The sequence below is a fragment of the Aegilops tauschii genome, chromosome 7, assembly GCF_002575655.3.
Source record: "Aegilops tauschii subsp. strangulata cultivar AL8/78 chromosome 7, Aet v6.0, whole genome shotgun sequence".
NCBI lineage: Eukaryota > Viridiplantae > Streptophyta > Magnoliopsida > Poales > Poaceae > Aegilops > Aegilops tauschii.
In genome coordinates, this window is record NC_053041.3 from 50,941,622 (window position 1) to 51,013,710 (window position 72,089).

Genomic DNA, 72,089 nt, shown 5'->3' on the forward strand with positions numbered 1-72,089 from the left:
TTGGGCGACAACGTATTATGTTCACAATTTATTTCATCAAGACACGTGCTAGAAATTTACACAGCTTCCTTTCAGTTCCATACATTTATTCCTGAAGCGCTCTAATGTTTTCTAGAATACACCCTCGACTTCTTGATCTCATCATCCACCACACCAACTATTCTTTCTCCGTCCAAAATATTATGCATCTTTTTATTTCTATTTGCCAAAAAGAGGATAAAAAGTATATGGTTGTTCAAAAATGAAAATGTATTTTGCATATTTCCTTGACTAGAAAAAGTGCTTAAAAAGAGAAAAATAATATGGGCGTTCCATCGTAATGAAAAAACAACTAGTATTTCTTAATACAAGAACATTTTTTAGAGTAAACAGTTTTCAAAATTGTGAGTATTTTATAATAAATGGTTACAATTTTTGGAAGATTTAAATATTTTTTAAATCATGAGCATTTTTTTCAAGTGTCATGAATATTCTTGGAAATCGTGCAAGCTTTTTAAATTTGGTGAACATCTTTGAAAGAAAGAAAAAAATGAAAAAGAAATTAAAGAAAACTAGAAGAAATAAAAAAGAAACTCATGTTTTTAAAAATCCAACCAAAAAAAACCAAGAAACCTCGTATAGAAACCAACTCAAGATGGAAAACCATAAAGACAATCCGAGTAAACTGGTGGGCGAGAGAAAGAAAGAAAACATGAGAAACGAGATGGCGCATTAAAAAGCAAGGGATGTGCGATCTCCCTACATTTACTGACGGTGCACAAAAAATAGCATTTTCCGACGAACATTGCACAATTGGTATTACATATTCATTTCTAATAGAGAAGAAGAGTTCTCTTTTCATAAAAACCGCACATTTTTCGCATCGTCTGGTCTTTGGGCCGATTATCTTCCATCCGCTCCACATTGAACGGTTTTTGTTTTGATTTTTTTTGTAATTTTCTTCAGGATGCATTACCTTTACTGGTCTCTCACGTGACGGTCATTTTTTTAATATACAGATTTTCAATGTTTTTCATTGATCTTTGTTCCATTTTTATTTTATGTTTCCTTTCCATTTCTTCGGGTTGTTTGCAACTAATTCGTCCAGTTTTTTGCTCTTTAAATAAAAACTATCCCTTTTTCTGTTTTAATTTTTTAGTTCATAAACATATTTGTAAAATTGGTGTATCTTTTATATTCTGATATGTATTAAAAGTCATGAAATTTATAAAATTGATGAACATTTTAAAATTTTGTTTCTAGAGTCTACATTATGTTTGCTACCGAGGTCACATCTAATAAACTAGAGGCTAATGCATGCTTCGGCACGCCGTTCTTCACTCGTGGGATTAACAATTTTGTCTCTAGTACATAATTACAATTGATTGTTTCGTTTCTATTTTTATCCGTGTTAATTCTGCAATGGCGGTGTTTTTATTCATTCGTATATCGTGTTGAGTTAATGTTGGAGGCGGTATTTGTTCTCGGAGCAGAGTGGAATTTTTTGGTGTGTGGTTATGGTGCCCTTCTATGTTTTAGCCTCGGTATTAGCCGGTGATTGTTGTGTAAGCCTCTTGAGAGCTCCTATGCCGCGCCCAAACCGTGGAATTGCTACTATGATGCTCACATGGGTCAACACGAAGCTCTTGCTGACTTAGCTCAGCTCTGTGCTTTGCTCGCTCCCTTAGTATTTTCTAGGTCGCTCCACTACGAGCTTAGAAAAAAGCGGATATCTTTTTTTAATTTGAAAATATTCACAAGTGTTCATGGATTTAAAAAATATTGCAAATTCTTAAATTTAAATTTTTTTCACAAATTTTAAAATATTTGTGGGTTTAAAAATGTTATGAATTTAGAAAAAGCTTCACAAATTTAAAAATGTTCACATACTTTAAAACTACTAGATGATACCCTGCGCATTGATGCGGGACTTGTTATGTGTTCATCTAGCTATAATAGGTATCTCGGTATTTCTATAATTAGAATGCATAGCTAACATGGAATGTGATGCGATTTTCCCATGATAATTTAAGATAATATAATTTGACTCCCTATTGTTAGTGCATCAGAGAAACAAAAAGATTTCATATTAATTTGCGAGTCTCGCAGTATTAACACGCCCGAATAGAAATGACATTGTTCCCAACTGGGACAAAATATATAAACCAAAGGCCACCAGAACGGGTCCTAGATGGTCCTCTAAGCGAAGGCAGACTTGTTAGGCTAGGATTGTTACCAAAACAATCAGAAAGTATCCTGATATATAGTGGAGAAGTATTATTCATTACAAATATAAAAATTCAGTATTTCGATAATATCCAAGTGTTAGACTTAGAAACTTGCATTTGTCAAATGAAGGTTTAGGTTTGAGATAATATCCATGTGCTAGACTTAGAGAAGATTGTTTGATTGTAGTTACACGTACATGCATGTTTGAAGTGAACAACTGTTCCTATTTCAACACAGATACAAAAATAAAATGATATCAGATAACTCCAATCAACAAACACACCAGGGCCCATATTTTTCATCCCACTTGAACATTAAAGGGCGGAGTATGCAGGAGAGCGACATTCTCCATACAAACAAGACATGGATGTTAACTCAAGATGCATTCAAGCTGCGCATTCAAGAACACAAGGCAGCTCTAAATTGTAATGTGACAACCAATTAAGGAAACAAAAAGGACCTTTAAAAACCAGGAAGTACTTACTTGATGGGCAATACTACTATCACATATCTCAAGGGCTTGGATGTTGCGCCGGTCACACAACCAGTCGCCGGCTTGGTTAACGGGTCCTTGCCAAAGGAATGTGCTAGTACAAGTTAGATGCCAGGGCAAGCCATGCTTCAATCTTGCAGCTTGGCGAGGTCTGCGTCTTACAGCATGGCAAAAATTGCTGGCCACGCTGCTCATGTACCTATACCCTGGCTTATAGCAACAGCTTATTTTCTAAGCTGCCAAAAGAACTAACCCTCATTATTGACCGAAGGCGCAACCCCACCCACCCTCTCAAGCGACTTCCTCATCTCCGGACCCTGATCTGCGGCAATGGGATCGCTCGGAATTAGGCCAGGGTGAAATCCCTGCTCGGCTTGCCGATACTGGCAGCGGCGGCACCCGCGGGTGTCGTTTCCCTCCCTGAAGGCGCTATCATGGCCTCTATCCGTGCCCCTCTCAGAGCAACGGGGGAAACCCTTGGTCCGGTTCTTTGGATCGGATGGCGGCGGCGTCACGACATCGCTCCCCTTCTGGAAGGCGCCATCTTACTTGCTCGCGGCGTCCCCGGTGTTGGATCTAGAGATGTTTGATGTTTGGTCGGTTCGGCTTGCCCCTCTACTTGGGTCAGGCTTGGTGGTTTAGCTATGGTCTTTTCTTTTGTTCGGGCTGAGCATCCTGTGTCATTCTGCTCTGGGTCCCATGTCCACGCCTATGTACTTTTCTGCTTTTCTTCTATCAATGAAATGATACGCAAGCTTTGCATATTCGCGAAAAAAAAGCATTGACCGAAGGAGTGGGGATAGCATGCCTGGTACAAGTACACCGGTCATTACCAGGCTCGTTTCGGGAATCCCCTCGTTTCCGGCAACGCACTGCTTCAAGTCGCTCATGGATCATGACGACGCGGCGTACAGAGCTTTCTTGAGGGTCTCCCCCAACCTCTGCCGCTCCCAGGGCATCATCGTCAACACCTTCCGCTTGCTCGAGCCGCGTGCCGTGGACGCCATCAGTGCCGGGCTCTGCACACCTCCCGACCTCCCGACACCTCCTGTCTACTGCATCGGCCCATTGATCAAGGCGGAGGAGGTGGGCGTGAAACACGACCGAGAGTGCCTCGCATGGCTAGACACACAGCCCATGGCCAGCGTGGTGTTCCTATGCTTCGGCAGCCGCAGCCTATTCAGCGCAAATCAGACCAGAGAGCTGGCCACTGGCCTGGAGGCGAGTGGCAAAAGGTTCTTGTGGGTTGTGCAGAGCCCGCCCAGGGACATCGACGACCCTGCGAAGAAGCTGGACAAGTTGCCGGAGCCGGACCTCGACGCTCTCCTCCCCGAGGGCTTCCTGGAGCGGACCAAGGGCATGGGTCTCGTCGTCAAGTCATGGGCACCGCAGCGTGATGTGCTGGCGCACGACGCGGTGGGTGCCTTTGTGACGCACTGCGGGTGGAACTCCGTGCTAGAGACGGTCATGTCCGGCATGCCCATGCTGGCCTGGCCACTCTACGCGGAGCAACGGGTTAACAGAGTGTTCCTGGAGAAAGAGCTGGGTCTGGCCGTGGCGGTGGAAGGGTACGACAAGGAGGTGGTCCAGGTGGCGTCCAAGGTGAGGTGGATGATGGAGTCTGACGGCGGGAGGGTGCTCCGAGAGCAGACCTTGGCGGCCATGCGGCCGGGCAAGGAGGCGCTGATCCCGGGCGGGGAGTCGGTCGTGACCTTGACACAACTGGTGGAGAGCTGGATGGCTTCACCTTCACAAGGGGGACAAGATCACGAGGTGGCCTCACTTGATTGCGCGCCTCTCGTTTCTGTCCAAGAAGAAATGCCATCGTGATTTGATTTCTAACAGAGCAGTAGCTACCGAAGTCCCGCCCACCAACCATGTTGCGTGCAAATAGCCATGTCAATAAAGATGATTTGATGAACATAAATCAGTATGTTCATGACCATAAGCTGGATGTGAAAAGAAACAAATATTCAGATGATTTGATGAAGTGCTCTGCTCTCTGTTCTTCTGATGGCAATATTCAGAATGTAGCACTTTTCATATCAAAAGTTTGTGAAGGAAGTAGGTTTCTTTTTCTATGGATGTACGTCATGCTATGACAAGTAGCCTTGGAAATTTTGGTGCAAATATTATGACTGACTATGTGTACCGCGCACACACAAAAGGACAATTCAGTTTATAGGGCTAAGTCTCCACAACAACATGGTTCACGACATCAGGGTCAGGGGTATATTTTGTAGTTTAGAAGGCTCGGTTATAGCATATGATACTATGATGCGCATTTCTCCCATATACATGTGACTAATTAAAATAAATTACTCTCTATAAATATGTTCACATGGCAGTGTAGTAAACATCAGGCCAAAGTAAAATATACACGAAACATGCTCACTTTTTGTAGGTCTGTGCTCGCAGAAAGCAGAGGTTCTTCAGAGATAATAGTAAATCAATAGAGCGAACGCAGAATCCTGACTACAAAGCATGTGGATGTATCTGCATATGCAGTGCACATCCACATTTCTCCACCAACAGTTCATCCGTAACACATGTGAAGCAAGCGTTGGCGTGGCAATCCTGTTGGTGCCGAAATCCTGTTGATGACAAGGATTCTGACATCATCCTCCAGCACCTCTATAACCTCAATTTCAAGGTGGTGGAGGTTACGGAGCTCTCTGATCGAGTTGGGAACCCTTGGTAACTTGCACATCATATGGAGTCTCTGAAGAAGGCAGCACGAAGAAGATTCGGGGCTGCAAAGTTTTTCAAGGGCATAGCTCAAAGCATCCATACGTATTTTACGTACATCTGCCACACTGTTAAATTTGGTATAGTTAATACTAAGATCCCTCAAATTGGTCAAACCCCCAAGATCTCTGATGCTGTCTATTGAGTTCCATGACAAATCAAAGTATCTCAGTGTACGTATCCTTGTCAAGTTTCCAATCCCTTCGGGAAAACGCGTCCCATAAGGAATAGTCAAATGCAATAACCGGCGTAAATGAACAACATCTGGTGGAAGTGTAACTCGAACAAGGTAGTTTGCCAAAGCTCCTAATTCCAATGTCTCCAATTGTTGTAATCCCCGAATTTTATCTGGTAGCACTAATAAAGTAGCAAAAACATTTAGATAACGCAATTGGAACAAATGGCAAATTCCAGTGAGGTCAAGTAGCACGGGTCCATGGTTTGCTCTTGCAAACTCAAGAGTTAACACCCGGAGGTGCTTGAACTATGATAAAGAAGGTTTGTATGCTGAGGTACCAAATCTTGCTAGAATTCTTACTTGTGAGAGATGGATGGTTCCCAACACTGCTAATTGAACTGTAAAGTTGGCCTTATGGTTTGATGGTTGTTGGATCCTCTTTTTGATGCTTCTGGTGATGTTTCAGGATGATCAAGGTGAAGAATGACAAGTAAATCATATCGGAGATCTTGGTCATCACAGCAAATAAACTACATCTCCCCTTAGGCACTACATTGTCTGACACCGGTTTGACGTTCTTGCCCAATTAACGCCACCCTCCCAGCTCTTGTGTAGATTTTACCAGACCTATTCGATGTGCTTGCTTACACTGACATGGACATTATTGTGCCCCTCACGTTGTTTGAGAGTGATGCCAAGCTAATAGACAACATCCATATGGTAAAGCTGCCCTTATATGGTACATTTAGATGTATATATCTTTGTCGATTTTATGTGTAATGTTTTCATATCATACATATTTGGTAGTTGTATTAGAGAATATTGTGCATATCAACTCAATTTCAATTAGGAGAAAACTACAAAAGTTTTCCTTTTTTTAATGTAGCACCATATATTGAATAAATAGTTGAAGTTGTTGTTTGTTCATTTATTTAATCAACATAATTTTTTGAAACATAAGACTTTTCTAAGATAACTATATTATTGTTTTCTTTAGATGGACGGGCGCGGCAACTCGCGCTCTCATGTTCTAGTACAACAGGAAAGGGAAAAGCTACAGGTGTTGGCGAAGGGCCCTGGAAACCATGGCTCGGCCTCCCAGAAAACCTCGTCACCTCGTTATCCTCTCCTGCGCAACTCAGATCGATCTGGATTCGGATTCCCTGACCGACGTTGCCTAGGGTTTGGATCCGCCTCAGCAACCGCCACCGTCGACGTCTCCGAGGCCGCCTCCAACACCCCCACCCCCGCCACCCTCCTTTTCCAGATATATGAAGCCCTTTTTTCGGTGTGCTCAAAGAATAAGCAGAAGCTAGCAGTAAACATCCTTGCACGGGTGTAATCACGATTCCCTTCTCGCCTCTTGTGGTGGGCTAGCTCTTATATATTAGTTGAGCTAGCTGTCTTTACGATACTATATATTTCGTCCCCATGGACAACTCAGTCGACGCGACCATCAGCACTACAGGGAATGTTGTTGAGATGAGTTTGGATGAGTGGTTTGCGACGATTCGGAGCATCGGGCCGGGGAGCATTGACAAGGATGAGGAGGTCAGGATGTTACTAGAGAAGAAGGCCGCTCCTGTTTGCTATGTTTGGTGCGATCCCTCTCCTTCGGTGCACATTGCCCAGGGGATCATGATGGTGCTCAATGTCAACAAAATAGTCAAAGTTGGCTGCAGGGTTAAAATCTTGATGGCAGACTGGTTGATTTGCTCATATACACAACAGATTCGGCGGTGATCTGAATGAAATTCGGACGGACCATTAGATGTTACATGATTGAGGTATGGAAAGCAGCAGGCTTGGAGCTTAACGGGGTAGAGTTCATGTGGTCGTCGGATGAAATAAATCGCCGTTCACATGAATACAGGACGCTTGTGATAGATGTTGCCAGAAATAACACTTTGGGGAGGATGATAAGGTGCTGGGACAAGACCTTTGAATATGCACTCACGGTGTACGAAAAAACTGCTGATCCATATGATCGGCCTGATGTGGTGGCTACAATGATCTTTGAACCTTGCATGCAGTGTGCTGCTGTATTACTCCCCAAGGCAGACATATGACTGATGTCCATGGATCATGACGAGGATCTTGAGGAGGTTCGCGAGCTAACTAGGGAGTACTGCAGAGACATGAAGGGTGAAAATCGACCTATTATTTTATCACATAATAAGCTCCCCAATTTAATAGAGGACGATGAATTTGGTAATATAGGAGATCCAGCTTGGGCCATCTTCATGGAAGACAGGGAGCAAAATTTGAGTGTGAAAGTAAGGAAAGCTTTCTGCCCTGAAAAAGTTGCACAAGGAAATCCATGCCTGGAGTACATCAGATATATTGTGTTTCCATGGTTTGGACACTGTGAGGTGCCCGGGAAAGAATAGAACAATGGTGGTAGCAGGACGTTTCACAAGATGGAAGAGCTCATCACTGATTATGAAAGTGGTGCTCTGCATTCCGCTGAGGTGAAGCAGGCTCTTGAAGAAGCACTAAAGAAGATTATGAAGACTGTACGTGCCCACTTCGCCGGCAACAGTAAAGCCAAACATCTTGCGAAAGCTATGTGGGAGTACACGATATAAAGCCTTCAGGGATCATGTCTCCTTTTACTTATGCCTTTGGGGATCACAATATGTTAGTAGTACTTCACTAATTTTGCAAGCTATTTTCTACGGGTGTAGAATAAGCTATTCTATACTCATAATATATACTTGTTGTGCGGAGGCATGGCGCGCCCGTGTGATAACCCGTGGCTATTATAGCTTGATGCGTTATTGTTCAGATTGCGGAATTCTTTGGCATACAGAGGGGGGTGAATGAAAAAGCATAAACAAATTGTTAGAACTTACTGTATTTAGGTAGCACAAAGAGCATAACTGAATAAATTAGTTTAGAGACATCTTAAAACTTGTTCCTTCTTTCCTTAGGTCCATTGACTCAAGTCAGATTTGCACAGAGTTTAATTACTACACAACACGATACTAGACATTTCTCCACAGATTAGAAAAAATAAAGGTACTTATTTTCACAACAGGACACCAGACAGCCACGCAGAAACTGGAAAAAAATAGTTCTCTCATCAATTGGATACCTAGCAAGTGCTAGTAAACAACAACATGCTACATGTTTAAAATACAGTAATATCTTGTGCACATATTAAAAGAGGGAGCAAATAATAGATTAAAAATGGAAGAACAAACAAATACATGTAATATTTTCATCAACTACATGCATAAAATACTGCAACTGTTTATACATACATTTTGTTGTTTACACAACAGAGAGAAGCAATGTTACGCAATACACTTCTTCACTGAATGATCAAGTATTGGAGCATAACAAACAGCCAAACTAAAAGACTTCACGGTTTCATCACTAAGACAGACAACATATGGAGGTGATGCCTTTCTGCAAGTAGCTACTTTTCTCTAGGAAAATGTTATTAGAAAAATAGAGTAATTGCTACTTACAGAAAAGAAAAAAAATATCAAACTAACCAGTTAATAAACAACCAGCCACACTGAAGCGCTACAACTCCCTAGAAGTTTCTCTTCGCAGAAAATAATAGATTGAATATTAGAGAACAGATGAGGTAGAAGAGGGGAAGCGGTGGGTGGTGAGCCATGGGAAACATGTGGCCCGTGGGGGAGGTTGCGGGGCGCTGCCCGACGCACGATGAAAGAGGATCTACTGGCTCGCGCGCAACCGACCGAAAGCTTCGGTGGTTGGTCGTACCAAAGCATTTTCTCTGAAAAGAATGTTAGGTTCCATCTTTCACTTTCTTCTTACCACCCCTTCGTCCAACCTTGTTTATATGATAATCAATTACCTTGATTTACTTACCTTCTCAACTAATTCCACTTAAATTTACTTACCAAACTTCTCATCAAACTATAAGGTAAATCATGGGCAGGATTTTTTTTCATGGAATTTAGAGCATTAATTAAACAAAAGCGTTCTCTGAACAATCAGCTATAAGGCTGCTAAGGAAGCTGGGAGTCTCCGTAAGCCATCTTTCGGTGCCAGTCACCGTGCAAGCATGTTTAGCACAAAGGTGAGCTGGACCATTGGTTGATCTACTTACATGTTGTATTACAAAAGAATGAAAACTAGCAGAAAGCTCTTCAATTTCTAAAAGAATCGGTGCCACAACTGAACGACCGTTGAGGCGAGTGTTCCAGAGGTTACCACCTCCAGACTGTCGGTCTCCAACTCCACATGCGTGAACCCTCTAAGATTTGCGAAGATTACTCCATCCCGAGCTGCAAGGGCCTCCGCGCTCATGGGGTCGGTTACTCCATGGTGAGGTTTGCACCAAGCACCCAGTAGGGCTGTGGACGATCTTGCTACGCCACCAGCTCCACTTTTCCCTTCATCATGAACGACCGCTGCGTCGGTGTTTATCTTGACCTGGTCTGGTTCCGGAGGGCGCCAACCGTGACCTGGTAGGGCGTTTATGTGTTGCAAGGGAATATCAAGCAGGGCCAGAGCTTCTCGAGTAAGCCTCATCGAGTTGGCAGGATCCAATTTGTCCCCATCATGCGTCCATTGGTTGCGTGAGTCCAAATGGACCACATCACAGTGATGATCGTTGCTCGTTCTCTCGCTGAGAACCTTGGTTTGCATAAATATCAGATGCCCAAGTTGTGGGATGAAGCCGCGGTAGTTTGATATCCAGGAGTTGGCGTGCTTCGTCCCAAAATCCTCGGGCGTGTGAACAGTACATAAGCGCATGTTGTAGGTCTTCATCATGTGATTGACAAAGCTTGCATGTGCTGATATCTCGGATATGTCGATACTTGAGCGTGCATTCATCCGGCAGTATACAACGGAGTACCCGCCACCAGAACACACACTTTAGGTACCACCTTGAGAGACCACGGAGCTTTCCACAACTGTTGTTTATTAACTGAAGCTTCTGTAACCGGCCCTTCTTTCTTGAGCTTGATGCTCTTTTTGAATCACTAGAGCTCGGTACGCTGACTTAACAGTGTAATTACCTGTCCTCTCATGTGCCCATGCCAATGTATCTTCGCCTCCACCACGTCGTAGAGGAATATTCAGTATAGCCTCAGCATCCGGTGCGATAAAATTCTGTCGAACTAGATCCTGTTTACAGGACCAGTTATCTGAATCAATCAGGTCACTAACTGATAACCCACAAGATAGGGGATCGCAAGAGTTTTTGAGGGTAGAGTATTCAACCTAAATTTATAGAATTGACACAAGGGGAGCCAAAGAATATTTGAAGGTATTAGCAGCTGAGTTGTAAATTCAACCACACCTGGAGATTAATTATCTGCAGCAACGTGATCAGTAGCAAAGTAGTATGATAGTTTTGATAATAGTAGAAGCAACAACGGTAACGGTAATAGTGATAGCAGTAATTTTGTAGCAAGTGTAACAGTGATGATAACAGTAGAACTTAGCAAAAACAATATAGGATAAATTCGTAGGCATTGGAATCGGTGACTTGTTGGATGATATTCATCATGAGACAGTTATAACCTAGGGTGACACGGCACTAGCTCCAGTTCGTCAATATAATGTAGGCATGTAATCCGTAAATAGTCATACGTGCTTATGGAAAAAACTTGCATGATATCTTTTGTCCTACCCTCCCGTGGCAGCGGGGTCCATATTAGAAACTCAGGGATATTAAGGCCTCCTTTTAATAGAGATCCGGAACAAAGCATTAACACAAAGTGAATATATGAACTCCTCAAACTACGGTCATCATCAGGAGAAGTCCCGGTTATCGTCACTCCACGGCTGCCGGATCATAACACGTAGTATGTGACTATAACTTGCAAGATCGTATCTAGAACATGGATATAATGGCGATAACACAAACGATTTAGATCTGAAATCATGGCACCCGGGCCCAAAGTGACAAGCATTAAGCATGACAAAGTCATAGCAACATCAATCTTAGAACATAGTGGATACTAGGGATCAGGCCCCAACAAAACTAACTCGATTACATGATGAATCTCATCCAACTCCTCACCAACCAGCGAGCCTATGAAGGAATTACTCACTCTCGGTGGGGAGCATCATTGAATTGGCGATGGAGAAGGGTTGGTGATGACGAAGAACGAAGATTCCCCTCTCCGGAGCCCCAAACGGACTCTAGTTCTGGCCTCCCGATGAAGAACAGGAGGTGACGGCGGCTCCGTCTCGTGGATCGTGATAATTCTTTTTCCCTGATTTTTTTCTCCGAAAATAGGATTTTATAGCGTCGGTTTTGTTGGGGAACGCAGTAATTTCAAAATTATTCCTACGCACACGCAAGATCCATCTAGGTGATGCATAGCAACGAGAGGGAAGAGTGTTGTCCACGTACCCTTGTAGACCGAAAGCGGAAGCGTTATGACAACGCGGTTGATGTAGTCGTACGTCTTCATGATCCGACCGATCCTACTACCGAAAGTACGGCACCTCCGTGATCTGCACACGTTCAGCTCGGTGACGTCCCACGAACTCTAGATCCAGCCGAGGTTGAGGGAGAGCTTCGTCAGCTCGACGGCGTGATGACGGTGATGATGAAGTTATCGACGCAGGGCTTCGCCTAAGCACTACAACGATATGACCGAGGTGGAAATCTGTGGAGGGGGCACCGCACACGGCTAAGACAACGGTCAACTTGTGTGTTCTAGGGTGCCCCTGCCCCCGTATATAAAGGAGCAAGGGGGAGGCCGGCCGCCCTTCATGTGGCGCGCCCCAAGTAGGATCCCTACTAGGAATCCTATTCCAAGTAGGTTTCCAACAAGGGAAGAGAGAGGGGGAAGGAAGGAGAGGGAGAGAGGGAGGGAAAGAGGGGGCGCCGCCCCCCTCCTTGTCCAATTCGGACTCCTCAAGGGGGGGGGGCGCGCGGCCAGCCCTAAGGCCCCCTCCTCTCTCTCTCTCACAAGGCCTATGTTGGCCCATTAGTTCCCCCGGGGTTCCGATAACCCCCGGCACTCCGATATTTATCCGGTGACCCCCGAAACTCATCCGGTGTTTGAATAAAATCGTCGAATATATCAATCTTTATGTCTCGGCCATTTCGAGACTCCTTGTCATGTCCGTAATCACATCCAGGACTCCGAACTACCTTCGGTACATCAAAACACATAAACTCATAATACCGATCGTCATCGAACGTTAAGCGTGCGGACCCTATGGGTTCAAGAACTATGTAGACATGACCGAGACTCATTTCCGGTCAATAACCAATAGCGGAACATGGATGCTCATATTGGCTCCCACATATTCTACGAAGATCTTTATCGGTCAAACCGCATAACAACATACGTTGTTCCCTTTGTCATCGGTATGTTACTTGCCCGAGATTCGATCGTCCGTATCGCAATACCTAGTTCAATCTCGTTACCGACAAGTCTCTTTACTCGTTCCGTAATGCATCATCCTGCAACTAACTCATTAGTTACATTGCTTGCGAGGCTTATATTGATGTGCATTACCGAGAGGGCCCAGAGATACCTCCCCGACAATCGGAGTGACAAATCCTAATGTCGATCTATGCCAACACTCAACAAACACCATCGGAGACACCTGTAGAACAGGAGGTGACGGCGGCTCCGTCTCGTGGATCGCGATAATTGTTTTTCCCTGTTTTTTCTCCGAAAATAGGATTTTATAGCGTCGGTTTCAGGGTCTGCGGGGCCACAAGGTGGGGACAACCCACCTGGGCGTGCCAGGAGAGGGGGGGCGCGCCCTGGTGGGTTGTGCCCACCCAGGTGCCCCTCTCCGGTGGGTGTTGGCTCCAGAAATTCTCTTTTATTATATAAAAATCCTCGCAAAGTTTCGTTCCATTCCGAGAACTTTTATTTCTGCACAAAAACAACACCATGGTAGTTCTGCTCAAAACAGCGTCAGTCCGGGGTTAGTTTCATTCAAATCATGCAAATTAGAGTCCAAAACAATAGGAAAAGCGTTAGGAAAAGTAGATACATTGGAGACGTATCAACTCCCCCAAGCTTAAACCTTTGCTTGTCCTCAAGCAATTCAGTTGATAAACTGAAAGTGAAAAAAAAACTTTTACGAACTCTTTTGCTCTTGTTTTCATAAATAAGCTTAAACAGCACCCAGGTTTTCAGCCAACATTATAACTAACCATGCCGACAATAAATCTTAAAGATTATATTAACTCGTATCAATGACATAATCAGCTAGCGAGCAATAATAAGACATCTCAAACGGCAACACGTTGTCAAAACAACCATGATATAATATGACAATAGTGGTATCTCGCTAGCCCTTTCTGAGACCGCAAAACATAAATGCAGAGCACCTTCAAAGTCCAAGCAGCGACTAAACATTGTAATTCATGATAGAAAAGATCCAGTCATGATGCGCCGAACATTAGCTACACACAATGCATAAGTCATGACAACTATGCTCTCAGGTTCTAGCGCTTGTTTTAGAAGGTGATGACACAACATAAAAGTAAATAGATAGTCCTTTCGCAGAGGGAAGCGGTGATTTGCAGAGGTGCCAGAGCTCAAGTTTTAAAACAGAGATAAATGATATTTTGAGACATGCACCCTTCTCATTACTTCACGACCATCAGTTATCAATATCTTCCATGCTAAGCACGCTAGTGGCGGTTCCCAAGCGATACAAGTAAGGTTTTGACTCCATTGGGAGTTTTTGTTTGATTATTTGAGAGATTAACTCTTTTTGTATTTGCAGTTTGGGACTGGGCATCCCTATTACCGCCCTTTTCTCGTGCGATGGCGAGTGAATAAACACTCGTCCTGAGAATAACCCGCTTAGCATGAAAGATACGGACCACCTCCTGTCGTTCCATGAACGATCCAAACACATAAAAAGGATATATTTTAGTGCCCTTCTATGTGTGGTTATGGTGCCCTTCTATGTTTTAGCCTCGGTATCAGCCGGTGATCGTTGTGTAAGCCTCTTGGGAGCTCCTATGCCGCGCCCAAACCATGGAATTGCTACTATGATGCTCACATGGGTCAACACGAAGCTCTTGCTGACTTAGCTCAGCTCCATGCTTTGCTCGCTCCCTTAGTATTTTCTAGGTCGCTCCACTACTAGCTTAGAAAAAAGCGGATATCTTTTTTTAATTTGAAAATATTCACAAGTGTTCATGGATTTAAAAAATATTGCAAATTCTTAAATTTAATTTTTTTCACAAATTTTAAAATATTTGTGGGTTTAAAAATGTTATGAATTTAGAAAAAGCTTCACAAATTTAAAAATGTTCACATACTTTAAATATGACCTAGAGGATCAGCGCAAGAAAGCCCTCCTGATTGCCATCCAGGCTGTTGACGCCCGCGCAGACACCTCCGGGATCTCCCCTAATGAGTGGATGCTTAAATATGACCTAGAAATTACAGGCGGTCGCATCCCAGTTCCGACACTATTCATTGCTGGAGCGCTCATTTTTTATCCGACGGCCGAGCGCGTTCGGGAGGGGGATCCGACGGCCCAAAACAGATCAAGGAAATGATAGGACGGCCGAGAAGCCCTAAGCTCTTGGAGCGCTTGTGGTATGCTTGGTTTCTTGTTTTAGGATGATGATCCATATAAAAATACTACCTACTGGATACTACGTCAATTTCAACAACAACAAATTACTGGATATGTCAGACCAATCAATCTTCAGAGAAAATATGGATAAGAACAAATTGCAGAAAGGTTACCGTTGTAGGTGGTTTGTTCTAACTCTGGATCGACGTGCTTGGAGGGTGGCGATAAGTTCATTGGACCGGTGAAGCAGCACAACTGAAGTAAGAAATAATCGATCGATGCCGATGAAGCTGATGAGCTAGGTGGTGTGTTTGAGGCTGTGCGTTCATCGTTTTCTATGCATACCTGGTATTGTGTAATCTGTGTATTAATTAGGTGCACTATTTTTTCTTTCATTTATGCAGCTCTGCTCCTTTTCGGGCTGCGAAAGTATGTAATGTAGTTATCAGTAGTATGCTCCAATCGAGGTGATCGAGATGTGTTTCCTTCATGGGGCGCCTTTTGGTGTGTGATGCGTGCTGAAATGAGGATGCAATGCAAGTGTTCCATCATGCTTCGTTTGCTATAGTATTGTAACTGAGCATTGTCGAGTAGTAATATATTGCAAAAATAACCCTAAATTTGCCAACCTCATGCGGTTAAACCTCTCTTGGGTGGTTGTCATGGTGGCCCAATCTAGACGCGTTGCGCTGCATGGCAGGGTTGCCTAAGGCAGTGGGTGAATGAGACAGATGAGAGTGAAAAGACGTGACATAGTCACATAGAGTGAATTTTTTTCGTGAATACGCAAATTGCATGTAGCTAGTCACATACAAAGAGGCAAGACTACAAGGGAGCATCAGGAAGAAGGGGATGCTCAGCCCCAAAGACCTAACTATGGTGGATCATGCAAAGGACTGGGTTTTGACCCTATCCATATCTGCTGCTGCATGTAGCGATCGGTTATCTCCGCCGCCTATGTTCCCCGCCGGCTCTACTGCACGCCAATGTATTGCCTCGGTAGCGGTGGAAGCGGTGGGAGGTCGGGCAAGCGGCCGACGCGGGAGGAAGAAGTACCATTGGCGGGCGGAAATAGCAGCGACGACGCGGTAGGAAGTACGCCGGCGCGGGAGAAAGATGCACCGCCATGGCCATGAGCTCGGGGCCGCTAGTTGCGGCACGGATCTGCGCTGGGGATGGGTGGCAGCTTGATCCGGCCATTATCGGCTGCGGGCCGGCGCCAAAGTGGATGCGGCTGAGGGTGGTGACGCGCCGGCAGGGATTGGGAGGCGGGTACGATGGGAGGTAAGGCGAAGTGGGTGGAGAAATTTCACTCAGTGAGCAGTCGCCCGAGTATATTTGTGAGTCGCGGTCGAGTCGGTGTAAATCCTCGTTTAACTGGTTATTGGGGATCAGTTAGAGATGTCATAAGAGGCCGTTGCAAATGTGGATAGGCAGCGCCGCCATAACAGGAGGGACATGGATCCAGGCGCCGCCACACCAGCCGGCAGCAATGGTGGCGAGGTTGGGGGATGGCGCTTAGCTAGGTTTAAGTGAACGAAAATAGTATCAACATACGCTATGTTGCAAAATATGATCAGACATGTCACTAGTCTTATAACAGAGTTGTGAACCAACCAGTGGTTAGATGGTTAGAATGACAGTGGTATCTCCAACCCACTAAGGTTCAAGTTCTAGACTTGACGCTGGTGCTCGCATTTTTTTCATTTTTTTCAGGCCTTTTGGCATTGTGCGTTCAGTGGGAGGAGATGTTCCCGTCGACTACAAAGGCATCTATGACGAGTTCGTCAATGTCAAGATGATGTGCCAGTTCGGTCACTCGGAGGCACTCATAGAGATAGGATGTGCGTTCATAGGGATGGGTGGATGAGCGTCTGGCTCTGTACCGTGTTTCTAAACAAACAGCGTTGCACCGTCAATTTCGTTGGAAAATCTGAAATCGAAGTTCAGTAGAAATGGAGTTGGGCGTACCCGTGGTAATCTGAAATCCGAAGTTCAGTAGAAATTTCGTTGGGAAATCCCCCCATATCGGACTCCAACTGCCCAACATGCCGATCAGAGACGAACTCGTTGCTTCCCCTCCTGCCGTGGTAATCCTATCCTACTCCGGCACGAGAACGTGTTTCCCGATCGATCTCCTCTCCTACCATCCAAGCCCGAAGCACTATAAGTAATCTGCCGCACGCTCGCATATTCCCATTGCCTCCCCGAGCATCGATCTCCTGCGATCAGATCCGGTTTCACTTCACCATCACGTACGTACATAATCCCTCCGTTTCAAAATAGATGACCCAACTTTGTACTAACTTTATACTGAAGTTAGTATAAAGTTGAGTCATCTATTTTGGAACAGAGGGAGTAGTACGTAGCCGGCGAGGAACTGATCAAGCTCTTCGATCTCTCTCACGCGCGATGGCTAGCTTAATGCCGTCGCTTGCGATGGACCTGCTACAAGAAGAAGGCGGTCACGAGGACATTCTACCCGAGGACTTCGTCGGCGTCGGCGTCGTGGGAGATGCAGACGACCCGGAGTTGGCCGCGTTGGTGGCCGGGGCGCTGAAGACCGTGGACGCGCCGTCCGACGACGACGACGAGGAGCTCAGCTGCCCGATCTGCTTGGAGGAGGACGACGCGGCCGCGTGGAAGGAGACGCCGTGCGGGCACCGGTTCCACGGGCCGTGCGTAGAGAGGTGGCTGCAGGAGAAAGAGAGCTGCCCCATGTGCCGTCGCGAGGTCGTCACGGCGCCCGCCGCCACCGCAGATTGTACTGCTGCACACCTACATTTCTTGTGGATGGCTGCCTTGGGGTTGCATGTGTTTGGCGATGTTCCTGTGGACGACATCGAAACTGATCATGATGATGCTTAGGGTGAGCTTCCGGTCGACAGTCACGCACCAGGCTCAAAGCTGAGATGCTTAGGTCGAGTTCAGTCTCCATGCATGCGTGAAGCTCGGGGCTAGGAGACCTCAGGGCCAGTCCTGAGATTTTGGGGGTCCGGGGCGAGACTAAAACCCGGGGCTCTTAATGTAGACATAATAGCGATAAAAATTAATCTGCATATGTATGAAATATTGCCAATAACACCTACATGCATCCAAAATCAGTATATATATCAAATAATTTACACATATTACCTAAAAATGTCCTAATCCATCATGTGCTGATGATCTCTGATTCGTGCTAATGGTAGACATGAAGATCTTATAGTTGAAGCAAAAGACTTTGTCAACCTTTGGAATAAACTCCTACTAATGCTAGACTTGAAGGTCTTACAATGGAAGCAAAAAGCTTTGTCGACATCTTTTGAATAAACTAGTCATTTTTATCATGTTCCTCCCATTTCTTAATTTCCTATGATAATGACCATATGAAAAACATCTTCCTGCATCATGTAGATGGTATGGCATTTTCTGTCCTCTCTCATAGACCCTTTCTCAAGTAAGATGTTTCTTGTATTTTTATCAAGATTATCCTAATTTTTTCATAAATATCAGTAGCATAAACTGGTTGTTCATGATCACTAGCTGACTGTACATGTACATCCAATGAATTACCTACATACTCAGAGGTCAGAGCACCTTACGTTGTTATCGTTGCTGTTGGTGTCGATATTTTCTTCTCGCTGATCAAGTTCTTAATTGCCATTAGTTGGTTGCCCTTCCTCTATGGAATGCCAACTCTCTTAGAAAAAATTATGAATATTTCCACTCTGTGATTGTACTAATTCATCCACAACTTTCTTATGGATGACAGGATATATAAGACACAATGCTGAAAATAAATAAATAAATTGCATCAATTGACAATTGTTGAACAGTACCGATATGTCGGCTATTCATCTAATAGACTAGGAACCTCAATATGAATAGAAGATATACCTCGGATGGTCGAATCGTTGACGGACGGAGAGCAAGGCAGGGCTCCGATGGCCCCCATGGAGGCAGGGAATTGAAATCGGCGGTTGATCTGAATTAGTGAGGAAATTTTGTTTTAGAAGGAAAGGGCCGCTGAGAAATTGGGAATCGCTGCGTGCGAGATGGAAGAAGGGATCAATCTGTTCCTTTTTTATCGACATGCACGAACTAATCAAGGAAAAAATCGGAAAGGATCAATCAGTTCCTTTTTTTAACGTGCACGTAGTAACTAGGAACGACCGAATCGATCGCTGGCTCCCTTCCTACCGGCAAATATGTTAGACCATCGTGCGTACGTTCCATCGTGCTGCCTGAGGCCCAGCCGTCTAGTCCACAGAATTTTTTTTGATGACCGGAAATATGTTGGACCATAGCTAACATGTGTATACCTAGGGAGGGGCCCCTCGATCTTGGGGGCCTGGGGCGGCCGCCCCCCCCCCCCCCCCCCCCCCCCCCCCCCCCCCCCCGCCCTGGGAAACTGTACGTAGTGATAGATTCATCACCTAGCTAGTACATTGGACATGTCGTTCCGAATCGAAGGGACATACTTTGGCCTTCCTTTTGTGTAAAAAATCAGATGTAAACTGTGTGTGTAATCCGTGCATCCTTGCATAAACATGCATGACCTTCTAGCGGTCTATGTGTAAATTGTTCTACGGTATTCTCTCACATATATACTTGCATCTCACGTGTTTGTAAAGGCCATTCCACTCATATTTCGGCGGCAACGTATTATGTTCAAAATTTATTTCATCAAGACACGTGCTAGAAATTTACACAGCTTCCTTTCAATTCCATACATTTATTCCTGAAGCGCTCTAATGTTTTGTAGAATACACCCTCGACTTCTTGATCTCATCATCCACCACACCAGCTATTCTTTCTCTGTCCAAAATATTATGCATCTTTTTATTTCTATTTTCCAAAAAGAGGATAAAAGTATATGGTTGTTCAAAAATGAAAATGTATTTTGCATATTTCCTTGACCAGACAAAAGTGCTTAAAAAGAGAAAAATAATATGGGCGTTCCATCGTAATGAAAAAACAACTAGTATTAAACAGTTTTGAAAATTGTGAGTATTTTATAAGAAATGTTAACAATTTTTGAAAGATTTAAATATTTTTTAAATCATGAGCATTTTTTCAAGTGTCATGTATATTCTTGGAAACCGTGAAAACTTTTTAAATTTGGTGAACATCTTTGATAGAAAGAAAAAAATGAAAAAGAAATTAAAGAAAACTGGAAGAAATAAAAAAAATCATGTTTTTAAAAATCCAACCAAAAAAACCAAGAAACCTCGTATAGAAACCAACTCAAGATGGAAAACCATAAAGACAATCCGAGTAAAGTGGTGGGCGAGAGAAAGAAAGAAAACATGAGAAACGAGATGGCGCATTAAAAAGCAAGGGATGTGCAATCTCCCTACATTCAGTGACGGTGCACAAAAAATAGCATTTTCCGACGAACATTGCACAACTGGTATTTCATATTCATTGCTTGTAGAGAAGAAGAGTTCTCTTTTCATAAAAACCGCACACTCTGGCATCGTCTGGTCGTTGGGCCGATTATCTTTCATCCGCTCCGCATCGAACGGTTTTTGTTTTGATTTTTTTTTTTGTAATTTTCTTCAGGATGCATTATCTTTACTGGTCTCTCACGTGTTGGTCATTTTTTTTAATATACAGATTTTCAATGTTTTCCGTTGATCTTTGTTCCATTTTTATTTTATGTTTCCTTTCCATTTCTTCAGGTTTTTGCAACTAATTCGTCCAGTTTTTTGCTCTTTAAATAAGAACCATCCCTTTTCTGTTTTAATTTTTTAGTTCATAAACACATTTGTAAATTTGGTGTATCTTTTATATTCTGATATATATTAAAAGTCGTGAAATTTATAACATTTATGAACATCTTAAAATTTTGTTTCTAGAGTCTACATTATGTTTGCTACCGAGGCCACATCTAATAAACTAAAGGCTAATGCACGCTTCGGCACGCCGTTCTTCACTCGTGGGATTAACAATTTTGTCTCTAGTACGTAATTACAATTGATTGTTCCGTTTCTATTTTATCTGTGTTAATTCTGCTATGGTGGTGTTTTTATGCATTCGTATATCGTGTTGAGTTAATGTTGGAGGCGGTATTTGTTCTCGGAGCATAGTGGAATTATTTGGTGTGTGGTTATGGTGCCCTTCTATGTTTTAACTTCGGTATCAGCCAGTGATTGTTGTGTGAGCCTCTTGAGAGCTCCTATGCCGCGCCCAAACCGTGGAATTGCTACTATGATGCTCACATGGGTCAATACGAAGCTCCTGCCGACTTAGCTCAGCTCCGTGTTTTGCTCGCTCCCTTAGTATTTTCTAGGTCGCTCCACTACTAGCTTCGAAAAAAGCGGACATATTTTTTAATTTGAAAATATTCGCAAGTGTTCATGGATTTAAAAAATATTGCAAATAATTAAATTTATTTTTTTCACAAATTTTAAAATATTTGTGGGTTTAAAAATGTTATGAATTTAGAAAAAGCTTCACAAATTTAAAAATGTTCACATACTTTAAAACTACTAGATGATACCCCGCGTGTTGATGCGGGACTTGTTATGTGTTCATCTAGCTATAATAGGTATCTCGGTATTTCTATAATTAGAATGCATAGCTAACATGGAATGTGATGCGATTTTCCCATGTTAATTTAAGATAATATAATTTGACTCCCTATTTTTAGTGCATCGGAGAAACAAAAATATTTCATGTTAATTTGCGAGTCTTGCAGTATTAACACGCCCGAATAGAAATGACATTGTTCCCAACTGGGACAAAATATATAAACCAAAGGCGACCAAAACGGGTCCTAGATGGTCCTCTAAGCGAAGGCAGACTTCTTAGGCTAGGATTGTCACCAGAACAATCAAAAAGTATCCTGATAGTGGAGAAGCATTATTCATTACAAATAACTAAATTCAGTATTTTGATAAAACATTTCGTAGTGCAGCATTTAATTAGAAACCTGCATTTGTCAAATGAAGGTTTAGGTTTGAGATAATATCCAAGTGCTAGACTTAGAGAAGATTGTTTGATTGTAGTTACACGTACATGTTTGAAGTGAATAACAGTTCCTATTTCAACACAGATACAAAAATAAAATGATGTCAGTTAACTCCAATCAACAAACACACCAGGGCCCATATTTTTCATCACACTTGAACATTAAAGGGCGGAGTATGCAGGAGAGCGACATTCTCCATACAAACAGGACATGGATGTGAACTCAAGATGCATTGAAGCTGTGCATTCAACAGAACAAACACTAACAACACAAGGCAGCTCTGAATTGTAATGTCACAACCAATTAAGCAGACAAAAAGGACCTTTAGAAACCAGCAAGTACTTACTTGATGGGCAACACTACTATCACATATCTCGAGGGCTTGGATGTTGCGTCTTTTGACTTATATTTATCTAACCTTAGGCATGTGTTCAGTTTCAACCAATATTGTTAGCAAGCATGTAGCCACACTATATATAAAGTCATCATAACAATAACTTCTTATTTGCTTTGATTTCTAAAAATAGTACTGGAAGTGCAGTAGGAGAAGAACAACATGGCAATCACATGTCACTACTGGAATTTCACTCTACGCCGACTGACACGGACACTCGGTGAAGGGCCAAAAACTCGGCAAAGCGCACTCGGCGTACACTCAGGCTACTTCTTTGGCGACATTACTTTGCCATTTCTTTTCAGCTTGGGCTATTTCCTCGTCTGCAGATTGACAGTTAGCTTCCCTAAAAAAAAAAAGATAGCGACGGTTAGCTTCTCTACGATGCTTTCTTAGATCGGGGTCTTCCTCATAGTGTTTCTCCAATCTTTCTGATAACCAGTCGCCAGCTTGGTTAACGGGGTCCTTGCCACAGGAATGTGCTAGCACAACTTAGTTTGATGCCAGGGCAAGCCACGCTTCAATCTTGCAGCTTGGCGAGGTCTACGTCTTACAGCATGGCAAACATTGCTGGCCACGCTGCTCATGTACCTGTACCTTGGCGAGATCTTCTATTGGTGCAGCGTAGGTCCTCTGCACATTGCTCATGTACCTGTACCACGCTGCTCAGGTTGCCTGTTGTTGCTGAAGAAAGGTATTTACCACCACACCAAGTCCAGCTACTTCAGTTGTGAGTTTGTGACCAGTCGATTAATTTCCGTTAGTATTTACCGAAAGAGTGGCAATGGCATGCCTAGTACAAGTACACCAGTCATTACCAGGCTCTCTGTTGCGAGCTCGGCAAAATCTTGGCCGCTCGCGGCCTCGCCGTCACCATCGTCATCATCAAGCCGCCGTACGACACGGGCGCTATGGGGCCTTTCCTGGCCGGCGTCACCGCGGCCAACCCCTCCATCTCCTTCCACTGCCTCCCGCCTGCCGAGCACCCGCCCGTCGAGGCCGCCCGCGTCTCCAATCCGCAGCTCGTGACTTCCTGGCCGGCGCTGTTAGAAAATACCTTTAGGGTTAATGTAATAGGATCTTGATCTCCTGATTAGAACACCTGACCATATATGTAAATAAGGGGTGGCACTAACCAGACTTGAGATTGTCCATGGCGGCATGGCCATGGCCATGGCTTTCTTGTGGTGTGGAATTGGGTGATGTAGTGGTAGCAGAGGCGCCATTGTCGTGGAAGAAGACGCCGGCACTCACCTTGGAAGTGGCCGGCGGTGGTTTTGGCCTTCTGATCCCTGCAGCGCCCGTATAGGATCGGATGTTAGGAGTACTTGGGTGGCTCCTAGAGTTTCTATTGAGAATTCTACTGAGGAGAAGGGAAAGTATGACCCAAAAGCAGTTGAGTGGGAGAAGTCAAACCATATTTCACTCCTTATGATGAAGCATACTATCTCCTCCGAGCTAAAGAATGCAATTCCTGACTCGGTATATGCCAAAGAGTATTTGGCCTCTATTGAGATATATTTTAAAGATATATTACCTGTTGAAATTGGGCTTTAAGGGGTTTTGATATGATGATTGAGGATAATAAAGAGCAAAGCATTATAAGACATTTTCTTTATTCATATGAACCTTTTGTTCTTTGTAATGCAACCGTTTCAATGTTAGTCTTACCATGTGGTGAGAATATTGATGTCCTCGATGAATGATATGTGCCTTGGCACTCTTAAGATGTAAGTGACTAACGAGACCTCGTCGAAATTGTGGAATCATGTTTACCACATTTCGAGGGGGAGAATGGAATGTCTCATTAAATATGGGAAATGATGAATGTATTAAGCAACGGTTCTCCTTGTAGGATGGAACCAACGAGAAGCCTTACTTTGGAGAATGAATGATTATGGTGAATGAAAATCACATGAATGTTCCGACTCCTTTTATCGTGTTACTGTGTATTTATTCCCCTATGAGCATTACGAAGGACACGTGAATGACATAGTGGCAAGCTTGGTAATCTAATGTTAATTATGATGTGGCTCGTGGTTATATTTCTGACCAACGTTGTTTATAATCACATGTCACACTTCACTCAAAGTGGCAAATTTGTCAGCATGATGTGGCTCGTGGTTATATTTCTGACCAACATTGTTTGTAATCGCATGTCACACTTCACTCAAAATGGCAAGTTTGTCAGCATCATGTGGCTCGTGGTTATATTTCTGACCAACATCGTTTTATGATCATGTGTCGCGGCTCATGAAGTTCTTTTCCATCTTCTGCCTGACGGTGTTGTGGTTTAGAACTAAAATGATTATTATCAAGATTTTGGATATGTTTTCCATCTTCTAAATAAAGTGATCATCAGGAAACTGGAGCATATGAACATGAATCTTAACGATAACTATTAGATCTTTGTTCATATGCATCAGGTATGTTGAGAAGAAATATTTTTTTAATAATTAATGTTGAGACTGATTGATAATGTGTGTGAATGATCATCTTAGAGGCTTGTGTGATAATGAGTTCTAATGATGTATGGAACTCAATAGAGTTTCCTCAGTGAGTTTTTTTTACGCTTGTGCTATTATTATAACATGCTCTTGCGTTGACTAAGTTAAGAATGTCTGTATGACTTAACCGTAAGGTTCCGTCAAATAGGTGAAGTTAACACAAGGTATGTTGCCCCAAGAAATTCAATTATGAAATAAGAAGAGCGTCGGGACACTAATACCATAAAAATCACGGGGAGTAAGTATACTACCTTGAGAAGATTGAATATTTTTGGTGGGCCAAGAATTTTCTATCTCCTATTTATGACATAACGAATCTTGGTCATGCCCTATACCTTGTTTGTATTGAGTTTCGCCAAGATATAGGTCCAAAAGGGGTATAAGTTTTATCATGACGACATACATCGATAGAGTACGAAAGAAAACATTATGTGGTAGTACTCTTATCGCACCTGCTACTAAAGTCAAGGGCAATAAAGGTGGACATTTTAGTGTCCAAGGAAGCATTATGAACTGATAAGATAATGTCGGTTCCTTATACTTCAGTTGTCGGAAGTAATATGTGTATTCAAGTATGAACATGCCCTTGTTTGTGATCGGGATAATTGGCAAATATACAAGTAAGTCCAGAAATGGACCACTGGAAAAGCCGCCAAATGTCTTGCAAATATGCAAGACAATAAAGTTTACATGCCCACTGATAAGAAGTCTAATAACTTCGATATCCTAGGATATTCCGACATTGTTTCTGTGAGATGTGTGTATCTTAAAGTTTCCAGTCTATGTTACATCCTCACTCTCGCACATGGAGCTATATCGTGGAAAAGCTCTATAATGACACTGATGGGATTAGAAACAATGCACTTACTTATGTGGCATGTTAAGAGGCTATTGGTCAGGTTGTATGTCAAGAAATTTTTTCCCGAAATTATGGTGGTAGACAGCATTTTGTAACCACCTACTGCAATATGAACACGCAGTTTTCTATGCGAGTAACAACAAGTTAAATGGTTTTGCCAAACCCATTGACATTATGTCTCTATTGTGAAAGATAGAGGCCAGGATCAAACATAAGATATTTTATTTATAAGCTTTTGCGGTTCCGCTTACTAAGGCTTACCATTTACCCTTCTATGATAAGGTTGCCGGCATGGGTTAAGAAAGCCTTTTGATCCTGGAAATGAGGACCGTTATATAAACCAACTTCCATAAAGTATTATGTTATCCATTTCAAGATAGAATGGTGTACTATAAGTATTGAGGTTCGATGACACTTCATTGGTCTTTCCAACACCTTACTTTGGTATATTATTTCTATTAAGAGTGGGCTTATGGTGTTTGTTATCCTTACGATCAAGGGGGAGAATGTTGGAGTTGATCTCGTCTAACAAACGAGAGAAAGATATGGATACGTGGTAGACCACGTCCTCTCACGTAAGTGCCTGATCGGGGCACCCAAAACCAACTGGTTTAGGTCCCTGGTCCCATAGCGCCACACAAATATATAAAGAGGAGGTCGAAGTCTCGGTGAAGCGAGATAACATACTTACAGGAAAGACCCAAGTACTCCTAACATCCGATCCTATACGGGCGCTGCAGGGATCAGAAGGCCAAAACCACCGCCGGCCACTTCCAAGGTGAGTGCCGGCGTCTTCTTCCACGACAATGGCGCCTCTGCTACCACTACATCAACCAATTCCACACCACAAGAAGGCCATGGCCATCGCCATGCCGCCATGGACAATCTCAAGTCTGGTTAGTGCCACCCCTTATTTACATATATGATCAGGTGTTCTAATCAGGAGATCAAGATCCTATTACATTAACCCTAAAATTTTTCTAACAGGCGCCTCCCCGGCCATCCTGGTGGCGGACTTCTTCTGGTGGTGGACTTCTTATGCAGTGTCGCCGTGGATGTCGCCACGGAGCTTGGCATCCCCGCCTACTGCTTCTTCACATGCTGCGCCGAGACTCTGGCCATTTTCTTGTACCTTCCGGTGCTGCACGCTCAGAGCACCGCCACCTTTCGGGACATGGGCGAGGAGCTCGTGCGCGTGCCGGGAATCTCCTCGTTTCCGGCAATGCACTGCTTCAAGCCGCTCATGGATCGTCATGACGCGGTGTATAGAGCTTTCATGAGGGTGGCCCCCTACCGCTGCCGCTCCCAGGGCATCATTGTCAACACCTTCTGCTCGCTGGAGCCCCGCGCCGCGGATGCCATTAGTGTCGGGCTCTGCACACCTCCCGGCCTCCCGACGCCTCCTGTCTACTGCATCGGGCCATTGATCAAGGCGGAGGAGGTGGGCGTGAAGCGCGGCCGAGAGTGCCTGGCATGGCTAGACACACAGCCCAAGGCCAGCGTGGTGTTCCTGTGCTTCGGCAGCCGCAGCCTATTCAGCGCAAATCAGACCAGAGAGCTAGCCATTGGCCTGGAGGCGAGTGGCAAAAGGTTCTTCTGGGTTGTGCGGAGCCCGCCCAGGGACATCGACGACCCGGCGAAGAAGCTAGACAAGTTGCCGGAGCCGGAGCGACGCTCTCCTCCCCGAGGGCTTCCTGGAGCGGACCAAGAGCACGGGTCTCATCGTCAAGTCGTGGGCACCGCAGCGTGACGTGCTGGCGCACGACGAGGTGGGTGCCTTCGTGACGCACTGCGGGTGGAACTCCGTGCTAGAGACGGTCATGGCCGGCGTGCCCATGCTGACCTGGCCACTCTACGCGGAGCAACGGGTTAACATAGTGTTCCTGGAGAAAGAGCTGGGTCTGGCCGTGCCGGTGGAAGGGTACGACAAGGAGGTGGTCCAGGCCGACGAAGTGGCGTCCAAGGTGAGGTGGATGATGGAGTCTGACGGCGGGAGGGTGCTATGAGAGCGGACCTTGGCGGCCATGCGGCTGGGCAAGGAGGCGCTGATCCCGGGCGGGGAGTCGGTTGTGACCTTGACACAACTGGTGGAGAGCTGGATGGCTTTAGCTTCACAAGGGAGATGAGATCACGAGGTGGCCTCGCTCGATTGCGCGTCTCTCGTTTCTGTTCAAGAAAAAAACGCCATAGTGATTTGATTTTTAAGGCTGGTCACAGTGAGAGTATCATGGTAGTATTATGCATGCCAACTAAACATTGTCGCTTATATAACACACAATTAGGCCGCACTTGGATTCGGTGTATTGCAATACAGAGGTGTAAAATTTACAGGTGCATTATACCGGTGATGAGTCATTTTCGGCCAGAAACGGAACCGACGAGCAGAGACCTGTATTTTTTACAAGTGTAATTGAGAGAAACTTGCTAATCCAAACAGGGCCTTAAATAAGGAAAAGGAGGGTTGGGTATCATAATATGATACCGTATCATATTAAATGATGTACTATTATGTTTCTTGCATGACAATAAATAAAACTACTATGATAGTACCAAGTTATAATACTATGTATTATGGAGGTAATATGATACTAGTATATGATACTTCCCGTTGTGACCAGCCTAACGGAGCAGTAGCCACCGAAGTCCTGCCCACCAACCACCATGCAAATAACCATGTCATTAAAGATGATTTGATAAACATAAATCAGGATGTTTATGACCATATACTGGATGTCAAAAGAAACAGCTATGGGGCCATAAGTTTGTTGCCCAAAATTGTTGATGCTGGTATAATCCGGAAATATAGGTCCATTAATTTGCTTAAGGTCTTTTTCAAAATTGTTAGTACTAAAGCTGCTGCAATCAGGGTTGATCCCTATAAGGGGAAGTTAACTGCACCTAGCCAAACAAGTTTTACAAAGAGGATCGAAGCGCGAAATTGATGTCCTTGGTAACAGGCAGGTACAGTGAAAATCATGAAAGCTCGGGGCATGCAAGATCAGGACGCCAGCTGAGGTTAGATATAGGCAGCAGGCTAACTGCATTCAGTGATCTGTGGAGTGCTCTGCTCTTTGTTCTTCTCTCGCTCCCTCTTCTTCTGATGGAAATATTCAGAATGTACTTAGCATTTTTCATATCAAAAGTTTGTGAAGGAAGTTGGTTTCTTTTTCTATGGATGTACGTCATGCTATGACAAGTAGCCTTGGAAATTTTGGTGCAAATATTATGACTATGTGATATGTGTAACACGCACACACAAAAGGAAAATTCAGTTTATAGGGCTAAGTCTCCACAACAAAATGGTTCAGGCCATCAGGGCCAGGGGGTATATTTTGTACTACCAGGTTAGAACGCTTAGTTTAGCACGTTGTAACATATGATACTATGATGCGCATTCCTCCCATATACATGTGATTAATTAAAAGAAAGTACTCTCTATAAAATATGTTCACAAGGCAGTGTAGTGAACATCAGGCCAAAGTAAAATAGACACGAAACATCCTCACTTTTTATAGGTCTCTGCTGGTAGAGAACAGGTTCTTCAGAGAGAATGGTAAATCAACAGAGCCAACGCAGAATCTTGCAACGACAGAGCCAGTGCACATCCACATTTCTGCATTAACACTTTATCTGTAATACACGTGAAGCAAGCGTTGGCGTGGCGATCCAAGATAATCGCTTGGTGCAGAAATCCTGTTGATGACAACCCGACAAACTGTGGCCAATGCCATATTTTGGAACAGAGAATTTCACATGCATTCCTGTGGGATCTGGAAAAATAAAGGTCTCACATCTATATGCATGTAATAAACAGGGAGAAATTGATGAAGAGAATAAAAATGAGTTTTAAAATTACTCCCTATGCAAACGAATATAAGAGCGTCTTTAGTAATCTAAACACTCTTATATTTCTTTACGGAGGGAGTATCATTTTTGCCTCATTTCTAGTAGAAGTGTGCATACATACTGGCATTTGGCCTTCAAGTGCTGAAGTTAAATTCCTCAAAATCCGCCCAATCCGAAGTCTTCAAAACAAAACCATGAGTTTGTGCACTTGATGTTAGCTGAAGATCCACCTGGGTGCACGTCAATGGCGTTTCCTAAAGCAGACTCTGCAGCATTTTTGTCAGATTCCTCTGCGTGGCAGCCCCCAATATGTACAGCGACTTCCTTGAGACCTGCCAGTTGCTGGATGCCGACAGGTGGAGCACCCAGCTGCTCCCATCCATGTGCGTTGAAATTTATCCCCAACCGTTGGAGCTTGGACATTGCCCCTGCCTCGAAGGTCAGGAATGATATATTGATACACGTGATGCTAAAACACTTGAGAACAGGGAATCCCAATCCAAAGATGATGACCCGTTTAGGAGTTCCGAAGATGTGCAATTTCAGGTGGATAAGTGAGTGCAGCCGTGCAAGGATTCTGACATCATACTCCAGCACCTCTATAACCTCAATTTCAAGGTGGTGGAGGTTACGGAGCTCTCTGATCGAGTTGGGAACCCTTGGTAACTTGCACATCATATGGAGTCTCTGAAGAAGGCAGCACGAAGAAGATTCGGGGCTGCAAAGTTTTTCAAGGGCATAGCTCAAAGCATCCATACGTATTTTACGTACATCTGCCACACTGTTAAATTTGGTATAGTTAATACTAAGATCCCTCAAATTGGTCAAACCCCCAAGATCTCTGATGCTGTCTATTGAGTTCCATGACAAATCAAAGTATCTTAGTGTACGTATCCTTGTCAAGTTTCCAATCCCTTCGGGAAAACGGGTCCCATAAGGAATAGTCAAATGCAACAACCGGCGCAAATGAACAACATCTGGTGGAAGTGAAACTTGAACAAGGTAGTTTGTCAAAGCTCCTAATTCCAATGTCTCCAATTGTTGTATTCCCCGAATTTTATCTGGTAGCACTAATAAAGTAGCAAAAACTTTTAGATAACGCAATTGGAACAAATGGCAAATTCCAGTGAGGTCAAGTAGCACGGGTCCATGGTTTGCTCTTGCAAACTCAAGAGTTAATACCCGGAGGTGCTTGAACTGTGATAAAGAAGGTTTGTATGCTGAGGTACCAAATCTTGCTAGCATTCTTACTTGTGAGAGATGGATGGTTCCCAAGACTGCCATCTATTACACCATCCAAATTGAGTGAGAGTCGACGGACCCTGTCATGCAATCCAGCCATATCATGTAAATCGTCTATTGTGGTGATAAAGTTCTCTTCTCTGCACTTGTGTATAATAAGATCAAGCATCATATCATGTATTCTACAAGACAACACCTCTTCACTAGAATTTGTATCTACGGGTTGAACAATGCTGCGGTTGACAAGCTCATTAAAATAGCCCTCTGCAACATCCTCCGGATCTCGCCCGTGGGCTTTACTTATAAAATCTTGGGCTACCCATTGCCTAACCAAATCACTCTTCCCTATTGTGTAATCCTCTGGATATATACCCATATATAGCATGCATGGCTTCAAATAATGAGGAAGGTTTTTGTAGCTAAGGCTTAGTATTTGTCTCATTCCTTCCAAGGTGGGATGCACTTCCAAGTTGGAGCCCAGAGAATTCAGTACATGCTCCCACTGCTCCTTCAGTTTGCTTCGTTGACTAGCCAAAAGGCTAGATATAGTAATAATTGCGAGTGGCAAGCCGCCACATCTTTTTAAAATTTTATCTGAAACTTCTTCCAGAAAAGGAGGACAAAGATCTTCTGAGCCAAATACTCTCTTGAAAAACAACTGTCTTGACTCCTGGTTGCTTAGTGACTTCATCCTATAAACATACTCACAATGATTGGAGCAGCACAACATACCCACAGTATCAATTCGTGTAGTTGTTATTACTCTGCTACCTTTCATGGTTTCTGGAAGAGCGCATCTGATAATGTTCCATGTGATTTCATCCCATATGTCATCAATAACAATAAAGTATCTGCCAAACAATTTCATACGAAGTATAATAAGCGTCATGCGCAAAGTAAAATATACATGAAAGTATGCACTCGTTCTTGAAATTGATTCCAAAAGGCCAAAATGACGAAAACAAGAAAAAAATTGTATCAATCAAACTTTCAATGTTCATATGTCTTTGGGGAAAATCTGCATAAGACTATGCATGTTAGCTCAGCCTTCATGATGCCAGAAGATCCCATGTGTTGCCAAATCTTCCATGAAGAACTGAGGTGTTGATTTGAGGAATCATACTTCCAGAATATACGGAAAACAGTTATCTGATTTCTAACTTTGAGAATAGTTGCTTATCTGGATTCTGAAGTGTCAGCAGAGTTTTCAAAAACCAACTAATTGCATGATTATAGAGCAGGCTTCATGAAACTTGATGGTTTAATTTGCATTAATAAAACGACCATCCCAAAGGATCAAAACCATTACTAATAGGGATGTAAACCCGTTAACCACAGGCATATATATAAGCTCGAAAGAACAAGCAATTTCGCCAACAGAAAACTAGCTAGCTAAACTATCCAGTAAAAACAGATCTAATATTAAAAGAAATAAACCAGACATGAGGCGTACCTCTTGTTCTTAAGGAATTCTTGGAGTGTCCTGATCAACTCAGCCTCATCCCATATTTCCATGTTGATATCCTTCTGAGCTACATAACCAGCTTGAGAAAGTATACTTCTCAAAATTTTCCTTATATTTGGTTTCTGGGATACAGAAATAAAAGCTTGACACTCGAACTAGGCTCCTAGTTGGCGATAAATCTGATTTGCATGTGTAGTCTTACCAAGGCCTCCAAATCCCACAACTGAGAGAACCTTCCGCTTCTGCGGAGAGACACTTTTTTCTTCCATCATCAACTGAATTAATTCCTCCTTCGGCCCTTCGATACCAACAAGGCCCGCTGTCTCCGCATAAAGTGCGAGCAGGCGAAGATCTATGGCTGTGTTGTTTGGCTTCAAGATAGCGTCATCAAGCTTGTACCTCGTGCGTGGCTCGCTTGCCTCCACAGCTCGTCTCTTGAGGCCTTGAAACTCCGTTATGGTATCATGACGATGGCCAAACAAAGTTTTTGAACTGAAGTGACTCAACAAATTCATGCACTTGTCAATGAATCCCCTGAAGCCATGCTGGGGGGTGTTGTTGGACTCATGTTCAGAATGAAACAAGAAATCATAGATGTTGTCCTCGATGTCGTACTACAGCTCACGCACCTCATCCACCGAGCACTTGGTTTGTTCATCAGGCTCCTCCTCTGCATCTGAGATCTTCTTCAGGAACATGTGCATGCTCTCGAGCTCAGCTTTAAGGAACATGATACTGTCCATGGCTTCTTTGAACAGCTTGTACTCGTCGTGCAGCAAATCACCAAGCTTCCAGATCACGGAGCCCATAGCAGCCTCTGCCACCACACCCATAGTCTTCTCTTCTGTGTGCTAGCAGGCACTCAAGTTATGTATGAACTCAAAGTTCTTTGAGATCAAGAATGCCTTCTGGACAAGTGGAGGGTACTACATTTGTACAATACAGGAAATGAAGGCATAATCATCAGGCGGACCTAATGCTCGGGTACTTTGAAGGGACCAACTCCTTTGTTTTAAGCATCGTTGGATGGCACAGAATGATTCCAATGTTCCATTATTTTTCTTACTTTTATTTATGCAGCATGGGTGATATAGAGCATTATTTCAGCATAGCTGGCCTATATTATGACAGAAACAGCTACACATGCTGACAACGATAAGCTACAAACTACGTTGATAAATTTGCTGATAAGGCCGAGGAGAACATCCTCATATCGAACAAAGCATATGCACCCACCAAGATTTTTTAAACTGAAGAACTCCAGAAACACCGTCCGAAACATTTAATAAGTGAAATTTTTGTCACCATACAGTTGGGGTATTTCAAGTTGCCAAAATGCTGTCGAGGCCGGCGATCCTGGACACAAAATAATAATACTATAAATCTCACAACTGCTGACAGGGGAGAGAAATGCAGTCAATTGTCCTGGATTGTTCACACCAAGCACATCAGCTGACACGCTACAAAAATAGGAATGAACAGCAAGTATAGAAGGCAACACAGGTATCCGTTCTGACCATGGAAAAAAATGAGGTCCCAAAACAGTCGATCTGTTCTGAGCTACAGGGGCTATGCACTCTGCAGACGGACTAAAATTCAGTAAAAACAGGATGGTGATCACCATTCACCAGCAGGAAAGATAAAACAACTTCCCCAAAGAGCGCATCGGGCGGTAACCCAAGATGTCAGTCCAGCGTCGACGCCGCTCTCCCTTAGCATCGTCGGCCCCGGTGCCGGCAGGCCCTGCCACGGTGCCATCTGGGGGGTGGAGGGGGTGGGGCAGTGTGCGCGGCGGCGTGAAGGGGCACGCTCCGCGGCGGAGGCCCGAGGCCCGCGCGGGGAGGGATCAGCGGATGGCCCGGGTCGGAGTTGAGACTTGAGAGATCCCCGGAGCTGATGCCATGTGTCGCTGAGGGGGGATGGTGTATTGGTGTGTGCAGGAGCATCTACAGGAGAGCGGCGTTGCAAAGGACGGGCTCCATGGAGCCTTTAAAAAAAAATCATAATATATTTAAAAGTTTCAAAAAATGTCAATTTTTTCCTATAAATACATATGCATGTTCTTCAAGTATGTAGTATAAAATTTCATCAACTAATACTAATTTGATTAATTGCATAGTACACAAAAAAGATATCAGTCCCAAAAAGGCCTATTTTACTCCATATATTTGTCTTTTTGTGTACATCACATATTAGCACCCGTGATTTTTCGTGCCAAGTTTTAGCACCAGTGGTGTAATTGACTCAAATTTTATATATGTATACTATAAACATACGTCTAAGTGTATGTTTTTTCAGATTCTTTTGAGATGTGAAAAAGTATTTTCGTTGAAAGAAATATAAAGAGCTCTATGGAGCTGAGTTGCTGCTTGCACTTTTCGCATCTACAGCCGCATACAACCAAAATGAACCGTTGACAGTCCGCTGAGAGGGTTCCGTCACCGATCACCGCTGCAATCACATATCTCAAATCTATACTACACCACACAACACAAAATCTATGTACTACTACATAGATAAACATTCCCTTGGATGAACTGTCAACGTGTGTCCGTGTATTTGTAAAAATGTCAACGTGTATTAAAAAAAAAACAAAAAGGTAATAAAAAGAAAGGAGAAAGATGAAGATGAACAAAGAAGAAAAAGAAGGAAAAGCAAATAAACTGTGAAGAAAAACATACAAAAATGAGCCAATAATCGACCGAAAAGTTCCCAAAACCTCTAGCAAGAGTGAACTTCTCCCGTTATTTAGCTATGGCCCGCTAGCAAATCGCCAGAGGCGAGCAATTCTTTTATCTCACAGTAAATGAGACATAGTCTTGCCTATTTTTTGCGGGTAGCCTTGCCTATTGAGAGTGCAACTATCCCTGGGTGGTTTTGATAATTCCTAACACCATATAGCTCATTGAGCTAATGCTATTTCAAGATAAATATTTCAGGAAAGCTCAATGATTTGCATGGCATGGATTAGAAATGTGGACCCCTCAAAATGCTAAGGACAAAAGATTGGCTCAAGCTCTAAAGCTCAAGACTCTACATTTTTACTTTTAGTGATCCAAGATCACATTGAGTCCATAGGAAAAGCCAATACTATTAAAAGGGGATAAGGTGTTGCTTAATGGATTGCTTGCTCAAAATGCTTAGTGATATGCTCCAAAAACCCTCAACCACTTTCTCATATCCACATATGTCCCAAACCAAAAGGCAAACTCGGCCCCATCGAAACATTCTATCCGGCGCCACCGAGTTCATTTGACATAGCCACTGCCACAAACCCTAGTCACTTCGGTCTCACCGATAGGGATCTCGGTCTCACCGAGATGAGATTGCAAACTCTCTGTTTCCCTTCGTAACGTTTCGGTCGAACCGAGATGAGCGATCGGTCGCACCAAGTTCGCAATGCAAACTCTCTGTTCCCCCTTCATAACATTTCGGTCTCACCGAGATGAGCGAATCGGTCCCACCGAGTTTGCTTGACCAACTCTCTGGTTAGCTTGCTACCAAAATCGGTTCTACCGAGTTCGTGTAATCGGTCTCACCGAGATTATGTTATGCCCTAACCCTAATGAAATCGGTCCCACCGAATTGACATGTCGGTCCCACCGAATATCCTAACCTTCACATTTTGAACTAAATCAGTCTGACCGAGTTTCATTATTCGGTCACACCGAGTTCGGTGATTTGTGTGTAACGGTTAAATTTTGTGTGGAGGCTATATATACCCCTCCACCCACTCTTCATTCATGGAGAGAGCCATCAGAACATGCCTACACTTCCAGCATACATTTTCTGAGAGAGAACAACCTACTCATGTGTTGAGGTCAAGATATTCCATTCCAACCACATAAATCTTGATCTCTAGCCTTCTCCAAGTTGCTTTCCACTCAAATCATCTTTCCACCAAATCCAAATCTGAGAGAGAGAGAGTTGAGTGTTGGGGAGACTATCATTTGAAGCACAAGAGCATGGAGTTCATCATCAACACACCATCTATTACCTTTTGGAGAGTGGTGTCTCCTAGATTTGTTAGGTGCCACTTGGGAGCCTCCGTCAAGATTGTGGAGTTGAACCAAGGAGTTTGTACGGGCATGGAGATCGCCTACTTCGTGAAGATCTACCCTAGTGAGGCAAGTCCTTCGTGGGCGATGGACATGGTGGGATAGACAAGGTTGCTTCTTCGTGGACCCTTCGTGGGTGGAGCCCTCCGTGGACTCGCGCAACCGTTACCCTTCGTGGGTTGAAGTCTCCATCAACGTGGATGTACGATAGCACCACCTATCGGAACCACGCCAAAAATCTACGTGTCTACATTGCGTTTGCTCCCTCCAAACTCCTCCCTTTACCTTCATGTGCAATGTTTTACATTCCGCTGCTATACTCTTAGATTTGCATGTGTAGGTTGTTTGCTTGACTAGTGCTAAGTTGCTAAAATCTGCGAAGACTTAAAATTGGGAAAATGTTAGATTTTTATTTGGTCAAGTAGTCTAATCACCGCCCCTCTAGACATACTTTCGATCCTACAAGTGGTATCAGAGCTTTGGTCTCCATTTTCCTTGATTTCCATAGCTTTTGGTAATCATAGCCTTGGTTTCACAACCTAGGAGAGTATGGCGTCTAGCGAGGGAAATTACCACCGTAGAGGTCCTTACTTTGATGGTACTAATTTTGCTAGTTGGAAGCATAAGATGAAAATGCATATTCTTGGACATAACCCCACCGTTTGGGCTATTGTGTTTATTGGCTTGCAAGGTGAATTCTTTGATGGGAGAGAACCGAACCGTGAAGCTACCGCGGAAGAGTTGAAGATGCTGCAATACAATGCTCAAGCTTGTGATATTCTCTTCAATGGATTGTGCCCCGAAGAATTCAACAAAATCAGCCGTCTTGGGAATGCAAAGGAAATTTGGGATAGTTTGATTGATATGCACGAGGGTACGGACTCCGTCAAGGAATCCAAATTGGATGTGCTTGAAAGTCAACTTGACAAGTTCAAAATGAAGGATGGTGAAGGTGTCACTGAAATGTACTCTAGGCTTGCTCTCATCACAAATGAGATTGCCGACTTAGGAAGTGAAGAGATGACCGATAAATTCATCATCAAGAAGATCCTAAGAGCCTTGGATGGAAAATATGATACCGTGTGCACATTGATCCAAATGATGCCCAATTACAAAGATCTCAAGCCAACGGAAGTCATTGGAAGAATTGTTGCTCATGAGATGTCACTTAAGGATAAGGAAGAGCTCCACAACAAGTCAAGTGGTGCTTACAAAGCCTCATGTGATGCTCCCACATCATCAAGTGAGAAAAAAACCTTCAATGAAGAATTGAGCCTAATGGTGAAGAATTTCAACAAGTTCTACAAGAGTAGAAGCAAGGAAAGAAGTTCCAAGTCAAGGTCCTACAATGACAAAAGATCTTCATGTCGTGAACAAAGTTGCTACAATTGTGGAAGACACGGACACTACTCCAATGAGTGTACGGCTCCCTACAAAAGAAGAGAAGATTCTCCCAAAAGAAGAAGTAGAAGAGAAGAATCACCACCAAGAGAGAGAAGAAGTAGAGATGATCGTTATGAACGAAGAACCTCTCAGAGAAGCAAGGATTCGGAAAGGAAGGACAAATCATCAAAGAGCTACACAAAATGAAGACATCAAGCTCATGTTGGTGAATGGGTATCCGACTCCGACTTCGACCATCACTCCGAAAGAAGTTATCACTCCGACTCCGAATATACTCAAGATGAAGGTGTTGCCGGTCTAGCACTTGTGTCAACCAACTCCTACGACATATTTGACTCACCAAATGAAGGAATTGGAAGATGCTTCATGGCTAAAGGCCCAAAGGTGTCACACCCCGAGTATGTTGATTTCAATAGTGATGAAGATGATTTGCTAGGAGATGATGATTTACTTGTTGACAACTCTAGTTATGAAAACTATGATGAACTTGCTATTAATCATGCTAATCAAGATAAAACGAATGACGATGATAAGAAGGAGATTGAGCGTCTAACTAAACAACTAAACACTCTTAAGTTAGCTCATGAAACTACCTTGGAAGATCATCGAGAACTTTTAAAGACTCATGAGAAGCTATGCTTTGAAAAGCTCAACCTTGAGCAAGAGCATGAGTTCTTAAAAGCAATCAATGATGACCTTCACAAGAAAAGTTCTTCTTACACTGCCAAGCGTTTACTCTTGTCTACATACATGCCACAAGTAAAATCTAGCAACAAGAGTAAAAAAGATTCTTCATCTAGTAGTAACAATAATCTTGCTAAATCCAATGTTGTTCCTTCTAGTAGTTCTCTTGATTCCACTAATGATTCTCTTAGCCAAGTTACACTTGAGCAAGAAAATAGCTTATTGAAGGGAATTATAGAGAAAGGTGTTTACAAGAGCCTTGCCGGAAGTAAGCAATTTGAGGAAATTGTACGCAAGCAAGGAAGGCACCAGAAGAATCAACGTGTTGGTTTTGAACGAAAGTTCAATGCCAATGGAGTTGAGTGGGAAGAAGATCAATACCCCAAGACGAAGTTTGTTCCTCAACAAGAGAAGTATGATCCTACTTCTTTCCAAGGAACACAAGCTCAAGATGTCTTCCGCCACAAGACCACAAGCAAAAAGGCAAGGACAAGCTTCAAGGAGAGATTGATGCATTTGAAGAAGCTCCCAAGGCCTTGGTCAAGTGGGTTCCCAAGACTACATCAAGTTCTACTACATCTAGTACGACTACAACTCCAAGGATTCCCATCAAGATGATATGGATCCCGAAGAGGAAGAACTAGAGAGTTCTTGAGGGTGACTCCGCCAACTTACTTCACTCATATATTTTGGCAAGGACTTGTGCAAACAACTTCCACATCTTGCACAAGGAGTCACAAACCCTCTTGTTGGTAAGACAAGGGACAAGGTAACCTAATGCTTTCATGGACATCATCTTGTGTGTACATCACTCTATGTCTATGGATATCCTTGTGGGACTAACCCGTGTAGGTATTGAAAGTGCAACTCACTCCAATGGATTGCTCCAAATGATGTACATCAACATTGAGCATCCACATCTTCAACATCTACATGAAGTCATCATCGACAAAACCCAAGGTTAGTTCATCCCTCTTAGGGGGGATATCACATCTAGGGGGAGCTTTACTCTAATAATTGAGCTAAATCAACTCTAATGGTGTGAACACAACAATGCTTCATGTAAAAGTGGTAACCCCACTTGTGCTTAAACGATGAGTATGACCTATGATCAAATGTTCTCATTTGACTCCTAAGTCAATATACTCATATATAGATGACCTAGTCATCGCCAAATTGCTTGATAGATGCTAGAGTGCTTGTGCATGCTTTGTCACATATTTCATTTGCCATTTTAATGTGTGGGCATGTTGATTGCATATTTTACTCATTTGATGACATCCATTTGTTGCTTTGATTGTTTGGCCTTTTCTATTTTGCCAAATGGATGGACAAGAATGCCTAAGAACACCCTCTAGCTATCTATGCTTTTCTCATCTCAAACTCAATTCATGCTACATCACAAAGTTTGATCAAGTCAGATTCGAACCACTCTGTGTGAGGAGCACTCGGAGTCCCCGATTCATCATAGACTTAAACTTCCAAAACCTCTTTGTGCATTTCGGTATGACCGAGTCATCCACTTCGATCACACCGAGTTCACTAAGTTGATCTAGTTTTTCCATCTCGGTGCAACCGATTTGAACTTTTCGGTCACACCGAGTTGTAGTAACCGCTTGCGATTCTGCATCTCGGTGCCACCGAGTTGTTCCACTCGGTCCCACCGACAGGGTCGGGATAGATAAACCCACGGGTGAGATTTTAGAAATTTCTTCAAACTCCTCAGCCCGCGCGTGTCCTACTCTGCCTCCTCGGGACTCTGGATCTTCTCCTCGCCGCCAGCGACCTCCCGCCGCTGGTTTCCATCGCCGTCAACGGAATTCTGCTCCACCATTGTCGCCATAGCGAACTCCCGCCGAACTAGGGTATGAGTTCGACTCTTTGTGCTGTTTCCTTACTCCGATTTATAGCACATTGCTTTGCCATGATCTTTACCACGTATGAAAACGATCTATACACAGAAAACATCCTTTAGGTTAAATTTGATTCGAAAATTTAGGGTTAGGTCTCCGCCGAACTCATCTCGGACCGACCGAGTGTCACGACCGGTTTTCCAATAAAAATATTTATTGAGAAACCGATCCCTTTTACGGACCAGTAGAGAAGAATCCTCCTCACTGGTAGACAATTTCTTGATCACAGAAGAAAAACCAGGAGTACTAAATATAATACAAGGTTGAGCGGAGACTGCCCAACAATTTATTACAAGCACGCTGATAATACATAAAGGCGGATAGGGTGGCATAACTACTGACTCACAATAAAAGCGGGGTAGATATATCATAGTGAAGTGGGTGACATGACTCCTGAATCTAACAGCTCTTCGAGCGTCGGAGTGAGGCTCGAGGATTCTTATTGTGGGTGGCGGAAGCGTATATAATACAAGTGACCAAAATCCAGGATCGCACGGGACTGACTGGGATTCCTCTAGGCGTCGGACTCACTATCAAACTCTTCATCCATGAGATCGCCTTCGTCAACATCTGGCCAAATCAACAAGCCAGGTGAGTACTATGGAAGTACTCGCAAGACAGTTCGGACATAAGATATAACGGATGTAAACATGATGCATATGAACAGATTAACAAAGCGCACTCAGACAATGAGATAGCAATGCATGGGAAATAAAAGGGAAGTCAGGCGGTAGTCCTCCCGAAAATCCCAAAGTAATACTGAAGGCCAATCGAGTGTCTGAATGACTCCTCGAAAAGGATACAAATGAAATAACAATGCCGCAGTCGGGCGTCAAGGCGACACCACATAAAGGGCTTATAATGGAAAATAAATGACAGTGCGTGCCACAGTCGGACGTCTGAGCGACATCACGTAAAGGGCTTATATCAAAAGTAAATAACGAGCGTGCCACAGTCGGACGTCTGAGCGACGTCACATAAAGGGCTTATATCAAAAGTAAATAACGAGCGTGCCACAGTCGGACGTCTGAGCGACATCACATAAAGGGCTTATATTGAAAGTAAATGACAAGAGTGCCACAGTCGGACGTCTGAGCGACATCACATAAAGGGCTTATATTTCATAACTTAATATCTCAGTAGCTCATGAATTTAATTCATTTCAAGGGAATATTCAGGTACGAGATAAATAAAAGGTTAGTCCATCCACAGGAATAACAATTCAAATGGGTATACCACTCAAGCTTGTTCACTGGGGATTTACCACGAGGACTGACATAGATATGGATATGCTGGCCATGGTCCTTGACCATGGACACGATGACTCGGAAGGATTTGACTCTGCAGAGTTTGTACCATTTAACCACAGCCAACGGATTTCAGTAGTCACAAGGGACTAGTTCCGTTTATGGTGTTTTAGGAGAAACACATCTAACCAGTACACACCCATTCAACATTCCGATGCCAGGAATCACCCTCGGCAACGTTCAAGAAAAACTTTGAGACGGGGAGGCTACAACCTCGCGTAGCATGGGATCAAATTTATACCGCGCGCTCTAAGGGGTGCCCCCCTCTCGGTCCCAACCGGAAACACCCATGCCCCCTGACCGGATGACTGGCTTTAATCCAGGGCCATGGAACCCTCATCCCGGCCCCTCAATTTTGTGTGTACAAGGAAAGAGGTTAACAACTTACTAAACCGTATTCTTTGCAGAAAACATGTGGCAGCACGAAAGGGGAAGAACGGTAACGTGGCTCAGTCCACGTTAACGTCGGAGTTTATCGGATGACGTAAGACTGCCATGCTACAACAATACCATCTTACTACCTTTCATGTCACCACATGATCAGGTCATCTCTCATCAAAGATCATAGTAAGTTTGAAACACAGGGTTAGTTACCTTGCATGCAACGTAATATTCACCGATGCTCATATGCCATGCACAAACCATTCAAGCAAACATGCGAAACACCTATCATATCAAAGGTTCAAACATGCTTGCCTGGTTCGGAGAAGTCGGAGTCTAGCTCGGCGAAGTTCGCGGCTCCGTCACCTCCTCCGGAACCTACGGTATAACGAAACCGTACACTAACGTGAAAAATCGTTGCGTGCATAAAAATTATTCCAAATTTTTTCCAAATAAATACCATAAAAACTAGACAAAGATACAAGACTGATAGAAAAAGAATCAATCAAAAAGCACCTTTTATTAAAAAGATATAAGGGTTTTAGTCCAAGGACCAATCTGTGATGAAACAGAAAAGATCCAGGGGCTTGTTTGAGAAAACAGAAAACGGTTCGGTAGGAAATACGTTAGCCCAAGGGGAAAACACATTTTGCCCGAAGGCGCTTTCATAAAACGGTTCGAGGGGGGGGGGGGAAAGAGAGGCCGACGGGGGGGGGGGGGGGGGTCCCACCCGTCAGGTTCAAAACTCCCAACGGAGCTCGCCGGCGCCCGAAGGCTGCGGTGGTCGCCGGCGTTGAACTACTGCGAGGCAGAGAGATCGGAGGGTACCAACAGGTTCAGGGTGATCTTCCGCGTCGGTGGGTGGTGGACTTGGCCGTCGGAGAGCACCACGTCGACGGCGACACTTTCTCCGGCGGACGGTGGTTTGGGCGATGGTGGAGTACTCCGGTGGGTGCTGCAAACTCCAAATTGATGCGCGGGTCAGAAGAGTGGGTGTACTAGGAGGTTACTAGCAAGAGCTGAGGTGTAGGGGTGCACGCACGGGGGTGAATCGAGCTGGGTCCCGAAGCGGGTCGAGGCGGCCGGAGTTGGGGAAGAAGACTCCCTCGGGGGCTGCCCAGTGGCTTGGCGTGGTATTGGTGGTGTGTAGAGGTGGTGCGGGTTCGAGTTCGAGCTCGGGACCTCCTTTTATAGGCGATCCGAGGGGGTGGCCGTGAACGGGATAGCTCCGGCGAGCAATTACGGCGAGGCAGAGGTTGGGCAGGGGGTTTAGGAGGCTAGGCACCATCAGGGAGGATCACTGGTGCCGTTCCCCCGCTAAACCTCGGTCGGGCTAGGCGTAATGCGCCGATCCTCGACGGGACGGCCGTACGGGCACGGCGGCGGCAGGGAGCGCGCTCCGCGCCTACCAGTTCACGACGACGGACTGCAGCGTGCACGGGTGAGTGGATGGCCACGCGGTGGCCTCTGGTGGCTTGGGCGGCGCTGGACGGCGCCGTCCAACGCTGCGCTCTCTCTGGCAGCCGCAAAGGGCGCTGCTGCCGTCGCTCACGGGGTGGCGCACCTCCTCCTGCTCGTCCCCGACGCCCGCAAACCTCCAGGCGATCGTGCGGCGCAGGGATAAGAAGGAAGCACAGGGCGCACGGCGCCACCGCGGCTACTGGCGAGATCGAGAATGGGTTCTGAAGAAAACGACAGTGCTCACTGAAACTGTAACTCTGAATATCTGAACTTGACTGTGATAGTGCCCTTCAGGTGTTCGATGAAATGATTTGGCATGAAGAAATTTTTTTCTGGAGCTGGGGCTTGGTGAGGTGACCTCTCAATGTATCCAGAGGCTTCCTGAATTTTCTCAGATTTTTAGGAGGAGAAAACAATTGAATTCCATCAAATTTGGCAAATATGGTCCAAACTTGCAGCAAGCACAATTTGAAATTTTTGAACTGGAGACCAGTGGATCATCATGGATCTTGGTTGAGGGCTCTAAGGACTAGCCAGGGAAAAAGGTTTGGAGGCAAAACTCAAAGGAGAAAAGGTAGTCCTTTGTAAATCTCCAAGAGCCAAAGTAGAGGGCAGAAAATATTTTTGATAAGAAATAAATGGAAGAAAAATCATGGGGAGGTTCAACTTGCTGGATTTGAAGTATATCTTGACACAAAGATGGGAGATGGCTTTTGGGAGGTGGTTTCCACTTAGGTCATGGCAAGAGGAGATTTTGAAAAGGGGAAAAGATCACTCCAAATGCCATAGGGCTATTTAAAAGATTTTCAAATATTTTTCCCAAATGAAAAACATTTGGTGTTGAGCCAACATAAGGTGGAAAAACCTCCAAGACTAAAATCAAGTCTTGGGTGAATCCAAACAAAATACTTGTCATAAAAGAAAATCTTTGAGAGGGAGAGTTCTTTAGAAGAGAAATTTTAAATAATCTCCCTCAATTTAAATAAAAGTTTGAAAAAGCCAAATAAAATTTTTTGGGTGTCACAACACCTACCCCCTTAGGAAAAATCTCGTCCCCGAGATTTCAGCGGATCTTCAAACAGATGTGGGTACTCTGCCTGAAGAAAATCCCCTCTCTCCCATGTTGCTTCATCCTCGGTGTGATTGCTCCACTGAACCTTGAAAATTTTGTTGTTTTCTGGCGGGTTCTCCTTTCAGACTCTTCCAATATCTTTACTGGCCGCTCTCTGTAGGTGAGGTCTGATTGCACATCAATGCTTTCATGAGATACATGCTTTTCCGGGTTGCTCACACATTTCCTCAACTGTGAGACGTGGAACACGTCGTGGACGTCCGACAGCTCTTTGGGTAGGTCTAGCTGGTAGGCTACTGTGCCTCTTCGTGCAACTATACAGAAAGGTCCAATAAATCTCGGGGCTAGCTTCCCTTTAATTTTGAACCGTTGCAGGCCTCGCATAGGAGACACTCGTAGGTATACGTAATCACCGGGTTCAAAGCTGACCTCACGATGTTTTTGATCGTAATAGCTCTTTTGTCAGCTTTGAGCTGTCTTGAGTCTGTCCCTGATCTGTTTAACTTTCTCCTCGGCTTCCTTGAGCTTGTCTGGGCCGAAGATACGACTGTCACCTATTTCTGACCAATTTAGTGGAGTACGACATCTCCGCCCGTACAATGCTTCAAAAGGTGCCATTTGTAGGCTGGCCTGGTAACTGTTGTTGTAAGCAAACTCGGCATACGACAGACTTTCTTCCCAACTGGATCCATAGGTGGGCACACAGGCTCTCAGCATGTCCTCTAGGATTTGGTTTACGCGTTCCGTTTGTCCATCAGTCTGAGGGTGGTACGCTGTACTGAATGCTAGTTGCGTGCCCAGAGCTTGTTGTAAGTGATCCCAAAATTTAGAGACAAATTTAGTGCCTCGGTCGGATATTATAGTCTTTGGGACTCCATGCAAACAAACTATACGGGAGAGATAAAGCTTGGCTAGCCTTTGAGTGGAGTAGGTCGTCTTCACGGGAATGAAATGTGCTACCTTGGTTAGCCTATCTGTGATGACCCATATGGCATCATTCCCGCGTTGTGATTGAGGTAGCCCGACGATGAAGTCCATTCCAATTTCATCCCATTTCCACTCAGGTATCCTGTTTGGCTGTAGTAGCCCTGCTGGCTTTTGATGCTCGGCTTTTATGCGCTGACAAGAATCGCAACAAGCAATGAATGCGGCTATATCCCTTTTCATACCGTGCCACCAAAATCTTTCCTGAATGTCTTTGTACATTTTGGTTCCTCCAGGGTGGATCGAATATGGGGCGGTGTGGCTTTCGGTTAGGATTTGTTGCTTGAGTTCCTCAATGTTTGGTACGCAAAGTCTGTCCCCGTACCATAATATTCCTTCATTGTCTGTGACGAACTCTGAAGCCTTGCCAAGGCTCATTTTCCTCTTTATACCTTCGATGCTGGGATGTCCATGCTGAGCCTTCTTAATTTGTTCCATTAGGGTGGGTTGTATCTCCAGATTTGATACGTTGCCCTCAGAGACCAACACCATGTTGAGTCTAGCGAACTCCTGCTGAAAATCAGGCCTCAAGTTCTGTGGACCGTCGTTGCCCTGGCTGGGGTTCTGACTAAGAGCATCTGCCACTACATTTGCTTTCCCTGGATGGTAGTGAATGCCGATATCATAGTCCTTGACCAATTCCAACCAGCGTCGTTGTCGTAAATTTAGCTCTGGTTGTGTGAAAATATATTTAAGGCTCTTATGGTCCGTATATATTTCACAACGATTTCCCAACAGAAAGTGCCTCTACTCTTTGAGTGCATGGATGACTGCTGCTAGCTCCAAGTCATGAGTTGGATAATTTTCCTCATGCTTCCGTAGTTGCCTGGAAGCATACGTGACAACTTTGCAGTCCTGCATCAATACGCACCCGAGGCCCTTCCGGGATGCGTCACAATACACTTCAAAACTCTTGTGTATGTCTGGCACAATCAAAACCGGTGCTGTTGTTAGTTTCTTCTTGAGCTCTTGGAAACTTTTCTCGCACGCATCAGTCCATCCAAATTTCTTGTCTTTCTTGAGCAACTGTGTCATTGGTTTTGCCACAGTGGGGAATCCTTCAATAATTGTTCGGTAATATCCGGCCATTCCTAGGAAACTCCGTACATCTGTTACGTTGGCTGGCAGTTTCCAGTCAAGTATGGCTTTGACTTTTTCTGGGTCTACGGCCACGCCTTCTTGGGTCAATATATGGCCTAGAAAACCAACTTGTCTTAGCCAAAATTCACACTTGCTAAATTTGGCGTATAATTGATGTTTCCCTAATTCTCCCAAAACAATTCTGAGATGTTCGGCATGCTCTTCTGGTGTCCTTGAGTATACCAGAATATCGTCAATGAACACCACAACAAATTTGTCCATAAATTTCATAAACACTTTGTTCATGAGGTGGACGAAATATGCGGGGGCGTTCGTCAGTCCAAACGGCATTACTGTGAACTCATATAATCCGTATCTAGAGGTGAATGCCGTCTTAGGGATATCTTCTGTCCGTACTTTTAATTAATGATATCCCGATCTTAAATCAATTTTTGAGAACACCTTGGCTTGTGCGAGCTGGTCAAACAAATCGTTTATCCACGGCATCGGATATTTGTTTTTGATGGTGACCATATTGAGAGCTCGATAGTCTATACACAATCTGAGTGTCCCATCCTTTTTCTTGGCGAATAATACTGGCGAACCCCAAGGTGAGGAGCTGGCTCGAATAAATCCTTTGTCCAGTAATTCCTTTATTTGCTTCTTCAATTCTACCAACTCGGATGGTGCCATTCTATAAGGCTTCTTATAAATGGGGGTGGTGCCAGGTGCTAGTTCGATGCTGAACTCTATCTCTCGGTCTGGTGGCATGCCTGGTAGTTCTTCTGGAAATACGTCGGGAAACTCGCACACCACTGGAACTTTTCTCAATTCTGAAATGTCCACTTTGTTCAACTTCGGTTGCCGTGACCGTGGTCTCTCTTGAGCTATAACTTTTATTGTCTTGCCGTGATGATGGGTGAGAATCACAGTCCGATTGAAACAGTCAATAAATCCCTTGTTGGTGGTCAACCAGTCCATCCCTAGGATAACATCCAGTCCTTTATTTTCCAACATGATGAGATTTGCCTGAAACTTTAGTCCTTTGAATTCAATAATCACTCCTTGGCAGTAACTCTGAGTGATCTGCTTATTCCTGGGGGACTTGATAATCATAGATTTTTCCAAAGGAAGTATCGGAAAACCACGTTGCAAAACAAAACTCTTCGAAACGAACGAGTGAGAAGCTCCAGAATCAAACAAAACCGTGGCAGGTACTGTGTTGACGGGGAACGTACCGAGTACGATGTCTGGGGCATTCTGCGCTTCTTCCTTGGTCACATGGTTCAGGTGACCCTTCCTGTGATTGTTGTCGGGATTGAAATTGTTACGCTTGGGGGCTGGATTGTTCCCACCACTGTTCGGCTTGGGGGCCGAGTTCCTTGGCTTCGGGCACTGTTTGGCATAGTGCCCTTCCTCTCCACAAGCATAGCAAGTGACCCCTGGATGGTATGTAAAGTCCTTGTCCCTTGAATGAAACTGTTTGGTTGGCCTTAGAGCAGTAGTCGTGGATTTTCTCGCTTCATTCCTCTGAACGTCCGTCTTGCTTCGTTTGTTGCGAGCAAGAGTCGTCTTGTCCCTCTTTCGCTTACGAATATCCTCCAGACTACAGTGCTCATTCTCCAAAGTAATGGCCTTGTCAACCAGAGTTTTGAAATCTGGGAAAGTGTGTACGACCAGTTGGCATTTTAGTGCCGGTGCCAGGCCGTCCAAAAACTTTTCCATCCTTTTGTTCTCAGTCATATGCTCATCGTAGGCATAACGAGATAGCTGGGTAAACTGACTGTTGTATTCCGTCACTGTCATGCCTCTCTGCTTGAGATCATCGAACTCCCTTTTCTTGATTTTTATGATGCTCCTAGGGATGTGTGCCACACGAAAACCTTCCTTAAACTCTTCCCAGGTGATGTTATGTTCACTGGGATGCATGTGTAGGAAGTTCTCCCACCATGCTGCAACTGCTCCAGTGAGGTAGTGAGGTGCATAAAGCACCTTCTCATGATCAGAACATTGAGCAATAATCAACTTTCTTTTGATGTCACGAAGCCAATCATCGGCTTCAAGTGGCCTATCAGTGTGAGCAAACGTTGGAGGGCGTGTTTTCTGCAGTTCAGACAACTTGGAGTGCGGTTGGTATGGCTCACGGTGATTTCCCATATTGATGACGTGATTCATCATTTCTTGGTGTTGCTGTTGGCTTTGTTCGAAAAGGCGGCATACTTGAGATAAGGCTGCCTCGCTGTCCTGTTGACTAGACTGCCCCTGTGTGAAGTTGTTGCTTGTCTGTGTTCCATAAACTTCTTCTGGTGGATTTGGCATGGAACGAGTCCACGGACGAGACATTTTCCACTCTGGGGTATTATTTTGCAAAATTTATGAGAAGAACGGTGTGGCACAAGGAAAATTTTGCAGAGATGAAAACTTTAAAAGACCTCAAGATTTTTCAGGAACATAATTGATTTCGCACGTAGAAGGACTGCTCAATACATATCTTACACGCGATACGCAAACCTACGATACATCACTCAGGATGTGCGTACACACTCCTGACATGTTATTAAGGCTAGCACACTACTTCGGGATCCTACATGATGCGCACACAAATACTACAAACTTATGTACATATAAAACATATCATACATGCAGACACATCGCGCGGCGACTGGGCGCACTCAGTCGGAGATGGTGAAGATGTCCTTCCCCTTGCCGAGGGTAAGACCCAGCGGTGCAGGAGAATCAACCTCCACCTCCTCCCTAATAGGCTCCAGGCGCGTAGCACTGCGCTGAGGTGATGGCGCGGGTGCGACAGGCGGCAGTGTGGGTGCGGCAGGCGGTGCAGCTCTGACTGGAGTAGGAGCAATGACCCGGTCGAACTCCTCAGTGGTAGGCAGACGGCGAGTGGTGGCCAAAATGGCAGGTGAATAAGATGCTGAGGACGAGACGAAAGTCAGTGGCGGTGCCATGTGGAGAAGCTCCCTCCTGTTGGCAGAACAGCCCCAAACTAAGTCCATGCGGGCAGCCACATGATCGTCCACGAGGTTGTCGAAAGCTTCCTCGAGAGCTTTGAGATACTCAACAAGCATCTCGATAGCTTCATCTCGCTCTCCCCTATGGCAGGCGAATGCATAGTGACAAGTATATGGCACATGGCATGGGAGGTAGCGGTAGCGACGAGTCTTCATCGAAGGAAGAATATCCCGAAGGCGAGCTATCGCCTCACGGGCGGCCATCTGCATGGCATGCCTCTCCGTAGGCATGGCCCTTCCCACAAAACGGAAGTGGCGAGACGCAGAACGTCCTCCCTTGAATTGCACCACGGCCTGGTGCATAGACACGTCGTCGCTGAGCTTGTGCTGGTAAAGCGTGAACTCCGGACGAGTCGCTGGCCCGATCGTGAGCTTGGTGATGGAGACGAGGAGTTTGACAAACCCCTCGGGCACATTAGTGAACACCCGAGTCTCGCAGTCACTGCCAGCCATCTACAAAAGTAGGCAAAAATTCTGAGTAGTCAAATCATAAATTTATGATGACCAACAGAAAATAGCTACATTTGCAAAATGCTGAAAAAGCACTAAAGACGCTAATAACCACTTAACGATCGCACCTAGTGGCTTCCTACAGTCAGCCTAGCTCTGATACCAAGCTTGTCACGACCGGTTTTCCAATAAAAATATTTATTGAGAAATCGATCCCTTTTACGGACCAGTAGAGAAGAATCCTCCTCACTGGTAGACAATTTCTTGATCACAGAAGAAAAACCAGGAGTACTAAATATAATACAAGGTTGAGCGGAGACTGCCCAACAATTTATTACAAGCACGCCGATAATACATAAAGGCGGATAGGGTGGCATAACTACTGACTCACAATAAAAGCGGGGTAGATATATCATAGTGAAGTGGGTGACATGACTCCTGAATCTAACAGCTCTTCGAGCATCGGAGTGAGGCTTGAGGAGTCTTATCGTGGGTGGCGGAAGCGTATATAATACAAGTGACCAAAATCCAGGATCGCACGGGACTGACTGGGATTCCTCTAGGCGTCGGACTCACTATCAAACTCTTCATCCATGAGATCGCCTTCGTCAACATCTGGCCAAATCAACAAGCCAGGTGAGTACTATGGAAGTACTCGCAAGACAGTTCAGACATAAGATATAATGGATGTAAACATGATGCATATGAACAGATTAACAAAGCGCACTCAGACAATGAGATAGCAATGCATGGGAAATAAAAGGGAAGTCGGGCGATAGTCCTCCCGAAAATCCCAAAGTAATACTAAAGGCCAATCGAGTGTCTGAATGACTCCTCGAAAAGGATACAAATGAAATAACAATGCCGCAGTCGGGCGTCAAGGCGACACCACATAAAGGGCTTATAATGGAAAATAAATGACAGTGCGTGCCACAGTCGGACGTCTGAGCGACATCACGTAAAGGGCTTATATCAAAAGTAAATAACGAGCGTGCCACAGTCGGACGTCTGAGCGACGTCACATAAAGGGCTTATATCAAAAGTAAATAACGAGCGTGCCACAGTCGGACGTCTGAGCGACATCACATAAAGGGCTTATATTGAAAGTAAATGACAAGAGTGCCATAGTCGGACGTCTGAGCGACATCACATAAAGGGCTTATATTTCATAACTTAATATCTCAGTAGCTCATGAATTTAATTCATTTCAAGGGAATATTCAGGTACGGGATAAATAAAAGGTTAGTCCATCCACAGGAATAACAATTCAAACGGGTATACCACTCAAGCTTGTTCACCGGGGATTTACCACGAGGACTGACATAGATATGGATATGCTGGCCATGGTCCTTGACCATGGACACGATGACTCGGAAGGATTTGACTCTGCAGAGTTTGTACTATTTAACCACAGCCAACGGATTTTAGTAGTCACAAGGGACTAGTTCCGTTTACGGTGTTTTAGGAGAAACACATCTAACCAGTACACACCCATTCAACATTCCGATGCCAGGAATCACCCTCGGCAACGTTCAAGAAAAACTTTGAGACGGGGAGGCTACAACCTCGCGTAGCATGGGATCAAATTTATACCGCGCGCTCTAAGGGGTGCCCCCCTCTCGGTCCCAACCGGAAACACCCATGCCCCCTGACCGGATGACTGGCTTTAATCCAGGGCCATGGAACCCTCATCCCGGCCCCTAATTTGGTGTGTACAAGGAAAGAGGTTAACAACTTACTAAACCGTATTCTTTGCAGAAAACATGTGGCAGCACGAAAGGGGAAGAACGGTAACGTGGCTCAGTCCACGTTAACGTCGGAGTTTATCGGATGACGTAAGACCGGCATGCTACAACAATACCATCTTACTACCTTTCATGTCACCACATGATCAGGTCATCTCTCATCAAAGATCATAGTAACTTCGAAACACAGGGTTAGTTACCTTGCATGCAACGTAATATTCACCGATGCTCATATGCCATGCACAAACCATTCAAGCAAACATGCGAAACACCTATCATATCAAAGGTTCAAACATGCTTGCCTGGTTCGGAGAAGTCGGAGTCTAGCTCGGCGAAGTTCGCGGCTCCGTCACCTCCTCTGGAACCTACGGTATAACGAAACCGTACACTAACGTGAAAAATCGTTGCGTGCATAAAAATTATTCCAAAAAATTTCCAAATAAATACCATAAAAAACTAGACAAAGATACAAGACTGATAGAAAAAGAATCAATCAAAAAGCACCTTTTATTAAAAAGATATAAGGGTTTTAGTCCAAGGACCAATCTGTGATGAAACAGAAAAGATCCAGGGGCTTGTTTGAGAAAACAGAAAACGGTTCGGTAGGAAATACGTTAGCCCAAGGGGAAAACACATTTTTCCCGAAGGCGCTTTCATAAAACGGTTCGAGGGGGGGAAAAAGAGAGGCCGACGGGGGGGGGGGGGGGGTCCCACCCGTCAGGTTCAAAACTCCCAACGGAGCTCGCCGGCGCCCGAAGGCTGCGGTGGTCGCCGGCGTTGAACTACTGCGAGGCAGAGAGATCGGAGGGTACCAACAGGTTCAGGGTGATCTTCCGCGTCGGTGGGTGGTGGACTTGGCCGTCGGAGAGCACCACGTCGACGGCGACACTTTCTCCGGCGGACGGTGGTTCGGGCGATGGTGGAGTACTCCGGTGGGTGCTGCAAACTCCAAATTGATGCGCGGGTCAGAAGAGTGGGTGTACTAGGAGGTTACTAGCAAGAGCTAAGGTGTAGGGGTGCACGCACGGGGGTGAATCGAGCTGGGTCCCGAAGCGGGTCGAGGCGGCCGGAGTTGGGGAAGAAGACTCCCACGGGGGCTGCCCAGTGGCTTGGCGTGGTATTGGTGGTGTGTAGAGGTGGTGTGGGTTCGAGTTCGAGCTCGGGACCTCCTTTTATAGGCGATCCGAGGGGGTGGCCGTGAACGGGATAGCTCCGGCGAGCAATTACGGCGAGGCAGAGGTTGGGCAGGGGGTTTAGGAGGCTAGGCACCATCAGGGAGGATCACTGGTGCCGTTCCCCCGCTAAACCTCGGTCGGGCTAGGCGTAATGCGCCGATCCTCGACGGGACGGCCGTACGGGCATGGCGGCGGCAGGGAGCGCGCTCCGCGCCTACCAGTTCACGACGACGGACTGCAGCGTGCACGGGTGAGTGGATGGCCACGCGGTGGCCTCTGGTGGCTTGGGCGGCGCTGGACGGCGCCGTCCAACGCTGCGCCTCTCTCTGGCAGCCGCAAAGGGCGCTGCTGCCGTCGCTCACGGGGTGGCGCACCTCCTCCTGCTCGTCGCCGACGCCCGCAAACCTCCAGGCGATCATGCGGCGCAGGGATAAGAAGGAAGCACAGGGTGCACGGCGCCACCGCGGCTACTGGCGAGATCGAGAATGGGTTCTGCAGAAAACGACAGTGCTCACTGAAACTGTAACTCTGAATATCTGAACTTGACAGTGATAGTGCCCTTCAGGTGTTCGATGAAATGATTTGGCATGAAGAAAAAATTTTCTGGAGCTGGGGCTTGGTGAGGTGACCTCTCAATGTATCCAGAGGCTTCCTGAATTTTCTCAGATTTTTAGGAGGAGAAAACAATTGAATTCCATCAAATTTGGCAAATATGGTCCAAACTTGTAGCAAGCACAATTTGAAAATTTTGAACTGGAGACCAGTGGATCATCATGGATCTTGGTTGAGGGATCTAAGGACTAGCCAGGGAAAAAGGTTTGGAGGCAAAACTCAAAGGAGAAAAGGTAGTCCTTTGTAAATCTCCAAGAGCCAAAGTAGAGGGCAGAAAATATTTTTGATAAGAAATAAATGGAAGAAAAATCATGGGGAGGTTCAACTTGCTGGATTTGAAGTATATCTTGACACAAAGATGGGAGATGGCTTTTGGGAGGTGGTTTCCACTTAGGTCATGGCAAGAGGAGATTTTGAAAAGGGGAAAAGATCACTCCAAATGCCATAGGGCTATTTAAAAGATTTTCAAATATTTTTCCCAAATGAAAAACATTTGGTGTTGAGCCAACATAAGGTGGAAAAACCTCCAAGACTAAAATCAAGTCTTGGGTGAATCCAAACAAAATACTTGTCATAAAAGAAAATCTTTGAGAGGGAGAGTTCTTTAGAAGAGAAATTTTAAATAATGTCCCTCAATTTAAATAAAAGTTTGAAAAAGCCAAATAAAATTTTTTGGGTGTCGCAACACCTACCCCCTTAGGAAAAATCTCGTCCCCGAGATTTCAGCGGATCTTCAAACAGATGTGGGTACTCTGCCTGAAGAAAATCCTCTCTCTCCCATGTTGCTTCATCCTCGGTGTGATTGCTCCACTGAACCTTGAAAATTTTGTTGTTTTCTGGCGGGTTCTCCTTTCAGACTCTTCCAATATCTTTACTGGCCGCTCTCTGTAGGTGAGGTCTGATTGCACATCAATGCTTTCAGGAGATACATGCTTTTCCGGGTTGCTCACACATTTCCTCAACTGTGAGACGTGGAACACGTCGTGGACGTCCGACAGCTCTTTGGGTAGGTCTAGCTGGTAGGCTACTGTGCCTCTTCGTGCAACTATACAGAAAGGTCCAATAAATCTCGGGGCTAGCTTCCCTTTAATTTTGAACCGTTGCAGGCCTCGCATAGGAGACACTCGTAGGTATACGTAATCACCGGGTTCAAAGCTGACCTCACGATGTTTTTGATCGTAATAGCTCTTTTGTCAGCTTTGAGCTGTCTTGAGTCTGTCCCTGATCTGTTTAACTTTCTCCTCGGCTTCCTTGAGCTTGTCTGGGCCGAAGATACGACTGTCACCTATTTCTGACCAATTTAGTGGAGTACGACATCTCCGCCCGTATAATGCTTCAAAAGGTGCCATTTGTAGGCTGGCCTGGTAACTGTTGTTGTAAGCAAACTCGGCATACGACAGACTTTCTTCCCAACTGGATCCATAGGTGGGCACACAGGCTCTCAGCATGTCCTCTAGGATTTGGTTTACGCGTTCCGTTTGTCCATCAGTCTGAGGGTGGTACGCTGTGCTGAATGCTAGTTGTGTGCCCAGAGCTTGTTGTAAGTGATCCCAAAATTTAGAGACAAATTGAGTGCCTCGGTCGGATATTATAGTCTTTGGGACTCCATGCAAACAAACTATACGGGAGAGATAAAGCTTGGCTAGCCTTTGAGTGGAGTAGGTCGTCTTCACGGGAATGAAATGTGCTACCTTGGTTAGCCTATCTGTGATGACCCATATGGCATCATTCCCGCGTTGTGATTGAGGTAGCCCGACGATGAAGTCCATTCCAATTTCATCCCATTTCCACTCAGGTATCCTGTTTGGCTGTAGTAGCCCTGCTGGCTTTTGATGCTCGGCTTTTATGCGCTGACAAGAATCGCAACAAGCAATGAATGCGGCTATATCCCTTTTCATACCGTGCCACCAAAATCTTTCCTGAATGTCTTTGTACATTTTGGTTCCTCCAGGGTGGATCGAATATGGGGCGGTGTGGCTTTCGGTTAGGATTTGTTGCTTGAGTTCCTCAATGTTTGGTACGCAAAGTCTGTCCCCGTACCATAATATTCCTTCATTGTCTGTGACGAACTCTGAAGCCTTGCCAAGGCTCATTTTCCTCTTTATACCTTCGATGCTGGGGTGTCCATGCTGAGCCTTCTTAATTTGTTCCATTAGGGTGGGTTGTATCTCCAGATTTGATACGTTGCCCTCAGAGACCAACACCATGTTGAGTCTAGCGAACTCCTGCTGAAAATCAGGCCTCAAGTTCTGTGGACTGTCGTTGCCCTGGCTGGGGTTCTGACTAAGAGCATCTGCCACTACATTTGCTTTCCCTGGATGGTAGTGAATGCCGATATCATAGTCCTTGACCAATTCCAACCAGCGTCGTTGTCGTAAATTTAGCTCTGGTTGTGTGAAAATATATTTAAGGCTCTTATGGTCCGTATATATTTCACAACGATTTCCCAACAGAAAGTGCCTCTACTCTTTGAGTGCATGGATGACTGCTGCTAGCTCCAAGTCATGAGTTGGATAATTTTCCTCATGCTTCCGTAGTTGCCTGGAAGCATACGTGACAACTTTGCAGTCCTGCATTAATACGCACCCGAGGCCCTTCCGGGATGCGTCACAATACACTTCAAAACTCTTGTGTATGTCTGGCACAATCAAAACCGGTGCTGTTGTTAGTTTCTTCTTGAGCTCTTGGAAACTTTTCTCGCACGCATCAGTCCATACAAATTTCTTGTCTTTCTTGAGCAACTGTGTCATTGGTTTTGCCACAGTTGGGAATCCTTCAATAATTGTTCGGTAATATCCGGCCATTCCTAGGAAACTCCGTACATCTGTTACGTTGGCTGGCGGTTTCCAGTTAAGTATGGCTTTGACTTTTTCTGGGTCTACGGCCACGCCTTCTTGGGTCAATATATGGCCTAGAAAACCAACTTGTCTTAGCCAAAATTCACACTTGCTAAATTTGGCGTATAATTGATGTTTCCCTAATTCTCCCAAAACAATTCTGAGATGTTCGGCATGCTCTTCTGGTGTCCTTGAGTATACCAGAATATCGTCAATGAACACCACAACAAATTTGTCCATAAATTTCATAAACACTTTGTTCATCAGGTGGACGAAATATGCGGGGGTGTTCGTCAGTCCAAACGGCATTACTGTGAACTCATATAATCTGTATCTGGAGGTGAATGCCGTCTTAGGGATATCTTCTGTCCGTACTTTTAATTAATGATATCCCGATCTTAAATCAATTTTTGAGAACACCTTGGCTTGTGCGAGCTGGTCAAACAAATCGTTTATCCACGGCATCGGATATTTGTTTTTGATGGTGACCATATTGAGAGCTCGATAGTCTATACACAATCTGAGTGTCCCATCCTTTTTCTTGGCGAATAATACTGGCGAACCCCAAGGTGAGGAGCTGGCTCGAATAAATCCTTTGTCCAGTAATTCCTTTATTTGCTTCTTCAATTCTACCAACTCGGATGGTGCCATTCTATAAAGCTTCTTATAAATTGGGGTGGTGCCAGGTGCTAGTTCGATGCTGAACTCTATCTCTCGGTCTGGTGGCATGCCTGGTAGTTCTTCTGGAAATACGTCGGGAAACTCGCACACCACTGGAACTTTTCTCAATTCTAAAATGTCCACTTTGTTCAACTTCGGTTGCCGTGACCGTGGTCTCTCTTGAGCTATAACTTTTATTGTCTTGCCGTGATGATGGGTGAGAATCACAGTCCGATTGAAACAGTCAATAAATCCCTTGTTGGTGGTCAACCAGTCCATCCCTAGGATAACATCCAGTCCTTTATTTTCCAACATGATGAGATTTGCCTGAAACTTTAGTCCTTTGAATTCAATAATCACTCCTTGGCAGTAACTCTGAGTGATCTGCTTATTCCCGGGGGACTTGATAATCATAGATTTTTCCAAAGGAAGTATCGGAAAACCATGATGCAAAACAAAACTCTTCGAAACGAACGAGTGAGAAGCTCCAGAATCAAACAAAACCGTAGCAGGTACTGTGTTGACGGGGAACGTACCGAGTACGATGTCTGGGGCATTCTGCGCTTCTTCCTTGGTCACATGGTTCAGGTGACCCTTCCTGTGATTGTTGTTGGGATTGAAATTGTTACGCTTGGGGGCTGGATTGTTCCCACCACTGTTCGGCTTGGGGGCCGAGTTCCTTGGCTTCGGGCACTGTTTGGCATAGTGCCCTTCCTCTCCACAAGCATAGCAAGTGACCCCTGGACGGTATGTAAAGTCCTTGTCCCTTGAATGAAACTGTTTGGTTGGCCTTAGAGCAGTAGTCGTGGATTTTCTCGCTTCATTCCTCTGAACGTCCGTCTTGCTTCGGTTGTTGCGAGCAAGAGTCGTCTTGTCCCTCTTTCGCTTACGAATATCCTCCAGACTACGGTGCTCATTCTCCAAAGTAATGGCCTTGTCAACCAGAGTTTTGAAATCTGGGAAAGTGTGTACGACCAGTTGGCATTTTAGTGCCGGTGCCAGGCCGTCCAAAAACTTTTCCATCCTTTTGTTCTCAGTCATATGCTCATCGTAGGCATAACGAGATAGCTGGGTAAACTGACTGTTGTATTCCGTCACTGTCATGCCTCTCTGCTTGAGATCATCAACTCCCTTTTCTTGATTTTTATGATGCTCCTAGGGATGTGTGCCACACGAAAACCTTCCTTAAACTCTTCCCAGGTGATGTTATGTTCACTGGGATGCATGTGTAGGAAGTTCTCCCACCATGCTGCAACTGCTCCAGTGAGGTAGTGAGGTGCATAAAGCACCTTCTCATGATCAGAACATTGAGCAATAATCAACTTTCTTTTGATGTCACGAAGCCAATCATCGGCTTCAAGTGGCCTATCAGTGTGAGCAAACGTTGGAGGGCGTGTTTTCTGCAGTTCAGACAACTTGGAGTGCGGTTGGTATGGCTCACGGTGATTTCCCATATTGATGACGTGATTCATCATTTCTTGGTGTTGCTGTTGGCTTTGTTCGAAAAGGCGGCATACTTGAGATAAGGCTGCCTCGCTGTCCTGTTGACTAGACTGCCCCTGTGTGAAGTTGTTGCTTGTCTGTGTTCCATAAACTTCTTCTGGTGGATTTGGCATGGAACGAGTCCACGGACGAGACATTTTCCACTCTGGGGTATTATTTTGCAAAATTTATGAGAAGAACTGTGTGGCACAAGGAAAATTTTGCAGAGACGAAAACTTTAAAAGACCTCAAGATTTTTCAGGAACATAATTGATTTCGCACGTAGAAGGACTGCTCAATACATATCTTACACGCGATACGCAAACCTACGATACATCACTCAGGATGTGCGTACACACTCCTGACATGTTATTAAGGCTAGCACACTACTCCGGGATCCTACATGATGCGCACACAAATACTACAAACTTATGTACATATAAAACATATCATACATGCAGACACACCGCGCGGCGACTGGGCGCACTCAGTCGGAGATGGTGAAGATGTCCTTCCCCTTGCCGAGGGTAAGACCCAGCGGTGCAGGAGAATCAACCTCCACCTCCTCCCTAATAGGCTCCAGGCGCGTAGCACTGCGCTGAGGTGATGGCGCGGGTGCGACAGGCGGCAGTGTGGGTGCGGCAGGCGGTGCAGCTCTGACTGGAGTAGGAGCAATGACCCGGTCGAACTCCTCAGTGGTAGGCAGACGGCGAGCGGTGGCCAAAATGGCAGGTGAATAAGATGCTGAGGACGAGACGAAAGTCAGTGGCGGTGCCATGTGGAGAAGCTCCCTCCTGTTGGCAGAACAGCCCCAAACTAAGTCCATGCGGGCAGCCACATGATCGTCCACGAGGTTGTCGAAAGCTTCCTCGAGAGCTTTGAGATACTCAACAAGCATCTCGATAGCTTCATCTCGCTCTCCCCTATGGCAGGCGAATGCATAGTGACAAGTATATGGCACATGGCATGGGAGGTAGCGGTAGCGACGAGTCTTCATCGAAGGAAGAATATCCCGAAGGCGAGCTATCGCCTCACGGGCGGCCATCTGCATGGCATGCCTCTTCGTAGGCATGGCCCTTCCCACAAAACGGAAGTGGCGAGACGCAGAACGTCCTCCCTTGAATTGCACCACGGCCTGGTGCATAGACACGTCGTCGCTGAGCTTGTGCTGGTAAAGCGTGAACTCCGGACGAGTCGCTGGCCCGATCGTGAGCTTGGTGATGGAGACGAGGAGTTTGACAAACCCCTCGGGCACATTAGTGAACACCCGAGTCTCGCAGTCACTGCCAGCCATCTACAAAAGTAGGCAAAAATTCTGAGTAGTCAAATCATAAATTTATGATGACCAACAGAAAATAGCTACATTTGCAAAATGCTGAAAAAGCACTAAAGACGCTAATAACCACTTAACGATCGCACCTAGTGGCTTCCTACAGTCAGCCTGGCACTGATACCAAGCTTGTCACGACCGGTTTTCCAATAAAAATATTTATTGAGAAATCGATCCCTTTTACGGACCAGTAGAGAAGAATCCTCCTCACTGGTAGACAATTTCTTGATCACAGAAGAAAAACCAGGAGTACTAAATATAATACAAGATTGAGCGGAGACTGCCCAACAATTTATTACAAGCACGCCGATAATACATAAAGGCGGATAGGGTGGCATAACTACTGACTCACAATAAAAGCGGGGTAGATATATCATAGTGAAGTGGGTGACATGAATCCTGAATCTAACAGCTCTTCGAGCATCGGAGTGAGGCTCGAGGAGTCTTGTCGTGGGTGGCAGAAGCGTATATAATACAAGTGACCAAAATCCAGGATCGCACGGGACCGACTGGGATTCCTCTAGGCGTCGGACTCACTATCAAACTCTTCATCCATGAGATCGCCTTCGTCAACAGCTGGCCAAATCAACAAGCCAGGTGAGTACTATGGAAGTACTCGCAAGACAGTTCAGACATAAGATATAATGGATGTAAACATGATGCATATGAACAGATTAACAAAGCGCACTCAGACAATGAGATAGCAATGCATGGGAAATAAAAGGGAAGTCGGGCGGTAGTCCTCCCGAAAATCCCAAAGTAATACTGAAGGCCAATCGAGTGTCTGAATGACTCCTCGAAAAGGATACAAATGAAATAACAATGCCGCAGTCGGGCGTCAAGGCGACACCACATAAAGGGCTTATAATGGAAAATAAATGACAGTGCGTGCCACAGTCGGACGTCTGAGCGACATCACGTAAAGGGCTTATATCAAAAGTAAATAACGAGCGTGCCATAGTCGGACGTCTGAGCGACGTCACATAAAGGGCTTATATCAAAAGTAAATAACGAGCGTGCCACAGTCGGACGTCTGAGTGACATCACATAAAGGGCTTATATTGAAAGTAAATGACAAGAGTGCCACAGTCGGACGTTTGAGCGACATCACATAAAGGGCTTATATTTCATAACTTAATATCTCAGTATCTCATGAATTTAATTCATTTCAAGGGAATATTCAGGTACGAGATAAATAAAAGGTTAGTCCATCCACAGGAATAACAATTCAAACGGGTATACCACTCAAGCTTGTTCACCGGGGATTTACCACGAGGACTGACATAGATATGGATATGCTGGCCATGGTCCTTGACCATGGACACGATGACTCGGAAGGATTTGACTCTGCAGAGTTTGTACTATTTAACCACAACCAACGGATTTCAGTAGTCACAAGGGACTAGTTCCGTTTACGGTGTTTTAGGAGAAACACATCTAACCAGTACACACCCATTCAACATTCCGATGCCAGGAATCACCCTCGGCAACGTTCAAGAAAAACTTTGAGACGGGGAGGCTACAACCTCGCGTAGCATGGGATCGAATTTATACCGCGCGCTCTAAGGGGTGCCCCCCTCTCGGTCCCAACCGGAAACACCCATGCCCCCTGACCGGATGACTGGCTTTAATCCAGGGCCATGGAACCCTCATCCCGGCCCCTCTATTTGGTGTGTACAAGGAAAGAGGTTAACAACTTACTAAACCGTATTCTTTGCAGAAAACATGTGGCAGCACGAAAGGGGAAGAACGGTAACGTGGCTCAGTCCACGTTAACGTCGGAGTTTATCGGATGACGTAAGACTGGCATGCTACAACAATACCACCTTACTACCTTTCATGTCACCACATGATCAGGTCATTTCTCATCAAAGATCATAGTAACTTCGAAACACAGGGTTAGTTACCTTGCATGTAACGTAATATTCACCGATGCTCATATGCCATGCACAAACCATTCAAGCAAACATGCGAAACACCTATCATATCAAAGGTTCAAACATGCTTGCCTGGTTCGGAGAAGTCGGAGTCTAGCTCGGCGAAGTTCGCGGCTCCGTCACCTCCTCCGGAACCTACGGTATAACGAAACCGTACACTAACGTAAAAAATCGTTACGTGCATAAAAATTATTCCAAAAAATTTCCAAATAATACCATAAAAAACTAGACAAAGATACAAGACTCACAGAAAAAGAATCAATCAAAAAGCACCTTTTATTAAAAAGATATAAGGGTTTTAGTCCAAGGACCAATCTGTGATGAAACAGAAAAGATCCAGGGGCTTGTTTGAGAAAACAGAAAACGGTTCGGTATGAAATACGTTAGCCCAAGGGGAAAACACATTTTGCCCGAAGGCGCTTTCAGAAAACGGTTCGAGGGGGGAAAAAGAGAGGCTGACGGGGGGGGGGGGGTCCCACCCGTCAGGTTCAAAACTCCCAACGGAGCTCGCCGGCGCCCGAAGGCTGCGGTGGTCGCCGGCGTTGAACTACTGCGAGGTAGAGAGATCGGAGGGTACCAACAGGTTCAGGGTGATCTTCCGCGTCGGTGGGTGGTGGACTTGGCCGTCGGAGAGCACCACGTCGACGGCGACACTTTCTCCGGCGGACGGTGGTTCGGGCGATGGTGGAGTACTCCGGTGGGTGCTGCAAACTCCAAATTGATGCGCGGGTCAGAAGAGTGGGTGTACTAGGAGGTTACTAGCAAGAGCTGAGGTGTAGGGGTGCACGCACGGGGGTGAATCGAGCTGGGTCCTGAAGCGGGTCGAGGCGGCCGGAGTTGGGGAAGAAGACTCCCTCGGTGGCTGCCCAGTGGCTTGGCGTGGTATTGGTGGTGTGTAGAGGTGGTGCGGGTTCGAGTTCGAGCTCGGGACCTCCTTTTATAGGCGATCCGAGGGGGTGGCCGTGAACGGGATAGCTCCGGCGAGCAATTACGGCGAGGCAGAGGTTGGGCAGGGGGTTTAGGAGGCTAGGCACCATCAGGGAGGATCACTGGTGCCATTCCCCGCTAAACCTCGGTCGGGCTAGGCGTAATGCACCGATCCTCGACGGGACGGCCGTACGGGCACGGCGGCGGCAGGGAGCGCGCTCCGCGCCTACCAGTTCACGACGACGGACTGCAGCGTGCACGGGTGAGTGGATGGCCACGCGGTGGCCACTGGTGGCTTGGGCGGCGCTGGACGGCGCCGTCCAACGCTGCGCCTCTCTCTGGCAGCCGCAAAGGGCGCTGCTGCCGTCGCTCACGGGGTGGCGCACCTCCTCCTGCTCATCGCCGACGCCCGCAAACCTCCAGGCGATCGTGCGGCGCAGGGATAAGAAGGAAGCACAGGGCGCACGACGCCACCGCGGCTACTGGCGAGATCGAGAACGGGTTCTGAAGAAAACGACAGTGCTCACTGAAACTATAACTCTGAATATCTGAACTTGACAGTGACAGTGCCCTTCAGGTGTTCGACGAAATGATTTGGCATGAAGAAATATTTTTCTGGAGCTGGGGCTTGGGGAGGTGACCTCTCAATGTATCCAGAGGCTTCCTGAATTTTCTCAGATTTTTAGGAGGAGAAAACAATTGAATTCCATCAAATTTGGCAAATATGGTCCAAACTTGCAGCAAGCACAATTTGAAATTTTTGAACTGGAGACCAGTGGATCATCATGGATCTTGGTTGAGGGCTCTAAGGACTAGCCAGGGAAAAAGGGTTGGAGGCAAAACTCAAAGGAGAAAAGGTAGTTCCTTTGTAAATCTCCAAGAGCCAAAGTAGAGGGCAGAAAATAATTTTGATAAGAAATAAATGGAAGAAAAATCATGGGGAGGTTCAACTTGCTGGATTTGAAGTATATCTTGACACAAAGATGGGAGATGGCTTTTGGGAGGTGGTTTCCACTTAGGTCATGGCAAGAGGAGATTTTGAAAAGGGGAAAAGATCACTCCAAATGCCATAGGGCTATTTAAAAGATTTTCAAATATTTTCCCAAATGAAAAACATTTGGTGTTGAGCCAACATAAGGTGGAAAAACCTCCAAGACTAAAATCAAGTCTTGGGTGAATCCAAACAAAATACTTGTCATAAAAGAAAATCTTTGAGAGGGAGAGTTCTTTAGAAGAAATTTTTTAAATAATCTCCCTCAATTTAAATAAAAGTTTGAAAAAGCCAAATAAACATTTTTGGGTGTCACACCAAGCTCTAGAAATCGGTCTCACCGATTTGTCTTAGGCCATTGCACATGCATTTTCGGTGCGACCGAAACCTGCAAATCGGTGCGACCGAGTTCGACTCTCTGTGAAACCCTAGCAATCTCGGTGCCACCGAACTATGACGCGGTCTGACCGAGTTCACTAGTTTAGGCTCCAAAATTGCTTCAGTATCACCGATTTTAACAGATCGGTAGCTCCGACATGCTTTCTGTGGAGAACTAAAACTACGTTTTTTGAGTCATCTATTTTGCAAAAACTCTGCACTTTGTGATGCTCATCTATTCTACCTCATCTACATCTATTCACGGGGTTTGCTGTCAGTGCAATTGCCAAGATGTCTGACCAGAGTGACAGCCAGAACAGATATGAAGAGCAAGTGCATTTGAGTGAGTGCTCTAGTCCATCAAGCAGCTATGATGAGGGCAGCAGGAGCACACGAAGTAACTTGCCCAGGGCAGCCAATAGAACAAGGAAGAAGAGAACCTCAGACTCTGAGGATGAGGACTATGTGGCTGTTGAGGATTGATAACCCACAAGTATAGGGGATCGCAACAGTTTTCGAGGGTAGAGTATTCAACCCAAATTTATTGATTCGACACAAGGGGAGCCAAAGAATATTCTCAAGTATTAGCAGTTGAGTTGTCAAATGAACCACACCTGGATAACTTAATATCTACAGCAAAGTATTTAGTAGCAAAGTAGTATGATAGTAGTGATAATGGTAGCAAAAGTAATATTTTTGGGTTTTGTAGTGATTGTAACATTGGCAACGGAAAAGTAAATAAGCGAAGAACAATATGTGAAAAGCTCGTAGGCATTGGATCGGTGATGGAGAATATGACGGATGCGATTATTCATGCAACAGTTATAACATAGGGTGACACAGAACTAGCTCCAATTCGTCAATGTAATGTAGGCATGTATTCCGAATATAGTCATACGTGCTTATGGAAAAGAACTTGCATGGCATCTTTTGTCCTACCCTCCCGTGGCAGCGGGGTCCTATTGGAAACTAAGGGATATTAAGGCCTCCTTTTAATAAAGTACCGGAGCAAAGCATTAACACATAGTGAATACATGAATTCCTCAAACTACGGTCATCACCGGGAGTGGTCCCGATTATTGTCACTTCGGGGTTGCCGGATCATAACACATAGTAGGTGATTATAGACTTGCAAGATAGGATCAAGAACTCACATATATTCATGAAAACATAATAGGTTCAGATCTGAAATCATGGCACTCGGGCCGTAGTGACAAGCATTAAGCATAGCAAAGTCATAGCAACATCAATCTCAGAACATAGCGGATACTAGGGATCAAACCCTAACAAAACTAACTCGATTACATGATAAATCTCATCCAACCCATCACCGTCCAGCAAGCCTACAATGGAATTACTCACGCATGGCGGTGAGCATCATGAAATTGTTGATGGAGGATGGTTGATGACGACGATGGCGACGGATTCCCCTCTCTGGAGCCCCGAACGGACTCCAGATCAGCCCTCCCAAGAGAGTTTAGGGCTTGGCGGTGGCTCCGTATCATAAAACGTGATGAATCCTTCTCTCTGATTTTTCTTCCCAAACGTGAATATATAGAGTTGGAGTTGAGGTCGGTGGAGCACCAGGGGGCCCACGAGGCAGGGGGCGTGCCCAGGGGGCATGCGCGCCTCCCACCCTCGTGGACAGGGTGTGGGCCCCCTGGGCTTGATTCTTTCGCCAGTATTTTTTATTATTTCCAAAAATAATCTCCGTGAAGTTTCAAGTCATTCCGAGAACTTTTGTTTCTGCACAAAAATAACACCATGGCAATTCTACTGAAAACAGCGTCAGTCCGGGTTAGTTCCATTCAAATCATGCAAGTTAGAGTCCAAAACAAGGGCAAAAGTGTTTGGAAAAGTAGATACGACGGAGACGTATCAACTGCCCCAAGCTTAAACCTTTGCTTGTCCTCAAGCAATTCAGTTGATAAACTGAAAGTGATAAAGAAAAACTTTTACAAACTCTGTTTGCTCTTGTTGTTATAAATATGTAAAGCCAGCATTCAAGTTTTCAGCAAAGATTATGACTAACCATATTCACAATAACACTTAGGTCTCATGTTTACTCATATCAATGGCATAATCAACTAGCGAGCAATAATAGTAAATCTCGAATGACAACACTTTCTCAAAACAATCATAATATGATATAACAAGATGGTATCTCGCTAGCCCTTTCTGAGACCGCAAAACATAAATGCAGAGCACCTTTAAAGATCAAGGACTGACTAAACATTGTAATTCATGGTAAAAGAGATCCAGTCATAGTCATACCCAATATAAATTAACAGTAATGGATGCAAATGACAGCGGTGCTCTCCAACTGGTGTTTTTAATAAGAGGATGATGACTCAACATAAAAGTAAATGGATAGGACCTTCGCAGAGGGAAGCAGGGATTTGTAGAGGTGCCAGAGCTCGGTTTTTGAAATAGAGATAAATAATATTTTGAGTGGCATACTTTCATTGTCAACATAACAACCGAGAGATGGCAATATCTTCCATGCTACACACATTATAGGCGGTTCCCAAATAGAATGGTAAAGTTATACTCCGCCTCCACCAACAAACGTCAATCCATGGCTTGTCCGAAACAACGGGTGCCTCCAACTAACAACAATCCCGGGGGAGTTTTGTTTGCAATTATTTTGATTTGATTTGCATAAAGCATGGGACTGGGCATCCCGGTAACCAGCCATTTTCTCGTGACTAAGGAGCGGAGTCCACTCCTCTTGAGAATAACCTACCTAGCATGAAAGATACAGACAACCCTAGTTGATACATGAGCTACTCGAGCATACAAAACAGAATTTCATTTGAAGGTTTAGAGTTTGGCACATACAAATTTACTTGGAACGGCAGGTAGATACCGCATATAGGAAGGTATGGTGGACTCATATGGAATAACTTTGGGGTTTAAGGGATTGGATGCACAAGCAGTATTCCCGCTTAGTACAAGTGAAGGCTAGCAAAAGATTGGGAAGCGACCAACTAGAGAGCGACAACAGTCATGAAGATGCATTAAAATTAATAAACATTGAGTGCAAGCATGAGTAGGATATAATCCACCATGAACATAAATATCGTAAAGGCTATGTTGATTTGTTTCAACTACATGTGTGAACATGTGCCAAGTCGAGTCACTCGAATCATTCAAAGGAGGATACCACCCCACTATACCACATCACAATCATTTTAATAACATGTTGGCACGCAAGGTAAACCATTATAAACTCCTAGCTAATTAAGCATGGCATAAGCAACTATAATCTCTAATTGTCATTGCAAACATGTTTATTCATAATAGGCTGAATCAGGAACGATGAACTAATCATATTTACAAAAACAAGAGAGGTCGAGTTCATACCAGCTTCTCTCATCTCAATCAGTCCATCTTATATCGTCATTATTGCCTTTCACTTGCACGACCAAACGATGTGAATAATAATAATAATGCACGTGCATTGGACTAAGCAGGAATCTGCGAGCATTCAATAAACAGGAGAAGACAAGGCAATATGGGCTCTTGGTCAAATCAACAATAATGCATATAAGAGCCACTTCAACATTTCATTATGATCTTCTCCTATCGACCCCCAAAGAAAAGAAAAGAAATAAAACTATTTACACGAGAAAGCTCCCAACAAGAAAAAGAAGAACATGAAATATTTTTGGGTTTTCTTTTAATTACTACTACTACAGCATGGAAAGTATACTAGCTAAAAGCTACAACTAATTTTGTTGGTTTTTCTTAAGGTTTTTTAAACACACAAGAAGAAAGCATAAAAACGAAAATAAACTAGCATGGATAGTACAATGAAAAACTATGAGCACCGACAACTAGAATGAGTGAGTGAACATGAATGTAATGTCGGTGAGAGATACGTACTCCCCCGAGCTTAGGCTTTTGGCCTAAGTTGGTCTACTGCCACGGCTGGCCTGGCGGATATCCAAAGTTATAGTTGGGGTCGTACTAAGATGCAGTGGCTATTGCATCGTGGGCTGAAGCTTTGACACGAGCTGTCTCAGCCCTCCTCTCGTACTCGTTCGCCTCCCTTTGCCTGAAAGTCAAAGAAAGTAGGAGCAGGGAGAGCGATGTGATAGGTGCGTCGTCTGTCAAAGATTAGTCGGTACTAGAGGAACTGATCGTTCCTCTCAACAAACTGATGACGAACCATAGCCTCATAATCTAAATAAACAGGAGGCAACTCAATATCATACTCACGTATGGGTATACCAAGAAAATTAACTAAACGGGTTGCATAAATTCCACCAAAGAAATCTCCATTAATTCTATTATTATGCAACCTACGTGCAACAATGGCTCCCAAATTATAATGTTTATCTACTAATAGAGCACTCCTGAGAACACTAAGATCAGGGACACACATGTGACATGCTTCATCCTTACCATTGATGCACCTACCTATGAAGAGAGCAAAATAATGTATAGCAGGAAAATCAATGCTCCCTATGGTAGCTTGTGTTATATCTCTAGACTCCCCCACACTTATACTAGCAAGAAAATCTCTAAATTCAGATTTGCGAGGTTCACTAGGACTACCCCATTGCGGGAGTTTACAAGCAGTGCTAAAATCGTCTAAGTCCATAGTATAAGAATTGTCATAAAGGTCAAACATGACAGTTTGAGAATTGCATGATGATGAAAATTCAAACCTTCTCACAAAGGAATCAGTGAGATAGTGGTACTGACGGCACTTATCTGCCTCGAAGCTCTCAAGATCGGCGTTGCGCACATAGGCGTAAAATTCTTCCTTGATTCTTGCTCGATCCATAAAGTCCTCTGACGGCCATTCACAAGCCCGCACTTGAGCTTCCCTTGGTGGTTCATCATCCGCATCGCGTATTGCAAGCCTGGGTCCTTGCTTCCTTGAAGGACCAAATTGGTATATTTTCCTAAACATATTTCTTCCTCTGAAAATTTTCTTAAAATTTTAGTAACTCAAAATAAAAGTGAACCAAACTCAACAAAATTGGTAGCAACTACTCCTACAAGTGCCTAGAGACTATATCATGCATTAGAACTACTTGGGACCATATAAATTTCACATGCAAGCTCAAGAACAGGGTCACCTAAGCAGCAAAAATTTGCAATGAATAAAGCGCTAGAACAAAAACTAATTGGACCATTGGAGGAGTCACATACCGAAGAACAATCCCCCAAAGCAGTTTTGTGAGTGGAGCTTTGAGCAAGGAGATCGAAAATCACAGCAAAATGAGCTAGAACTCGTGCTTGAGCTGGTTGGTGATTTTTTGGGAGGAAGAAGGAGTGTGTGGTGGCTGGAATAAGTGGAGGGGAGCTACCATGGGCCCACGAGGCAGGGGGGCACGCCCAGGGGGGTGGGCGCGCCCTGGACCCTCGTGGCCAGGTGCTTGCTCCCCCTGCTGTGTTCTCAGTGCCAGATATTCTTAAATATTCCAGAAAAAATCATATTTCAATTTCGGGGCATTTGGTAAACTTTTATTTTCGGGGTATTTTTTTTGCACAGATAATTCAGAAAACTGACAGAAAATACTATTTTTACTTTATTAAATGTAAATAACAGAAAGTAAAAAGAGGGTACAGAAGGTTGTGCTTTCTAACTTCATCCATCTCATGCTCATCAAAAGGAATCCACTAATAAGGTTGATCAAGTCTTGTTAACAAACTCATTCCGAATCACATGAAACCGGAGAAATTTCGAATAACACTATGTTACCTCAATGGGGATATGCACATCCCTAATAAGAATATCATATTTCTTCTTGACAGTAGGTAGAGGAAATTCAAAACCTCCAAAATAATCGATGGAACTTTTCCAATAGAATTGATACTGTGGACTTGAGGTTGTTTCCTCGGAAAGTGTACCGTATGCTCATTACCATTAACATGAAAAGTGACATTGCCTTTGTTGCAATCAATAATAGCCCCTGCGGTATTCAAAAAGGGTCTTCCAATAATAATAGACATACTATCGTCCTCGGGGATATCAAGAATAACAAAGTCCATGAAAATAGTAATGTTTGCAACCACAACAGGCACATCCTCACAAATACTGACAGGTATAGCAGTTGATTTATCGGCCATTTGCAAAGATATTTCAGTAGGTGTCAACTTATTCAAATCAAGTCTATGATATAAAGAGAGAGGCATAACACTAACACTGGCTCCAAGATCACATAAAGCAGTTTTTAACATAGTTTCTTTTAATGGAGCATAGTATAGTGGGTACTCCTGGATCTCCTAACTTCTTTGGTATTCCACCCTTAAAAGTATAATTAGCAAGCATGGTGGAAATTTCAGCTTCCGGTATCTTTCTTTTATTTGTAACAATATCCTTCATATACTTGGCATAAGGATTCATTTTAAGCATATCAATTAAACGCATACGCAAAAAGATAGGTCTAATCATTTCAACAAAGCGCTAAAAATCCTCATCATCCTTTTTCTTGGATGGTTTAGGAGGAAAAGGCATGGGTTTCTGAACCCATGATTCCCTTTCTTTATCGTGCTTCCTAGCAACAAAGTTTCTCTTATCATAACGTTGGTTCTTTGATTGTGGGTTATCAAGATCAACAACAGGTTCAATCTCTACATCATTGTCATTGCTAGGTTGAGGATCAATAGGACCATCATTATTAACATTATCGCTAGGTTCATGTTCATTACCAGATTGTGTTTCAGCATCAGAAATAGAAATATCATTGGATTCTCAGGTGTGTCAACAACAGGTTCACTAGAAGCATGCAAAGTCCTATCATTTTTCTTTTTCTTCTTTTTAGAAGAACTAGGTGTATCAACATTATTTCTCTGAGAATCCTGCTCAATTCTCTTAGGGTGGCCCTCAGGATACAAAGGTTCCTGAGTCACTTTACCCCCTCTAGTTGCAACTCTAACAGGAAAGTCAATATTCTTACTATTCAATTCATTGAGCAAATCATTCTGAGCTTTAAGTACTTGTTCTACTTGAGTGGTAACCATAAAAGCATGTTTGCTGATGAGTTTAAGTTCACCTTTAACTCTAGACATATAATCACTGAAGTGTTCAATCATATAAGCATTGCGTTTTAATTCTCTACCAAAATAAGCATTGAAGTTTTCTTGCTTAACCATAAAGTTATCAAACTCATCCAAACATTGGCTAGCAAACTTAGTAGGCGGGATTTCAGCTTTATCATATCTATAGAGAGAATTTACCTTTACTACCTGTGTCGGGTTATCAATACCATGTGTTTCTTCAACAGGCGGTAAATTAAGACCATGTATTTCTTCAACGGGAGGTAAATTCTTAACATCTTCAGCTTTGATACCTTTTTCTTTCATAGATTTCTTTGCCTCTTGCATATCTTCAGGACTGAGAAATAGAACACCCCTTTTCTTCGGAGTTGGCTTAGGTGTTGGTTCAGGAAGTGTCCAATTATTTTCATTTGTCAACATATTATTCAATAGAATTTCAGCTTCATCAGCTGTTCTTTCCCTGAAAACACAACCAGCACAACTATCCAGGTGGTTTCCGGAAGCATCGGTTAGTCCATTATAAAAGATATCAAGTATTTCAATTTTCTTGAGAGGATGATCAGGCAAAGCATTAAGTAATTGGAGAAGCCTCCCCAAGCTTGTGGGAGACTCTCTTCTTCAATTTGCACAAAATTATATATTTCCCTTAAAGCAGCTTGTTTCATATGAGCAGGGAAATATTTAGCAGAGAAGTAATAAATAATATCCTGGGAACTACGCACACAACCAGTATCAAGAGAATTAAACTATATCTTAGAATCACCCTTTAA

At 44.5% G+C, this 72,089-nt stretch overlaps 3 protein-coding genes and 1 pseudogene across 3 annotated transcripts; 3 read left to right on the forward strand and 1 right to left on the reverse strand.

The window, feature by feature from the left end:
* The first annotated feature begins 3,505 nt into the window (after positions 1 to 3,505).
* On the forward strand, positions 3,506 to 8,017 carry LOC109758963 (uncharacterized). Its single transcript, XM_073503484.1, has 6 exons — positions 3,506 to 4,474; positions 5,106 to 5,398; positions 6,094 to 6,103; positions 6,243 to 6,347; positions 6,625 to 6,915; positions 7,721 to 8,017. The coding sequence occupies exons 1-6, from the start codon at positions 3,506 to 3,508 to the stop codon at positions 8,015 to 8,017; spliced, it is 1,965 nt and encodes a 654-aa protein (XP_073359585.1).
* A 9,532-nt stretch (positions 8,018 to 17,549) lies between these two features.
* LOC141026646 (uncharacterized) lies at positions 17,550 to 18,005 on the forward strand. The gene has a single exon (XM_073503486.1). The coding sequence runs from the start codon at positions 17,550 to 17,552 to the stop codon at positions 18,003 to 18,005; it is 456 nt and encodes a 151-aa protein (XP_073359587.1).
* A 5,041-nt stretch (positions 18,006 to 23,046) lies between these two features.
* Positions 23,047 to 27,981, forward strand: LOC109758961 (anthocyanidin 5,3-O-glucosyltransferase-like; annotated as a pseudogene).
* A 1,876-nt stretch (positions 27,982 to 29,857) lies between these two features.
* Positions 29,858 to 33,241, reverse strand: LOC109758960 (disease resistance protein RGA5-like). The gene is made up of 5 exons (XM_073503483.1): positions 33,034 to 33,241; positions 32,611 to 32,850; positions 32,397 to 32,475; positions 30,953 to 31,794; positions 29,858 to 30,771 (listed from the first exon to the last, which is right to left on the reverse strand). Exons 1-5 carry the CDS (start codon positions 33,239 to 33,241, stop codon positions 29,858 to 29,860), a joined length of 2,283 nt encoding a protein of 760 aa, XP_073359584.1.
* Between the last annotated feature and the right edge of the window lie 38,848 nt (positions 33,242 to 72,089).

Bases quoted from the DNA above. Each gene is read 5' to 3' on its own strand.
- LOC109758963 (XM_073503484.1), top strand. From the start codon at position 3,506: ATGCCTGGTACAAGTACACCGGTCATTACCAGGCTCGTTTCGGGAATC. The intron at 4,475-5,105 runs GTGGCCTCACTT...CACTTTTTGTAG, and splicing joins AAGGGGGACAAGATCACGAG to GTCTGTGCTCGCAGAAAGCA. The intron at 6,916-7,720 runs GTGTGCTCAAAG...GATCATGACGAG, and splicing joins TATATGAAGCCCTTTTTTCG to GATCTTGAGGAGGTTCGCGA.
- LOC141026646 (XM_073503486.1), top strand. From the start codon at position 17,550: ATGGCTAGCTTAATGCCGTCGCTTGCGATGGACCTGCTACAAGAAGAA.
- LOC109758960 (XM_073503483.1), bottom strand. From the start codon at position 33,241: ATGGGTGTGGTGGCAGAGGCTGCTATGGGCTCCGTGATCTGGAAGCTT. The intron at 32,476-32,610 runs GTAAGACTACAC...CTGGTTATGTAG, and splicing joins TGTGGGATTTGGAGGCCTTG to CTCAGAAGGATATCAACATG. The intron at 30,772-30,952 runs GTAAGAATGCTA...CTACTTTATTAG, and splicing joins GAACCATCCATCTCTCACAA to TGCTACCAGATAAAATTCGG.